Source organism: Ascaphus truei, chromosome 6 (genome assembly GCF_040206685.1).
Source record: "Ascaphus truei isolate aAscTru1 chromosome 6, aAscTru1.hap1, whole genome shotgun sequence".
NCBI lineage: Eukaryota > Metazoa > Chordata > Amphibia > Anura > Ascaphidae > Ascaphus > Ascaphus truei.
In genome coordinates this window covers 67,579,690-67,651,778 of record NC_134488.1, presented here as the reverse complement: position 1 = coordinate 67,651,778, position 72,089 = coordinate 67,579,690, and positions in this window count along the sequence as shown.

Sequence of the window (72,089 nt, the reverse complement as noted above, 5' to 3'; positions counted from 1 at the left end):
TGTCACCCCTGCGTTCTCTGCCCACCCCCTATGCTCCCTGTCCTTGGCGCTCTCCGCCTCCCCTGCGCTATCTGCAACGATCTTAGCGGCAGCATCGTAGTAACGCCATTGTATTAACCTTAAGGAAAATAACATCCATTGCTCATGTTGGTAATGTGACTTTACGTGCGCTGAGTTAGCGGACCTCTGCGTGTCTAGCCCTCTGCCTCATCTTCACGCCCTTTGCCATCCTTGATATCCATGCCCTCAATGTTTCGGTCACTCATGAAACCTTATAGTATCGTTTCTCCCAGCCATTGACACTGACAGTCTATGTGACATCTTTGTTCTAGAGAAACGCCTGCTCCCATTCCTTTGTTTGCACTGAGTGTATAATAGCTGTGACAGTAAAGCCGCACATATGTGACAGTGGAACAAACAGCTTGAACTACATACTCCAGCAGCCACTGAGCTTCCCTCAGAGTAATTTCCGCTGAGAGTTTATCACCACTGAGCCGCAAATGGCTCTGGCTGATCAAACACAGTCTTTCGCATACTGATGCTCGCGTTCCAGTTTGGCACAACTACTGCAACCTATCATTTCCGCTCCCGTGTCCCCGGACACCACTACACCATGCAATAAATGGGTGCTATGTAAGTGGCTGAAATACTGCCGCTCTGGATTCCCATATTACCAGAGGAAATTCTCCCTCTCTCTCCCCCCCCTACAAAGCGATATTTCGCAGCTGTGAAATATCGAACGGTTTGAGCCAAACACGGGGGGGAGACCTCTTCTTACAAAGCGGGATATCAGTGTGTGGCAGAGGCAGGTCTGAGTGACGGTTATGAGCTGTTCATAGGACCCCTGCTGCAGAGTCTAATCTCATCTCTGTGAAATGAAGCTGAAACGGCCCGTGAAATTCTTTATTGCATTAGCGGCACTGTTCCTGCCGAAAGCTGTCTCAGACACACATGCACAATAAGGTTAGGTGGGTAACTGAGTAACAAACACGCACTACATACAGTACATGGAAAATCTCACACGCTTACCAACATCATTCCAGCCTTTGAAGTGGTAGTCCCACCAAGCAGATTTTACGATTGCTTTGCAGACAAAGAAAACAGACCCCAGAAGATATTAGGTAAAGATTGTAACGAGCTCTCCCAGAATGCAGTTGCTGTAAAAGCACAAAAAGTTGCAAAAAGAATTTAATAATTCTTATGCTTGTGAGAATTAATTATTTTTTAGGGGGGGTCAATAACCTATTAAATATGATTAGTTCACTTTGGTTTTAGGAGAAATTGGCTGTTTAAAACAGCAGTTAAATGGGTGCAGGTATAGGGTGTGGTTATAGGAGCAGTTGGGGAAGTAGTTATTGGGTGTGGTTATAGGTGCAGTTACAGCAGGAGTTATAGGGAGCAGTTATAGGAGCAGTTACAGCAAATTGACTCATAAGGAAATCATTGCGTCAAGAGGCAAATTGGAATTTAAATAACGTATTTCTGTGAAAATGTCAGAGATGTCCACCTCCAAAGACCAGTCAGTGAGATTTGGGAGTTTTGAAACAAAAACACATTACATTTGAGTGATTTTACCAGTAAGACTCCGTTGAAGTCTGAGACGCTGATGCTAAAAATCAGTGAGACTGATTCCAAACCTGAAACTCACAGATGATCAGTGAGAATTGAGAGGTGTACAATACCCAGCAATATCCGCAGTTACATCTCACATAAACCACTGAGTATTTTACAACATTCTTGCGAAGACTACGGATATTAATAGTCACATTTGAAAGGAGATCTACCCTAAAGTGGGAAGCAGGGGGCCCCCGGTGTTCTACCGTATTCATTTCAGCTTCCCTAGACACATAACCTCAAAAGTGCCCTGGTTCTTCATGCAGGTGTAAACGTACCGCGTGACACAGCTTCCTATTGGCCCACATGACTGAGGACTATTAAACCACCATATTGTTCACCCTGAAGGGCATAGTACCTGGGGTATGTATCTCAGGGAGTGGGGGACCCGTGGAGCTGAAATTAACATAGTTCCGCTTTGGAAACAACCTTGTTTCCCACCTAATCCAAAAATGTATAGGTGGAACCACACCTTTAATACACTACATTTTGGAATATGGCAAACAATTTCCATTGGAAAACAATTTGGAAGTTGGTGAGCCCTCCTCCCTGACTTCAAGCTTGCCCGTCCCACCTTTTTAATGGCAGCTCTTGTGAAGCACCTGTGAATGACCAGCCTATTTGAACAGTTCTCCCTCCATCAGAGAGGTTAGGAGAGCCGTTTGCAGGTACAGCAGTGTTAGGACCTGCAAAAGAGGGGCTATACCGTAGCATGGTTTGCAAGCTTAAAATGCATTGGCCAACGAATTAAACTAAATGACCCTCACTTAGAAAAACAATAAGTATTTAACTATATAATTTGTAGATTGGAGGTAGCATTGTTTTTTTTTTGTTGTCTTTTGTAGTATATTTTGGAAGATTGCTTTGAAAACAACAGTCACCAGTATACTAAGTAAGAGCTGCAATAGAAGCTTTCCTCCCGGAGCCCTCCCCCCTGTATATGCACTACTTCTCAACATAACATTCTGTCTGGTCCAATAGGTTTCTAAATTACCCACCAAAGCTTATTATTTTGAACACGGCTGGTGGTAATGAAATGCGTTTGGAATGGTGCGTTATTACGGCCTGGCAGTCTCCCTGGAGCATTGTGAACATATATTTATGATTACTGCTGAAATACATAATGGCATGAATAAACAGTTTAATCTGATATAAATTCCTGTAAAGATAACATTAGCTGCCTCTGCTGAAACATAAAGTCTAAAAAAAAAACCCTTAACTAATGTAAGACAGGGGTCCTATTTGATTTTTGGTAATGTAGTGCTGTCCTAGATAATTATGGACCTTAAAAAGGCAGATGGGATCTGTGTAAAAGAGACGTCAAAGGCAGACTAATTGTAAAATGGGAGATCGTGTAATCCTCCCGCTCTGGGACATGTTCCTTTTTATGGGCATGCTATAGGATCCTAACTGATAGGGCACTGTCCCTAACTGCAACACAATTAAGGGGGGGGGGGCTGATCTATATTATAACTGTGGGAACATATCCCCTGCCTCTGCTCCCCAAGGCTGTGAATCCCATTCTGTAAGCTCCTCCCTAGAACATTCCCTCTCCTCTTATACCCTCTACTACGTAGTTCTATGAGGTGGGGCCTATAATCCACTGCTTATCATTAACTCCTTAGCTTACTTTGGTAACCAACACCAGGAGGGGGTTAATATAGGGAAATCTTATGTAGTCAGGTCACCTGATGGCTACTATTCTGCCCTTGGGTTGGCAGTAAACCCTGGTACAATCAGGTTGCCAGTAGTTGATATGGGGTTTTCAACCTCCGAGGAGCTGAACTTGAGTGACAGCGGGTGGCGGTTACATCAGGCCTGGGCATGACCAATCATGAGCCAGACCTGGTGCCCTCCTCCTGGCTGTACTTAAAAGCAGTGTGGCGGGGGATGGGAGAACCAGGCTTATAATAAAGGTCAAGCCCACTTGGTTACCCCTGACCCGTGATTTGGAGTCCTAGAGTGTCAGCTCTTGGGCCCAGGCAGTGTGTATGCGTTACTGTGACTGTGTGTAAAATATGAGACAATTGCCGGTTGTGTTTTACCGTTTCCAGAGGTGCTGGGACATCCTGCTTCAGCACAAAGCAGGAAAAGGTAAAATGGGACACAAGGGGGTAATGTATATCCCCACACTCCAGCCAGGTATAAGACGGAGGTTTGTTTGATTATATGATTTTCCCCCTGAACCCTATTTTAATGTATGAAGTACGGTAACAATGTTTTTGAATAAGGGAAAAGAGAATGGGGGTTAACATTGATATGTTTGAAGGAATGTCCGAATGTTCTAATTTTTTGTATGCAAACGATTAGGAGAGAGACATGTAGACTGTTATGATTTTATTAATAGTACCATGTGTGTAAATGCATAAACGGGCATGGCCCTTGTGTAAGTACCTTTAGTTATGTGAGATGGGGGGGGGGGATTTTACATGACAGGCAGTACCGCCCCAAATTTAGGAGTTGTCCTTCCCCTCTGAGGAAGTCAGGTTGCACAGTGGAAAAGCTGAGATTGGGCCTTCTCCAATCCTCATCCCTCTGCCACTGCTTGGGAGGTCAGGAAGAGCTAGGACAGCTGCTGGTGCCCTTGGCCTGTAGTGACGGTCCAGGGACCATCCTTCAGTGAGAGCTGAGAGTACTGCATCGGGCAGAAGCCTGCCGTGTAACTGTGCTGGACAGAAGACAATAAACTGTTCCTGTTGTTATACAACTCCTGCCTGGTGTGTGACCTTTCTGGGGGGAGAGGTAATAGTTCTACCGTGGGAGATAACCTTCAGTTCCTGGAGCATACGTCAGATGGAGGCGCTGCACTGCTAAAGAGATATGTGGGGTATGAACACTCAGAAACCTGGTCCTGTGTCCCCACCACCATCAGCGGAACGACTCAGACCTACTCTTACCAGCAGGTATATGCACCATACACCGTAGTAATGGACAAATCTCCCACCGGGTGGGGGAAACACTGTTACACTTAGGCCCAGATCCGTAAACTCCGTTATTCAAGGGCTAATAACATGCAAATGCAACATCCAAACTGCATCTCATTAGCAAAGGCTTAACACAATGTTATTATAGCATAACATTGTGTTATCTTCCAATAACAGGACGTTGGGTCAGTCTTGGTGTTCCAGACCACATATTGGGCTTTTGCCAAAATGGAGAGGAGATAATGCCCAGAAATAATACTGCTATTTGAATGATGCCTAAATATGATGTTACTGCCTTCCAAAAATTGTGAAACCCCAGGAATATTTCAGGGACTGGATCGGGATAACGCCACGTTTAAATATAACTTAAATAACATAACGTTAAGTTCCAGCGTTAACTTTAACTGACTTTAAAGGATATGTTATGGTAGAATAATGTTTCATTTGCATATCATTATCACTAACGTACCTTATAGTTGACACTCTGCTGTTTGCGGGAGAGAACATGGAATCATTACAATATTTCTAACACATGTAGGTAGGGCCGCCAACAGAACTTTTTATGCCAGGACAAATGTGAAGAATGGGACTCCCATCCTTTGCTTGTCGACAGTTGCAACACTGATATTTTTATCTACTTTGCCCAGTCATGTCTTTTTATTTCTCCCCTACCCCTTATTCATTCCTCTCTCCTGCCACCCTGTAATGCAAAGATTCTGGACTCAGCCAATAACTTGCACACTGTCAGTAAACAGTCTTAGAGATGTAATCAAAAAGGGATTTTACTTAGCTTCGGTTATGTTCGGTTACAGCTTGCACAGCTTAACAGCATACTGTACAACAGGAAAAATGCTCCAAACACCCGGGGAAGCCCCAATCAGTCTAGTCTGATCCCGAGAGAACGAGGGGAATTCTTGGCCAGGGCACCTGCACGGTCCGTGGAGAAGCTTCTGGCACTTTCCCCATCCAAGGCTCTTATTTATAGTGTTTTGTGTTAGGCTTCCTCCAATCAGTGCTAAGTGTTGTAGCAAAATGCATACTTAAACTGATAAGTCACACTTCCTTTGCAGTAAACAACTCTATATATTGTAAACATGTGACAAGAGAGAGAGTTCTGCTAACTCAAAGCACATGTCATGGCATACTTCAGCTAATAAGTGGTACTTCCCAATACACACGCTAATGTATCTTGCGCACACTTCATGTCATTCTATCTTTTCCTCTTGTGTTGCTCTATAATCCCTTCCTGGTGTATTTCTCTTCTTTCCCGCTCATGTCTCTCACTCGTTTCCTTCCAACATCTTTCTCTTCCCCATGTGTTTCTCAATTTCTTCCCTTTTATCTTTATTTCCCTTAATGTCTCTCTCTCTCTCTTTCATCCCCCCAGCATCTCCCTCCCCAGTCATCTCTCTCTGTAACGCTTGTGCTCACACGCAAAAGCCAAGACAAGGAGGGGGTCCCGGTAGCGAGGTGGGAAAGCCGCAAGAGACACGAGAAAGTTGCTGCGCAGCGGTGCACGTCGTCACATGAGCACGCCGCGCGGAGGAGTGGAGCCAGGCTCCATGGCACAGCTGAGCCAGCTGCACGTGCGCGCATGCTCTGTTAGCAGAGCGGAGACGCGCGCACTCTCAGGCACCAGTGCAGGGGTATGAGATGCCACAAGTAAGAAGAGAAGGTAGAGCAGAGTCAAGAGCACAAGGTTACAATGGTTGGTTGCTTCCTGGAGGATGTCCAGCCTCCTTAAAGGCATAGTGCCAGTAACTGAAGAAAAAAGCAATACTAAATTCTAAGTAAGAGTTCTTTAGTTAAATGCTTTGGCCAAAGTATTGTAAGCCTGCTACAACGTCAAGGTAAACCCTATTCAGCAGGTCCTAGACTACTCGAAATGGTAAACTATACCTCAGTAATAGAAAGAGTAATGTCCCTGTCTTCTGGAAAGCCAAAGGAGAGCAAGTAGAAGTCCCAGTGGAAATCCAGGCAGGACACAGCATGCGATGACAGGAACAGGAGGCATAGAGTACTGGAGTAGTACTTTGCATGACACAGGACAGATAGCAACTGCCTGTTATATAAGGAGCAGCAGCAGCTGTTGGTAATAAGAGTGAGAGTGAGGCTTAGTTCCTCTCAGGAGGAAGAGGGCAGGATTTGCCAGAAAGCAAGATGGCATCACTTGCTTCAGTATGCTTGAAGTCACTTCCTGTTGGTGAGATAAGGCAGGGGGCGGAGCGGAGCCGTGGCCTCTGCGGAAGCAGGGAAGGGTTCAGGACACAGACAAGGATTAGATAGACTTGACTCGCAGCTGGAGAGTGGTGCACGCTGTCAAGTGTGCGCATGAGAGAGGTACGCGACCGGGGGCGGGGCCGAGCTCCGTGGCACATGTAGAAGAATTGCGTGTGCGTGCGCGCTCTGTAAGGAGGGCGAGGATCTGAGATGCGACAGGTAAGGAGGGAACCCACCGCAGGGGCTTGTTCCCCGATTCCTCACACTTTCTTCCCCCACATCATCCTTCTCTCTCCTATCACCTCTCTCTCCCCCAGCACCTCTCCCCCATCATCTCTCTCTCCCCATCTGTCTCCCCCCATCATCTCTCTTTCTGTTCCCATCATCTCTCTTTTCCCCCCCATCATCTCTCTCCACCCCATTATCCAACTCTCTCATGACCATCATCTGTCTCCCCCAACATCATCTCTCTCTCCCCCAGCATGTTTCTCTCCCCCCAGCATATCTCTCTCCCCTCAGCAAATCGCTCTCTCCCCATCATCTCTCCAATCATTTTTCTCTCTCCCCAGCATCTCACCCTCTCTCCCCGCAGCATCGCTCTCCCTCCCCCACCATATATCTCCTCCAGCATTTCTTTCTCTCTCTACCACCTCCATCATTTCTCTCCCCCAGCATATCTCTCTCCCTCTCCCATCATCTTTCTTTCCCTCACATCGTCTTTCTCTTCCTCTCCCATCATCTTTCTCTCTCCAACATCATCTCTCACACCCATCATCTATCTCTCATCCCCATCTCTCTCCCCCATCATCTCTCTCCCTCTCAGCATCTCTCACCACCAGTATGCCTCTCCCTCCAGCATCTTACTCTTACACCCAAGCATGTCACTCTCTCCCCCCCAGCATGTCTATCTCTCTCTCCTCCTAGCATGTCTCTCCCCCAGCATATCTCTCTCCCCCCAGCATCTCTCTCTCCCTCTCCTATCATCTCTCTCCCCATCATCTTGCTCTCTCTCTGTCCCCTCCATCATTTCTCACCCCCACCTCTCCTCCATTATCTCTCTCTCCCTCTCAGCTTCTCTCTCCCCCGAGCATGTCTCTTTCCCCCCAGCACGTCTCTCGCTCACACTCCCCCCCAAGCATGTGTCTCTCTCTCCCCTCAGCATGTCTCTCTCTTCTCCCCAGCATGTCTCTTTCTCCCTTCCACTTGTCTCTCTCTCCCCCCAGCATGTCTCTCTCCCCCAACCCAGCATGACTTTCTCTCCATCACCCAAGCATGTGACTCTCTCCAACCAGCATGTCTCTCTCCCCTTTCATCTCTTTCTCTCTCTGTCCCCCACATCATCTCTCTCTCCCCAGTATGTCTCTCTCTCCCCAAGCATGTCGTTCTCTCACACACCACAGCATGTCTCTCTCCCGTCAGCATGTCTTTCTCACCCCCACTCCCATCAGCACGTCTCTTCTCCTCACCACATGTCTCTCCCTCTCCACCACTTGGGTTGCCAGGTGTCCAGTATTGAGCCGGACTGTCCTGTATTTGGACACTCTGTCCAGTAAAGAATTAGAGGTGATACTGGACATATATGTATCCGATATTACTTCTCTTGACATAGTGACCGGCTTGGGGGGCTAGGCTGTTGCTAGGGGGCTGGGCAGCATCCTCCACCCTGATTGACTGCTGCTGGGTAATGCTTACGCGACGTCCGTGCACCGCTTCCCAGCTGTGTGGCAACATTCCTATCACTGCTAACACTGCTCACCTGTCTCCTGCATCTTCTGTCCAATCCCTGCTCCCGCAGGGGCCGTGCCTCCGCTCCGCCTCTCGCACTGATTGCTCCAGCCTTGCTACTTAAACCCTGCATGCTCAGTCACTTATTGCTTTGCATAAACCCTTGTAGCCTTGTGTTCCTGCGTTCCTGCTTCGCTGTGCCTTTGCCTTGTACCTAACCTCTCTTGCTTCCAGTTGATCTCACGTGTACCGACCCGGCTTGACTATTGGACCCTCTCTGGATAATGACCCTGGCTTGCCTCTGACTACCCGCACTTCTCCATCCCTGAACACGGCTGTTGAACACTTTACTACCCCACCAGCTCCAACCCCTGTCCACGGCACAACGGACATGGACTACGCTGCTGGCTCCGCCCCTCGACCACAGCAAGTATCTGGACTAACCCACTCTCTCCAACCCAGACCTGGCTATGTTAACAATCCGCTTTCCAGGCACGCCCCCGCTGCTGTGGGTGCGCAGTTCTATACTTTCCTACCTCAGTACCGAGGTCCTGCCTTGTTCGTGGTGAGCACAAGCGTTACATCTAGCCATGCCTGACAGCAGATTTCTAACACTGCAGGGGGCTTTCCCCTACCAGGGAGCTGGGCAGTTTCCTCCATCCTCAATGGCTGTTGCTGGGTAATGCAGCCAATCAGGAGGAGGTGTAAGGAGCCTGGAGGCTGGGCCAAGTAGAGGAGGAAAACGCATGGACCAGAGAAAGGTGAGGCTGTGTGTGTCACTGTGTGTTCTGCTCTGTCCTGGTGGGTGTGTGTGTGTTTTCTGTGACTGTCCTGTGTCTGTGCATGTGTGTGTGTGTGTGTGTGTGTGTGTGTGCGTGTGTCAGGAGGAAAGAGAATGCCATAAAGAAAGTGGGGAGCGGAGAAAATGACAGAAAGAGGTGGAGGGGAGAATGATAGAGAAAGGGGGGGAGAATGACAGAAAGAGGGGAGAGTGACAGAGAGAGGGGGAGAGTGACAGAGGGGGTAAGAATGACAGAGACAGAGATGGGGGGAAAATGACAGTGAGGGGGAAAGAATAACAGAGAGAAAGAGGGGAGGAGAGAGACAGCGGGAGAGGGAGAATGTAAGAGGGGGTGACAGAGGGAGGGGAGGATCCTGCTGATCTGTCTTGCGCCTAATCCTGCCCTTCCCTCCTACCGCCTGATCATGCCCTTCCCTCTCACCCCATGACCCTGCTCTTCCCGCTCACCCCGATCCAGCCCTTCCCTCCCACCCCCTGATCCTGCCCTTCCTTCTCGCCCCCTCATTCTGCCCTTCCCTCTCGCCACCTGATCCTGTCCTTCCCTCTAGAGGTGGCAATTGTGACCTTAAATTACTACAAAGAGAACAATTTTGGATATTTACCTTTCAGACCAAAGCCCCTTTGGGTTTAAATTAAATGGTTGAGCTGGGTCTCTTTTTGAGATAGTGTGTACCCTTTGGATTTTCAGTATTGTGTTTACTATTTTCTTTTAATTCTTTATTTTTAATTTATTTTTTAATTATTATTATTTTCACTTTTATTTGTATTTATTATTTTTATACCCATTATTATCAATATTATGTTTATATCTATTTCTATTTTTATTACTTGTATTTATATTTATTTTTAGTATTATGTGTGTGGTTTTTGGGGATTGTTCATTATTATATTATTATTTCCTTTATAATGACCTAATCTTTATTCTTATATTAATTTTCCTTTGATCTATGTTTGATTTATCTCCACTAGGATCGTTACTGCTTTTTTGATGCTTGATGTATACATTTGTTCCTTTTTATTTCGTTAGAAGTATCAATGTGTCAGGATCGGGCTTAGGCCCCGCCCCCGTGATGCATCTTGCGACGCGCAGGCACCACGCTGCCAGGAAGGAAAACATCACAGGAACCGTCTCCAGGCTCCGCCTCCGTGATGACACGAGCAACCTACAGCGCACGCTAGCTACACGCAGACGTCGAGTGACACAAGCAAACAAGGGTTTAATTCTCTCAGGAATTACACCAGGTTGGAGTGGATGAGCTAACCCACAAAGGATATAAACTGCAGTTATATTGCCATCACAGTTTGATCTTTGTGAAGCACCAGGCCTGCAACACACACACCGTTTATGAACTCCAACGATTGTGCTAGCACACCAGGATCTAAGTGTCACCATACTGATTCAGATGCTATATGGAACACCACAAATTAGAGGGGTTACACAAGTATTGCCCCATTGATCGCAGCAGGATTTGTAGCAGCAGGAGGGACTCTCACTCAAACCACCTACAATACACCTGGATTCAGCTTGTGTTATACTCTGTGCCCTTCCCTCTCACTCCCTGATCCTGCCCTTCCCTCTCACCCCCTGATCCTACTCTTCCTTCTCACCCCCTGATCCTACTCTTCCCTCTCACTCCCTGATGCTGCTCTACCCCTTGCCCCCTGATTCTGCCCTTCCCTCTCGCCCTCTGATCTTTCCCCTGGTCCTGCCCTTCCCTCTCACCCCCTGATCCTGCCCTTCCCTCTCGCCGCCTGATCCTGCCCTTCCATCTCACCTCCTGATCCTGCCCTTCCCTCTCGTCCCCTGATCCTGCCTTCCCTCTCGCCCTCTGATCCTGCCCTTCCCTCTCGCCCCCTGATCCTGCCTTCCCTCTCGTCCCCTGATCCTGCCTTCCCTCTCACCCCCTGATCCTGCCTTCCCTCTCGCCCTCTGATCCTGCCCTTCCCTCTCGCCCCCTGATCCTGCCTTCCCTCTCGTCCCCTGATCCTGCCTTCCCTCTCACCTCCTGATCCTGCCCTTCCCTCTCGCCCTCTGATCCTGCCTTCCCTCTTGCCCCCTGATCCTGCCTTCCCTCTCGCCCTCTGATCCTGCCCTTCCCTCTCGCCCCCTGATCCTGCCCTTCCCTCTCACCCCCTGATCCTGCCCTTTCCTCTCACCCCCTGATCCTGCCCTTCCCTCTCACCCCCTGATCCTGCCCTTCCCTCTCACCCCCTGATCCTGCCCTTCCCTCTCGCCCCCTGATCCTGCCCTTCTCTCTCTCCCCCTGATCCTGCCCTTTCCTCTCACCCCCTGATCCTGCCTTCCCTCTCGCCCCCTGATCCTGCCCTTCCCTCTCGCCCCCTGATCCTGCCCTTTCTCTATTCATTTTGAGTGGTACCATTTCTCTGAAACTGAGCAACGTTGATAAAAAAAGATTGCCCTCCTTCACAGCCAGTAGGGCTGCTACAATGGCTTATGTATTCTTTTCTGGGATATGTGGAAGAATAAATACTTTTAACTCGCCTTAGGCTGAAAATAAATAAAAGATCAGTTGTACTGGAGAGAAGAGGATGCAAATTACTTTGGGGGATTATTAATTAACCTGGCGATAAGAGACGCTACGTATTAGTGCCCCGATTGGCACTCTCTAAATGTAATAAATAATCTCCTTAGAATTTTAAGATACAAGAGCTCGGTCCAAGGAGTTCGTATTTCAAAGAAATGACAAGCTCCTGGTCTGCTTATTGGCTTCCCTTTGAAAGATGGGGAATATTTTTCACTCCGAAGAATATTTCCGTGGTTTGTTGTATTCCGTAGTGTACCACAGATTAGGTTTACTGGAGAAATGGACCAACGCCTCACTTTTTACTTGGTAGTAGCAGAATATATTGCAGACACCATCAGCTGCAATATGATAATATTCCATGTGAATTAGTTATTGTACAAATGGGTGCGTTTCCTCTTAGCTACAAAATGTTTTGCAATTACAGTATTTAGCCCCATTGATGCACAATGTCCATTGCATACCAGCTGTCAACATATCAGAATAATTAATTCAGTGGTAACGTCACTGCCTTTGAAGTGGGTGATCCTGGTTCATAATCGCAGCATCACCTTCACCTTCACTTCACCAACATTAGATTGATAGATTAGTAGAGCCAGGATTCATTGTGCTGGCAAAATTCCATATACAGTACAACACTGTCAACGCTATGTAAGAAACACAAATATTATGACTATTAGCTTGTACATATTAGCTTGTGCGTGTTAATTTTCAAAGAGTAGTTTTCCCCCAAAACACAAACAGTTTTTCTCTTTTTTTAAACATAGGGCTGAATTAATCTCTACTTCAAATTTGGATTCCCTACCGGTGGATGTTGTCTCGTTCAGTGATCCGAAAGAGCTACCCCCCACATGTGATCACAGAATTGATGATGGGTTTCTTATGTCCCTGCGGTGAGAGAGAGACTCAATGGACCATAGTATGTTATGGGCACAGTAAACCAACCTTCTAAGAAATGACTAAACCGAGATCTCCAGGAAGCGAAATTTGTTTAGTGGTACAGGAGAATGGTAAAAGCCTACATTATTGCCTCTGTGCTGCAAGAGGTTAGAATATACTTATCAAGTATTAGCATTTGAGAGAGGAAATAACATAACATGATTATAAGGAGGGAATACTTGATTTTGATTTTTTTTTTTAGCATATGTTTTCCAGCAGGACCGTGTGCATCTTTAACAGAACTGCCTGCTAAAGAAGAGATTAATGTTGGGCCATAGAACATTCATCACCGTTTTCTGTTCACTGTTGACACTGGCACAAATCAAACACAAACTCATGAATGCTATATCTGCTTGCTTGTAAATCCAGGATGAAAACACTGCTTTTCCGCTAAGGGCCGCAGTTGTGAGCTCTGTCCATTTCAATTCTGCCAAAGGAGGACGACCCTTCTGGCAGTGTAATGATTCATTCATGTCCCATCATTTTAGATTTTCTTTTTCCCACTGGGATTTTCTCCTGCTTAATGATTTCTCCGTTATGGCCAGAAACCAAGCTGATTATGGATTCCAAGAGCCTGCCGCTTCCTAGACTGGAACAGAATGCAAATGTAACGAGGGAGAGCTTCTCTCACAAGCATAAGTGGCCATGTAGAGGGTTATAATTTTACCGTTAGCGAGTCATTGATTGGGCTGGTCTGGAGTAAGGACTTTCCAGTAATTACAATCATTGCGAAGCAGAGGCTGGCATGGTGAGGATTGGAGATTCAGTGCATTATGACTCATCTTCTGTTATCTGCTAGAGCCAAACCCTGTCCACCACTTTAACCACTACTGCTCTTTCTCATCTCCGTCCTTTTACTTCACTGCTATCTCACTATAGAGCTCCTTCAGTATACACCAAACATCTTCTCTCCCTACATTCTAATCATAGCTAGCCACACACATCCTGAATGAAGCTTTTCATTAGCTGGACAGGAATATTTCTGCCTACACCCACAGAGGCACTTACCCACCTTTTAGAACTGTAGGAGGATGCAATCACAGAAAAATACCTTGATACATTACACCATTAGATACTCACAATACCTCTCTTACCATCAACTAATATATATTCTTTTAGCTTGACACATGGTCATAGAATATAAGCCTTTCTCACCATTTAAATCATGAACTATCCTAAATCACACAGTAGTCTTTTGCTTAGATAATACTTTCATTTTTTTTTTTACATTCCTAATGCCATTTTTTTTAAAACTTGTTCTTTATTCCATTTTTCTTTTAAGGAGGTAGGGTGGTGATACAGAAAATAAATTAGGGTAACCAAGGGACATGTAAATAACAGACATTTACATACATAAATGAACCAAGGAGTACTGAACATTAAATGATATAAAATATAACAGCACTATAATAGAAACAATATACTGTAACGTACTTGACAATAATACATCACATTAGAAGTATACAGTATTCTGCAGTGTTAGGATTAAATATAGTATATCTATTCTGACATCTTAGTGGAATAAACATGCCTTTCTGGATATGCTTTACATTTTGTTTCAAACCGGTTTTCTGTGTTTTGGTCATTCTTTGTGAGTATGATTCCAGCCTTTATTGTTGCCCTTCTGTTTTAAGTTTTAAACTTCTATATCCCCATTGATCTGTTATAAATTTGGAGAGTCCCCCTGGTGAAATGTATGTCTCCTATATAATCTCTCCATGGTTCCCACACTTTTTTGAACTTTTAGACTGTGTCGTTTTGTATCCCTGGAGTGTGATCCCAAGGATCACCTGTACCATACTATGTGTGCAGGGCCGCCAACAGAAATCGTGGGTGTGACGGTGAAGGGGTACCCAGGCCAGTAAATAAAAGTATTATGCCCGGCTGGGTGCCCCTGAGCCTTATAGGGGAAATGTAGATTGTCGGCTCTGCGACCCAGTAATTGAAGAAACACTGTGATTGTAATAAAAATGGCTGTGTGTCTCCAACCAGGTATAAGGTGGCGAGAATAATGTATTTCTAACTATGAAATGTATTACTGTAACAGTGTTTCCCTGTAACCGCGCAAAAGAAAAATGGTTTTAAAACCCAGTAGCCCACAGCACAGCGCACGACTGTTAGCTAACTTCTGCTAGGAAGGTCCTAGCGCGCTGAGATTTGCTTTGAGCGCTGGTTGGGTAAAATCATGAGAAAGTTTATAACATAATTTTTATAGAGTTATATAAAAATTGATGAATGAAAGTCCCCCTATTTTAATTGTTCCAACCCTATAGGCGTATGGGGATTTCATTCAGCCGGCCGGAACAGAGGGAAACACTTAAGTTGTAATTACTGTACTTTAGAAGTGTATAACAAGTAGTCCCTGCGAGGTGAGCAATGCATATGTAACTTGGACTTCTAAGACCCCCTGTTGGCTTGGTTCCACCGGGTCTGAAAAAGTCCGCAATTGAAAAGATTTAGCTGACTAAAGTGTGAAGTGGGTAGGGGACATGCAAGTATCCCCATCTTAGTAAATGTCCGGGCAAATGGCCCAGATTTCCGGCCAGCTCAGACAAAATGTCACCAGGTAAGGGGCTTGGTCTGGTATGCTAAGCGGCAAAGGTGCGAGGTTCGTGCATGCCCTTAGCAAACTAAGAAGCTCTCTAACAGGTTTTGCTAAGTATGGGCAACTCTGGGATGAGTGGGAATATTATTCCCACGAACAAGATTGGCTGCAGAGGTTACAGATATGGATTTTTACTGCATAAGAATCCCTGCAGCCGATCGGGAATCAGATTCCTCTAAGCTGGATTTTAAACTTTACAACATCGTAACCCAAGTCAAGAGTTTGTAAGAACTAAGGAATCCAGAACCAATTCTACGGCGGTGGAACGAAATAAGTAGCTGCGGAGGAGAAACAGGAGTTGCGAGAGGCGTCACTATCCAAAGACTGTTTTCGGCTCTGTTAGCGCACAACTCCCGCTCTTGGGAAATTGTGCCTAGAGCAGGGGTGGGCAACCTATTTTTCAATGTAGCCAGAGATGTGGCGTATTATAAGTGAAAATAGCCACACCATGTAAAAATGTAGGTATTATGTTGCGCATGCGAAAATTTAAAACACCACACACGGTGAGTCAAGCAGGTTATATGTTCATTACAAAGAGAATTAATACACCCAAATGCAAAAATACAAATCAGTGCACTGTTACAGAACAGTTTAAAATACACACCTTTGCTGTGAACTTGAAGCAGGGCAACCGGCTATTAGGGAAGCAGCAGTAGGAGGTGGAGTCAGGGCTCAAAGTGTGGCTCTGCAATGGAGGATCGAGTATAGCAGTGCAGACAAGGAACACTTCTGGGTTGGGGTACTTGGAGTGCTCAGGCGCTCGTAAGCACTACACGCTCTAACACAGGCATCCTCTGCCTGCTGCCCGGCCCCTGCTTCATTCACAAACTGCGGCGTGCTCGCGCTTGCCAGGGGCATGTTCGTGCTTGCCGGGGGAGGGGGGGGGGAAAGGGGGACTCGCGCTTGTACTATTGGTCTATTTGGCCCGTATGTGTTTTGTAACATATGGGGGTTAATTTGATCATGGTATTGACCATGTGTATCTGATTAGCAATTAGTAGTCTTCTATGTTCTGATTGGTTCATCTTTTGAGATGAAACGCGTAGAGTGTGTTTGGTGGAGGTGTATTGTTCCATTTTTAATATTATTCACTCACAAGCCAGCTATAGCATTTGTTGTTTCTTTCGAAACATTTATCTCAGCCGTCCACTGAATACACGTATGTGAACTTGTTCCGGCTGTATCCACTGAATACACGTATGTGAACTTGTTCCGGCTGTATCCACTGAATACACGTATGTGAACTTGTTCCGGCTGTATCCACTGAATACACGTATGTGAACTTGTTCCGGCTGTATCCACTGAATACACGTATGTGAACTTGTTCCGGCTATATCCACTGACGTCACTGAGTTCTCGCGGTACCTGGAGCTGAGAACTCACTGTGTGACGCCGGATTGAGAGGAAGGTGGTGTCCCTCGTGTTCTCCGGGCTGCGGAGGCGTCCATAGAGGCTGCTGCAGTGAATCTACACCAGACACTGAAGTCATCTGCTACCGGGTTCCTGTGTCGGGCTGGCTGAGTTATACTCAAAATTGCTTTTTATTAAGCTATGTTTGTGAGTGTGCATTTTATATCCTTTACTCCATAAATATTGTTATACCTTTTTACGCTATGAGTGCGCCTGTTTTTTCTGTGTTTCTATAGATATATATATATATATATATATACACACACACACACACCATATAAAAAAAACCCCACCCCAATACATATAAAAAATACCCCAACCCATATAAAAATACCCCAATGCCCCCCAATACATATAAAAATACCCCCAAGCCCCCCTATACATATAAAAATTCCCCCAAGCCCGCCAATACATATACCAATTTCCCCAAGCCCCCAATACATATAACAATAACCCCAAGCCACCAATACATTTAAAAATACTCCCAAGCCCCCCAATACATATAAAAATACTCACAATACATATAAAAATACAGACTTACCTTGGATCAGGCCAGGTTGTGGGTCTGCGGGGGTCCGCTGGTTGGGGTGGCCTGGCCGGCACTGCAGATTTCCCCCAACCTCTGGCTAGGCCCTGGCTTCCGGTTGCGGCCGGGCCCCGACTCTCAGCTGCCTATAAGTCTCTTCCTTTCTCTGTCCCACACCACCGAGCTTCCACTGCCGGTGCGCGATGGGGTTCTCTGACATCAGCGCGCCGGAAGTACACTTGACCCAGCTTCCGGAAGTACACTTGACCCATGCGCTGACGTCAGAGAGCCCCATCACGTGCCAGCAGTGGAAGCTCGGTGGCGTGGGGCAGAGAAAGGAAGAGGCTTATAGGAAAGGAGATTCGTGACCGCCAGCACGCACTTAACTTTCTTTTAGGGGGAATAATACCATTGATGGAACATTTTATATGCATTTGCCTTGATCAGAATACATGTACAATAGAGCTTTCTGCAATTCCTTCGAATGTCTTCCAAACCATCTTGATCTATCTCTTCTCCTATAGCCTCCTCCCATTTCTGCATAAATGTAGGTTTTGTTGCAGACTCAGTATCCGATAGTAAACCATACATTGTTAATATCAAGCCTTTTTTACTTTCTTTGGTGAGGCACATTTCTTCGAACACTGTATGGTCTGTGTACCCTTGGTTCTTATGATCCCTCAACTGGAGGTATCTGAAGAAAGCGGATTTATGTAGCCCTATTTCTCGTTACTGTTTCAAAGCTTATGATCTCTTTATTTTCCCATACATCTTTAACCCTTGTTATTCCTTCCTTGCTCCAGTCTTTAAAAGCTTCAGATCCCATTCCTGGAGCGAAACTAGGGTTCTCGAATAACTGTTTCCTCTGGGATTTTGAGATAGACAGACCATGTTTCATTTCAACGAGCCCCACATTTGAAGTGAGCCCTGCAGCCCTGTCACCATGGGGCGGTCTTGAGTGCCTCCGCACGCCCCCTCCTCTGGCATTGGTTGCACCATCTCAATCCGTGCTCTGGTTCGCCGGCGGCTCCTTCCCCATGTAAAGGATAGCCACCGAGAGAGAAAGACCAAAATGGAGAACTTTTTAGTCCTGAAGACACTGACAATGGGTAAACAGGAATATATTGAGAAGGCGGGTAACAATGACCCATAAGTCGTCAGTAAAAGATTTAACTGCCGGAAGGTCTACAGCTCATTTCTTTGATTTTCCTAACATGAGATTTGAAAGCAGTAGTCCTGGTTTCACCTTTTTTCTGTTTTACTATATGCAGCATGGGAGTACAGTAGCTTTAATGCGAAATAATTACCTAAGCTGCCGATCGATCCCTTCTCCTGTGATCGGTCGGCTAATATCCTGCTTGTGTGCATATCTAAACGGTCACATTCTAACTCTGTGCTTCAATCTGTGAAATGCTGCAGCTGATATGTAACATTTTATTACTAAGTGTAACACATTATTGTTATTGCTTTCAGAGTAATAAACAGTCTTCTGTTTGGAACACAGCAACAGATCTGTTTGTGATACTTTGTTGCCAATGGGAATAGCTCATAAATGTGTTTGTTAGAAGAAGTGCACAAAGCATTCATAATACAACAACTGAAAGAGAACTGGCAGATCTCAGAAGGAAATGAAATATCTGTCTATCCAACAAAGCTGAAAAAGCTATGGCATGGACAAAACATTAAAAAAAAAAAAGCCAATACAATGCTAGACTACGTAAAAGCAGGGTACAATCTACAATATCCAAAAAGTCTGTCTTGCGCTTCTGTGTGTCAATCTACAATACAAAGTCTAAAAAAGGAAAATGTGGACCACACAGCTAACTCACAGATAATAGCTTGTGAATTTACCAACTTCTACCGAGAAATATACAATGGGAATAAAGTAGGCAAAGGGAAGAATATCCAGGAAAAACAGAGAAACTATATTAAGAAAGTGGAACTACCCAGATCATCATCACAAGACATAAAAACATTATCCCAACCAATAACATTAGAAGAAGTTTTATAAACAATAAAAGGGTTGAAGAATTCCAAGGCCCCAGGCCCAGATGGCTAGTCAAACCTACAGTATATTACAAGAAGTTATCACATATAATAGCGCCCTATCTAGAAAATCTCTTTAACAAAATTTTAGAGGGAGAGAAGTTTCCCCAGACAATATTGGAATCGTAAATAATATTAATACAAAAGGAGGGTAAAGGTCCCGCACAATGTAAATTTTACACACCAATTTCACTGATCAGTAATAATCTTAAAATATTCTCGAAAATATTAGCCATTTGACTAAATGGGTATCTCCCACAGTTGATAGATGTAGATCAGACAGGGTTCATACAGGGACGTCAAGCTGCAGATAACACAAGAAGGATAATTGACTTGATCCAACTAGAGTAACAAAATCAAACACCATCAATGTTGCTAGCGCTAGACACAGAAAAAGCCTTTGATCGTATTGATTGAGTGTCACGGGAGACCAATACTTTTACACCAAAACCACCGGGATCCCCAGCACCAGACGGGACAAAGTTGTTGAATAAAATGAGGTTAATTCTGGCAAGCCAGCAGACAAAACAAAGTACACAATCACAAGATTCAATACCAACTGGGGACCTGGGGCGTAGACTCTATCCTTGCTAGGTGCAGGGGCCTGCTTCAAGTAGGCTTGCCCTATCCGCTTCTCGTCCTGGATATCAAAGTGCTGAAAACACAGCAGCCACTTTGAAATATTCCACCAGTTGAATCGCCGACAAACTCCACACTCTGTCTGGTACTCTGATTGGCAGCACTCCTTACATAGCCCTCGGTGGCTATTCTTTACATGGGGAAGGATCTGCCAGCCAACCAGAGCACGGATTGAGATGGTGCAACCAATGCCAGAGGAGGGGGCATGCGTAGGTACTCAAGACTGCCCGTGGTGACAGAGCTGCTGGGAAATGGGGAATTTGAACTGGCCAATGGGAACCGTGCCTACGGGGCTCAGACCCTGCAACGACTCCCCCTGACCAGCCCTATACCTCCCGCTGGGTAGACACCTCAGAGTCTGCAGGGAAGAACGGCTCTGAAAGCCCATCCTTGGACCTGAATGTCCTCCCTTTCCCACTCATCAAATGTCTTAACACCTCGCCGCTCCCAGCCTTTGTCTCAATCCACATTTCTATACAGGCACCTCGCCTGATCTAATCACTGAGTCTGCCTCCATAAGAATGAACACATGCAACCCACAATACAAGCCTGCTATCTGGGGAAAAATACAGTGGTACCAAGAATAAAAGTGCTTTACATTATATTCATTTCCCGGTACCTTTTACCCCCGAATACATACATTAATAACCCCATTCCCTAACTCCTAGTTCTGAGGCTATTTCACATAAGGGGTCAAAACACACATATTTTACCGAGCTTAAAGCTCACATAGGCGACCAAGGCACCAGGGTTTTAGTGGTAACTTACCAGGCTTCCAACACGCACATGATATCCGGCTTAGAAGTGCACATACTCGGCCGAATACACATGGTTTCGTGGGTAGCTAACCGGGCTTCACCTTTATTATGTGAGGCCAGCTACCCTTACCGTCACACCTCCCCTCTCAAGATGAAGGATCCAGGACAGCCACTTTATCAGGTGTCTTCCTAAGCTGAGAAGTCTTTGAGATCCTTGGGCCGAGGCAGAGACTATTTGGCTGGGAAAGTCCTCCGGCATTGTGAGAGAGAGAGAGAGAGAGAGAGAGTGAGAGAGAGAGAAAGAGTTTGCCTTGGGATAGCTGGATGATCCATTGATAATTTACAAGTTTTAGCAGCTTACATTTTCAGTACTAATTTAATGTATGGGAAGGGAAATGTTATGGGTAAAAACGCACAGCTGCTTTCTAGGCAAAACTAACGGTAGAAACATTTGGGATGTTAGAATTAAAATGTGAAATGCATTAGTATTAATTAAGAATAACAGAGTGAGACACAATGCATTGCTGGCAGCGAGGCAATTAATAAGCAGACTATGCTGTATAATGCCACGTAAACCCGTTTATAGCAGATAAGTCAAATACCCACTTTGAAAACAACATTTATTATACACTAAATACAATTGTCAGCATCACTGCAAGGCCTATTGTGGAAGAGTTTTAAGGCAGCCCGATGTACTGTTACAAATGAGACAAAACACTAATTATCACTAAAAGATTTAAATTTTTAATTGGGCTTCAATTGCTTTGTGAATTGTTCTGGGAAAAGAGAAACTGTCAGCAGAGTTGGGAGAAACATGGTTCGGCTAAGAAACAAAATATCCCAGAGTGTTTCTTATTGTCGTGTGTGTGGGTAATAGGGCTGTTCTGAGAATGTGCCTCAGGCATATCATACCTGCTATGATCAGCGGGAATATAGGAACATTGTACAGCAATGCTGATGTTAGGGGGGGGGGGGAAATGCATTGATAACGTTTTAATCACCCCAAATCTTTAATGCATTATCATTATAAGAGAGGGGATGTAGTGCCTAACCTTTTCAGTGCCAGCTATGCATTGTAAAACCGTTATCTTTGCCTTGATACAGTACATCTCCCCTTTAGTTTTGCTCCCCCTATTGAAAGCAGCAGTCTGCGCTGATTGACATTTTTTGGCATCTTATTTTAATGTTTTTTTTTTTTTTTTTTACTTTCTTGCCCTTTCCAACGCTGCTTTTATTTTTTAAATCTAATGCTCTGTTCAAGAGATATAAGCATTTGAAATATTCAGTGTCCAGGAGGTTAAAATGGAGCTCTCCTCAGTCCAGTGTAGTCTATAGGTTACCATGGTAACCTCAGAAGCCAGAAATGTATTAAACCATGATTTTTAACACACACACACACAAAAAGAATGAAAGAATATCAGGACATGCTCAGGGGCAAGATATTGAATGATAAACTCATATATAGGCTTCTGATGGAGATGGCTACTTTGATATCTGGACCTTGTGCACTCTGCTTCGATACTGGAGGTTATTGTAATTAAAGACAATCTATGCTGCCCTGTATTTGATAGGATTCTGGGACTTAATGATGAGGTTCTAAATGGAACTGTACTTATATTAACAACTCCAGATCGAGACTGGGATAATGATCCAGTGCGGTCTTTCTCCAGCTCTTACTCTATTAGGCTAAAGTTGCTAAGAGACCAGCAAATAGGAACACAAAGCCAGGAGTGGATCAGTGTTGTCTTGGTGATCCATCAGTTTAATTAAACAATTATTCAACGTACTGTTAATCTGTCTCCTTGCCCAAGAAGATTTCAGCTCCATTCAAATGACAGGAGCCAACATTTTCCCAGCATGGGAAAACATAATAAAAACAGTTTATTGAGCCTACAAGAGCACGGTTGCTAAATTAGATGTGACTAATTTTTTTTCTTGTTTATTAAGCTAGACCTGACTTGAGAGCTCGATGCTTTTTTTTTTTTATGAACCAATAGATATTAGCTGTCTGTTCTAATAATAGCGGAGGTGGCAAGTTGGGCATTTGAACCCTAGCCTGACTGAGCTGATGTTCCCTGTGACCTACTTTACACTAATCCCCTGCTCCCTTCCACTGCATCTGGCTTTTAACTTCTAGCATTGATCAGTGAGCTGCTGCAAGCGGATTCGTGGCTTATCCCAGGAGTAACCGTTTAAAACTTCATCTATCCACACGCTTTCCCTATCTCATACCAAATAAGATGCCTTTTTAAATGGAGATGAAAACCTCATTGACGGATCCAATTCCATTTTTTCTCCCTTCCCTGCACCTACCCCCCTCTACTTAATATAGCGTTGGCCATATCAGGTTTATGCACAAGGCATGCATTTTTAACCTGCCTGAAATCCCCTTTGAATTCTCTTGCTTTGACAAAGAGAAAATCAGACGTTTTGTAGGGGGAGGGGAAAACCCCAGAAGAACAAGTTAAAGTGGAATTTCTGCTAAGTTTTTTTTTATTTTTTTAGAAATGCCATTTGAGCTGGAGATCATTTTAGATGCGGATCTGTCCAAATGTGATGGAAAAATAATTGTACTTGAATTTACTGTGTATACTCTGAAAATATCAATCTTGACTATGTTCACTGTAGCATGAAGTATATAAAACCGGAGCCTTATTTATTAAGGTGTGTTGTACTTGACAAAGATTGAACGCGCTTTCTGTGTAACATCTTTTTTTAATATAACTTCATTAGTGATACATCTAATTTTGACCGACTTCCCTATTAGGTTTTTAATAAGATCATTATTTTTGTTATAGATGTTCAGATGTAATTTTGAATTGCTCAAATGTTCATTCTCAAATTAATATTTACAATATACATTTATTCCCTGATAACAATCCATTCATATTTAATATGTGTTTCCCTTTTGAAGAAAGCTTTTGGTTGGTATAATTTAAAACTTGATTATATACAGTTTTACATGAATTATGTGTTCAAGTCATATCTATTTATACATTTTCAGTATATTTATTTAGTACAAATTAATAGAAAGTTGTGCCACAAGCATTTGAGGTTCAACTTTTCCTGTTACACGTGTTGTACACACCATTTTTTAAATGAGTCACATATAAATAGTATACGTAGACTGAAAGAAAGGAAGTGGAAAGATATGTTTCCCAGAAATTATTGCAGATTTGAATGTTATCATTAATTCTAATTATTAAAGACCTCTTTAACCCTTTCCTGCCTAAATTCCCTGCAACGCAGAACGATCGAGGATCATAGGTTACTCTGATACTTTCCTTTATACGAGTGTAAACGCTCTGAAACTTATTGACATCTTTGGCTGCAGTCAAAGATTTTTATTCGTGTAGGGTTTGAGAGTACTCGAGGGGTGAGCAACTCCAGTCTTCAAGCGCCACCAACAGGCAGGCTACCGACAGGGGGGGTAGCCGGGACAAGTTTCCCGGGCCCGGTGGCAGTGGGGGGGGGGGGGGGGGGGGCGGCGGCCGCCAGACAAAGAAGTTGCCGCCGTCCCTGGCTCTCCCCACCTGCCTCTTCCTCTCTCTGTCCTACGCTGGATCCTCTGACGTCAGCGAGCCACGGGCCTCTCTGACGTTGGTGAGCCGGAAGTAAGCTTGGCCCAGCTTCCGGCGCGGCGGCATGAGTGGGATTCCCGGCGCGCGCTGAAGTCAGAGGGCCTGGCGTGGGACAGAGAGAGGAAGAGGCCTGCAGCTGGGGAGAGCCGGGGCCCACGGCAGTCACCAGTGCCACCTGGCCCCTCCCCTGGCAGTCACCCCCCTCTTACCCCCCAGAAGTCACAGGTCGCCCCCTGGCAGTAATCAGTCCCGTACCCCCGCCCCGCGGCAGTCACCAGTCTCACCCCCGGCAGTCACCCCCCGGCAGTCACCGGTCCCCCCAAGGGCTCCCCCCGGCAGTCACCGGTGTCCCCCCCCTGGCAGTCAAGGTCCCTCCCGCTGTCACGGTGCCCGGCCTGACCATCCCCAAGGTAAGTCTATTTTTTTTATATGTATTTGGGTGGGAGTATTTTTTATATGTATTGGTTTTAAAAAAATATGTTTTTGCTTATTTATATGTATTGGGGACTTTTTTTTATATGTAATGGGGGCTTTTTTATATGTATTGTTTTTTATATATATATATATATATATATATATATATATATATATATATATACACAAATGTAAATACAACTCATATATATATATATACATGCTCATCTGCATGTCTTAGGCAGGTCTGCAACCCCGCCTTTCACCATTATCACCCAGCACACAGCACTTCCACTGCAGCAAGGGATTCTGGGAAATGACATGCAAATGAGCACACAGTGCCACTTTTTGCTTCAAAAACCATTTTTAACATGGTTCCCTATAGGCTTAAGCTTGCTGCATGGTCACAGCTTTGAGCACAGCCGGGGTTAAGGTGCATAGCCAGAAAACCCACCCACAGACAGCTGTTTCGACCTTAATGAGTCTCATCAGTGTGGGGTTGATTAACTGGCTATGCAAATAAGCTAAAGGATAGGGTTTACCATACTGAGTTAAGTATAGAAAAAACGAGTACAAGCTCAGGACCAAAAGGTCAAAAATGAATATATAAGTATATAATTGCATCAAAAACGGAGCATAGGTCAGGTTGAGAGGGTGTAATCATATACCAGGAGGATTGGAGGAAACACGCTCCTCCCACGCGTTTAACGTCCCTATGGCATTTTTTTTCAAGGATTGAAAAAGCGCCATAGGGGGCGTAAAACGCATGGGAGGAGAGTTTCCAGTTTTGTACGTGTTTTTGTAATTTTATTTAGTTTAATGAACATTTTTAATTTTTCTACTTGCTGGTGAATTTCAATTTTTAAGGACCCTCTGCCTCATCGATTCACCTACTACTTTTTTTTTTATATGTATTGGGTTTTTTTTAATAGGTATTAGGGCCTTTTTTTTTAATATGTATTGGTGGATTTTTATATGTATTGTTTTTTTTAATATGTATTAATTTTTTAATATATATTGGTGTTTTATTTTATTTTTTTATATATATAGTACTGTATTGTTTTTTTTTATAAGCATTGGGGCCTTTTTTATATGCATTGGGGGCCTATTTTAAATGCATTGAGGGTCTTTTATATGCATTGGGGGTCTTTTTAATATGCATTTGGGGTATTTATTTATATGCACTGGGGGACTTTTTTTTATATGCAAGGGTCTTTTTTATATGTATTGGGGGTCTTTTTTATATGAGATATATATATATATATATATATATATATATATATATATATATATATATATATATATATATATATATATATATATAGTATATATATATATATGTATATATATGAATGGGGGTTATATGTATTAGGGGGGTTTATATTTATTGGGGAGATGGGGATTTTTTGTATATATTTGGGGGTGGAGATTTTTTTGTATGTATTTGGGGTTGAGAAGTTTTTTGCATTTTGAGTGGGGTTTTTTGGTATATATTCTGTGGGGGGAATCGTGTAAGGGTGGAGAGAATGAGTGAGGAGGGGATTGAGTGAGCGTGTGGTAATGTAACGCTTGCGTTACCCACAAACAACACAAGACCCCGGTACTGAGGTGGGAAGGTATGAAACCACGCACCGACAGCAATGGAGGCGTGCCCGGAAGGCGGATTGACAGCATAGCTGGGTCTGGGTAGGAGAGAGTGGGTTAGTCCGTATACTCGCCCCTTGTCTTGGATTACAGAGAGCAGTGTAGTCGAAGTCCGTTAAGCTGTGGTCTGGGATTGGAGAGTTGAGAGATGTTGAAGTCTGTGTAGCCGTGATCTTGAGTTGGAGAGGTAAACGTAGTCGAGGTTAAGCCGAGGTCGATAGCCAGAGAGATTTCACTAACAAGACGGGTCGGTACACAAGGAGACAAACTGGAAGACAAGACTGGAACAGGAGCAAGGCACAACAGAACTGTGAGGTACACAAGCCTACATGAGATTATGCTGAGCTATGCTAGAGAGTGCAAGCAAGGTAAAAGAAGAGAGAAGCAGCCAATAGGACAGGGTGCAGTGCGGAGGCGCGACCCCAGCGGAAGCCATGATAGGCACAGGAGACAAGTGGCAATCAGGTTACTTGCCGCGCAGCTGGGGAGCGGTGCATGTCGTCACATGAGCGTGCCGCTGACGCGGGACGCGCGATGCATCCGGTGGGGGCGGAGCCAAGCTCCGAGGCAACTCTAGAAGAGCTGCACGTGTGCGCACGCTCTGTAATCAGAGCGGGGGTGCGCGCACATGCTGGTGCCAAGACGGAGGGCTGAGTAGCAGCAGGTAAGGAGGGAACACATCGCAAAGGACGTGTGCCCCGATTCCTTACAGGTAATTGACAGGGGGTTGAGAGGAGAGAGGGGGTGAGTGAGGAAAAGAGGGAGTAAGAGAGAGAGACGCAGGGGAGAGAAATACATGTGAGGAAGGAGGGATTGAAGGAGGGAGAGTGAGAGGTGAGACGGAGGAGAGAGAAAGAAATACATGGAAAGAGGGAGGGAAATTGAGGGGGCTTGCGAGGTGTGAAATGGGAGTCGCAACACTGCAGAATGGGGGGGGGGGGGAGCAGTCAGAACTGTAGTCCTGGGCCCCAGGACATCTGTCAGCGGCTCTGCCAATAGGTCAGGTTTTCAAGATATCCCTGCTTCAGCACAGGTAGTGCAGTCTTTGACTGAGCTACTGATTGAGCCTCCTGTGATGAAGCAGGGATATTCTGAAAACCTGACTTGCACACACTCACACACACACCAACAAGTAGAAGAGGCTAAGGACTGAAGCAGAAGACAAAGAGTCTAGAAGTGAACTAAACTTGGTCCAGTAGAGTTGCCAAGACAAAAATGTTCCATCCTGATTAAATTCGATGCTGTGCGCAGTATATTCCTCTCTCTCCTGGATACCTTCTCTGCTGGCTCTTTCTCTAAGTACTAGTATGAAATATTAATTGTAGCATATGGCACTTGTTTTTTTCCCCTCTTTTAGTGTAGCCATTTGCAGCACATGTTTGAGATCTGAGGAGGAAAGTTGAACAAAGTGTGTTTTCAGAAGCCGTGTGGACTGGGGGGGAGGAAGGGAGGGGGGAATAAATCCACAGCTTTTAAAGCTTGATTGACAGGTGTCAAATATGCCTCTCAGACCAATGTCTGTTTAATTTGCCTCTCGAGATGAGAAATTCCTAGGTGACATTTAACATGTCTCTGAAGGTCGGAAGAGGTTAGAGTCCTTCTTTTTTTTCAGAGACTGGTTTCTGAAGTGCCACTGAATAAGAATTTGACTGTGTCCTCTCCCAGGAGATGCTGAGAAGCCCTTTAAATACCACCAGCGAAAGTGTAGACATTAAAAAGGTCATTAGGAAATATGAGAGAGGTGGCATTTCACATACTGGTCACATTGTTGCAGAAATCAGAGGGCTTTAATATGAACTAATTGGGCTTGGCTCCTGATTGTTCTTGAAAAGACCGCAGAGTTAGTGTTGAGGAAGCAGACGGTGAAAGCAAAACAAGATTTGTTAGTGCTCTTTTTTTCTTTTACAAAGGAAGCAGACAGACTGTTTTCCCGTTGACACAAAATATTTGCAGGATCCCAGGTTTATGGACTTCAGAAGCAGTGATGAGAAAGCTACAGACTTCAATTTAAACCCCAGTATATTTCAAAACCGTTGCATAATTGTCAAGCCCACCTACAGTTTTTCCAGAGCCCGGACACGGTGTTGGACCTGAGCCCTGGGTAGCTGAGCAGGGTGAAGGGGTTGCTGAAACTTACCTAGCTGGGTGGGGTCAGGGGAGGGAGCTCGGGCCCTGCAGCGCACTGTGGGTCCAGCGACCAGACGCAGAAGTTGGGCTGGACTTCCAAGCAGGACAAACTTCTGCCTTTGGCTGGCGCCCCTCCTCAGAGCTGCAGAGCCCTCCCCGTCGGCGGCCCTGATAATTGTAGTTATATTTTCCATAGGCATGATTAATCATTGTTTCTTACACAGCACTGACAAGGTACAGAGCGCTGTACATAGAATATTGCATGCAAGAGTTGCCCGCTGCGAAGAGCTTACAATCTAATTTTGGTGTTTGAAACACAGGGAGATAACATGACTTGCCCAAGGTTACAAGGAGCTGGCACTAATATTTGAACTGGGTTCATCCACTTCCAAGGCAGTGTTCTTACCACTCAGCCAGTCTGAGAGTCTAGGTGGCATTAAGCCCGGGATTCATCAAGTCCCGATGGTGGGTATCACACCCCGATCCGGCGGTAACTGACATTCAAGTCAGTAGCAGTTACCGCCGGATCGGTGTGATACCCAGCATTGTGGCTTGATATATCCCGGTCTTGGTGTGCATTGGTTAGTCCAAACAACCAGTCTGGCTGGCGTGTCCGAAGGAGAGAGGTTGAGAAATACTGGACCAGGGTATACCAGCACCCACTGATTCATTTGACTGTGTTTTTTTCTTTTTTTGCTAATTATTACGGAAAACTAAATATATGCCGAAATGGGACTGAAGCTTAAAATTCACACAGCTGCCTTTTAATAGATCATCCATTAGGATGCATCGGTGTACTTAAAGATTTTAATTAGCACATGCTAATTTCCACTGCTATTTTTTCCCCCTCTTCTCCGATGAGTCTGTTTACTTGGAGCTGATTCATTAGGTTTATTAAGTGCACCCCACTGTTACCTGTCTGCCGCTCATCCCCACTTGATTAATGACAAAGAAGACTGATCATTTCAGTTTCAGCTCTTGCTGCGTCAAAAACATTGGTATCTGGTCCTCTCTGTACGATGCAAAAGAAAAAAAAAAGTCTGCTAAGCAGAACCATTCCCCCCTCTGTTGGCCAAGGAGAAAAGTCATGAAGATGATTAATCGGCATGTGATCGTGGGAATAGGACAGTACCACTACTTATTTTTTTTCCTTTACAATCCTCCCTCTTAATTTCTCTAATGGGGCAGTCCCACTCCGCTCACCAAAAATATTAGATAAAGAGACCCACCAATGTCATTGTCCTAGTTAGTGCAAACATTTGGTTGTTTTTGTTTCTTTGGAAATTAAAGACATTTCTTAAAATTTAATTGAAGCCTCTCAATGGGAGGGAGGGTGCTTATCAATCATGTAGCCTACCCTGTCCCTGTTGAAGGGCCAACAAAGAGGAGGGAACATTGCCCGTGTAAACTCCCGTTCAGCATATAGGGATGTGGCACAAGAGGGAGCAGCCTTATGAAATCAAACCCTTCCCATGTCTCTGGTTAACCTGGGGGCCTCCCAATTGTCCTACAATTGGGAGGCCCCCAGTTCAGCTAACTTCAAGTGACAAAGGCGCTTCAGCACTGAATCCCTTCAATATGTGTGCAAAAAACAGGACTGGATAAGGATATGGATAAACTGTTTGTAATAGTAAAGTCCCCAGGTGGGCCAATATTCCCTGAAGGGTAAGGTGTAAGGTTATGAAACCCGATCAAACCCTCATTGGGATGGTTCCTGGACTCCCATTGAGTAATCATGAATAATGAAAAAGTACTCACAGAAATCTCTTAATCCTGAAGTCCTGGTAGGCATGCAGCCTAGAGTAGAGAGGTAGATCTGAGAAAAAAGGTGATTTCTGGCGCACAGCCAAAAGTGGGACCCAAACAAGTTGAATTAAAAATATTCCTTTATTAATCCATCTAAAAAAGTGGAGGCACACACCCTCCTACGCGTTTCGTGTTGAAGAACACTTTATCAAGGAGTCTTCAACACGAAATGCGTAGGAGGGTGTGTGCCTCCACTTTTTTAGATGGATTAATAAAGGAATATTTTTGATTCAACTTGTTTGGGACCCACTTTTGGCTGTGCGCCAGAAATCACCCTTTTCCCCCAGTTCAGCTAATATAGAGCCATTGCTGTTTTAGTTTTGACGTTGTGCTCCTTTGCTAATTTCGTAGAACTGGCTCTCCTTTGTGCTGCCAGGTGAGAGAAAACGCTTTCAATCCCCTACAGGAAAAAAAAATAGTCCATTAAAAATGATTACATGGCTGAATTATTCTCATCAAGGTCTGCTCCGCGTCCCTTCATAACGCACGGAAGAAGTGGAGCCTGTGACTGTTCTGCTTGTCATACTAAAGAGAGGACACACGCAAGACTTCTAAAAAGTAGTGGTTGTTACGGTAGTGGCAAAATGGATAGCATTTTATAGGTTAAGCCCAGACATTGCCCTTGTCCGTCTGGATGACCTGCAGAATTTCCCTGCAGATCTACCTTATGTGGCTCATCTGGCCCAAAACCCTGTGTTCTACTATGTATCCCTGTATGTGTAAATGTTTATTCAATGTATTTCTGGGTACTGTAAACTGTATTAATGTACTTGGATGTTCCCGTGATGTGCTAGGTTAGGGCAGGGGTGCGCAAACTATTCGCGCTGCGCCCCCCCTGCTTACTGCCCCTGGTGCTGGCACCTCCCCCCCTACCTTCCTTCCGGCGTGTGGGGGTCATGTGACATCACGGCATGACCCCGCTGCATCATTTGACGCGTCGCCGAAGACCCGGCTGGCAGCAGGTAAGTAAGTTACAGAGGCATCACACCTCCCATGACATTTAATTTAAATGCTGTGGGGAAGAGCGCGGGGCCCCTGTAACCACCCGCGCCCCCAAGCAAATCTCCCGCCCCCCCTGAGAGGCGCACCCCCCAGTTTGCGCACCGTTGGGTTAGGGAACCAGATTCTCACCCGTCGATAAGGGGGAGGTGCAGGGTTGGGGGCAGAGGAGAGCGGGGATGGGCGATCCTCATGCCTGGGAGACGTTTGTCTGGAATGTGGAACCATTGTCTGCCCCAGACAGCAAGGTGCCTATCTCAGCAGGAGATATCCGGCTTGCCAGTAGAAGAGTGACTGGGTATGAACCCCTTAGCCTATGAGACTGAGGCTTGCAAGCAGGAGATTTTAAAGCCCAAACTACATCCCTGAGGTCTGGAGACCTGGAACCCCCACAGACTAGAAATATTCCTGGGTAAGTCTTCTGAAGCAGCGCCCAGCACTTAGTTAGCTAGGATTCCCCCTGTAACCCCCTGTTTGGTGAGTGAAAGCTCTTTTTATGATTTGTACGGTATCTGTTGGCTCCAGCCAGAATAAATATCCTTTACTTGACTCTTTTGTCCTGTCTGGTGCCTTGATCCCGGTGATTTGTCCTGATATCCCATGACAGTGGTAATCTGGGTTTGTAAATACTGTAAATGGTAGTGGTACTGTGACCCCTCTAATACCATTAGACTTCAATTAGGCAATGCTCATTTGGGTAGCCTTGCTTTCTCCTGTCTTGGTGCAGGTTCCATTTCAATGATATGTAGCTGTGTTTATGATCAGTGTACAAAGCGTTGATTACATCGTATTTCCTATGAAACACATGTATTATTCATATGACAATATTGCTCAGTGTTGTTTGGATCCTTCCTTATGCTGTGAGCGATGCACACTCACCACCGCCTAGGAGTTTGCCTCATGAGCTATTTGTAACACTTATTAAAAAGTAAAACCTTTTCTAACAATGTGAAATTAAAACCATGGCATTAACTTGATGGATTGTGGCCTGAGATTGTCATATAGGTAGCAGAAGGACTTTTAATGAACATAATTAACTCTTTGAGTACCTTAAGACATACTGTAGCTAATGTGGTCTGGCTCGTTTTCGTGACACGATCTGCCCTGATGACGAATGGAAGGGACACGACTCCTCCCCTTCCACCATCAGTAACGGATGTAGCCAAGTACTCCTAGGCTACTAATTCTCTGGCCCCTCCAGCACTGTAAGTCCCTGTAAAGAGTGTTGGGAACAAATCCTGCAGGGGCTGGTTATGTTATTAGATATGTGTGTTACCTAATACAGTACAGGAGTAGTCTGGTATTACAAGGGGGGCCTATGACAGATAGGAGGCCGGTTTACAAGCCACTCCCCTGGGAAGGCAGGGGTTTCCCTCTAGAGGTTAGAGTAAGGGTTCTGGGAGTTAGTTCTGTGCTGCCCTCCCTGCTATGAGGATGCAGCAGTAAGTCTCTCCTGGATAGGAGTGGGCTGAGGCTTTGCCCTGTTAGGAGGTAAGGTATGCTGAGGAGGGGTGCTCAGGGCCTCAAGCCCGGGGTACTGCCTTCAGGTAATGGAACCTGCAATGATGTACTGAACCGAATAAACTCCAGTTATACCCTCTCTGGTGTGATGTCTGGTGTGTGAACACTTAGAAGAGTTGACTATGAGGTACATCCTGGCTGCACCAGGATCCTCCTGGGCTGGAGGTGCTGTGCGGACCAAAGAACCATCACTGAGAGCCTGTCCTGATGTCTGCCTACAGCATCACGGAGATCTCAGGCCTTCTGTTCTACCTCACAGTTATGCACCAGCACCAGAATAGCTAAATGATCTCACTTAAGGTGGGGGGAAAGGTACTACAGTACATGGAGCAATAAACTGATCAAGGGTGCCGGATGACCCCTTGGCACTCAAAGGGTTAATATATGAGATTACTGTTGGAGACAAGTGCAGAGGTATGACCAAGGAGACATACAGTACATTGGGGAAAATAAACATTGCCTTTTATTTAGCCCGTGGCTTCAACAGTACAGCTTTAAGGCAGCACACACATAAACAAAATAGGCTTATCCCTTTGTAAATGCTTACTCTCACTTCCCAATTCCTATCTGCAGGGCTGTGAGGCTATGGGGCCTATTCTAGTACTATCCAAACGGAGCACAGCAGCTATTGATAGCGTGAAACCCATAAGAGTTTTTTTCTGGGACATGCTGCTACTGCTCCAATAAAGATGATTTTAGTTCATTTCCTGTAGCCCCTTCACTTTTTTGCTGCTGTGCTCCGTTTTTTCTTCCTCTGGATTCTGCTTACCACAACATGAGGCACACCACAGATAAGAAGGACAACAGACTGTGAGTAACATCAAGTTTTTACTGCATTGGTTGTGATTATGGGAGGATACCTTATTGTATATAGCAGGATCACTTGGCTCCAGGGAGACAGTCCAATATAGGAGGATTACCGGACGATACTGTTTTATACCCATACAGTAGTCACGTGTTTTTTCTACCAGGACTTTGTGTGTACACATACCTCCGTTCATGGTGAGCAACACTCCTGCATTTGGTTATTTACCTCCACACACCACACTGTTATGATTATCCTTTCTTCAAGCAAGCTTACACCGTTTGATACCTATATCAGTTCTGATACTGCTTTATCCTTGTAACCTTGTTCTAGCAGCACCGACATATGGAACATTGTTCTGTTGTTATATAGCTATTCTAGTACTATAGGTTTGATAACCAACTCATCAAGCTTTATTGGCACTTCCCGTACGATTTGGCAGATTTGCTATTCATAAAACTTTGATGACCTGCCAAACTCGTACGGCGAGTGCATTTTCTAGGATAACTACCAGTGCCCGGGTTATAGAGGGTAGCGGTGGTGGGTGAAGGTGGTATGTGACCCATGGTGGGTGTTTAGGCTTGCGGGAGAGGTTGCAGGAGGAGTTAACCCCTTCATTACCTTAACGGTTACTGCAGCTAAAGTAATGGCGGGGTTAACCCCTCCCGCAACCCACCCAATAGGCATAAACACCCACCACGGGCCACATACCACCTTCACACAACCCCGCTACCCACAATAAACATTAAAACACAATACTAGTGTAGCACCGAGGTTGTTTTTCCCTCCCTGGCCCCTCTCCGCGAGTGCCGTGTGGTAGCGGGTGCCGCCGGAGGCTGCGACGGACCCGCCGGCACTTCGCGAGGGTGGGGGCCAGAGCAGGGAGCAGCGCTAGGTATCGCGGCGCAGGCCGGTTGCCGGGGACGCGATCGGGCCGTCGCTAGGGCCGCGATCGCGTTGCCACCGGCTCGGCGGCTGGAGGAGAGTGCGCCGCCATTGCGCGTTAGTTCGCGCATGCGCAGGAGGCGGCAAGCGCGCGATAGGACTCCAGGGATAGGGAGAGATCGCGCGAGAGTAGGGAAGTGTAGACGGAGATTGAGGCGGCCATTAGGGGTTCGCGCATGCGCAGGGCAAGTTCGCACGCGGCCCCAATGCTTTAGGCAGCCCCTGGGGACTACAACTCCCAGGAGGCTTAGGGAGACAGAGGTCAGGTGCTCCCTTGCGGCCGATAGGGCTGGAGGAAGCTCAGCCCGGGAATATAGATACATTTCCCGGGCTTTGCAGAGACAGTCAGGCAGAGGAGAAGGAAGGAGTAGGAAGGGTGCAGGGAGCGCGTGGCTCCTGTACCAGGTAAGGGTTCTCCCTAGATCCCCAGGCAGGCCCAAATTCCCGGTAAGGGCAGGGGGTAACTGAAGAGGGACAGCCCTAGCTAGGGAGGTCACCCTTAGGTGCAGAAGGTGCAGGTTTGGCAGTGCCACAGCGGATAGGGCTGTGGGCACTGGCAAATAGGCACAGCGTGCAAGCAGTGGATTTGCTGCGGGATTCAGGTGGCTGTGTGTGAGTGCAGCTGCGTGTGTGTGTGTCGCTGCATGTGCTGGGCGCAGTGTGTGCAGCGTGTGTGAAGTCTGCAGGCTGACAGCGAGCTGTGTGTCTGCTGCAGGCTGTTAGGATTAGTAGATACAGATAGGACTGGGTAGCTAGGGGAGGGGGGGGCAGGTTATTGTTCCACAGGCCCTAGGAGTTTTCCCCAAGCCATCCCAGGTTGCGGTTCATCAGGGACAGGCCCTAGGTTAGGGTTCCTGTCCTGATAGGGTTAGTTAGGGATAGCGGCGGTTGCTGTTTCCATGCGGTTGGTGTTGCCGTGATTCTGTTGCTGTTCCCGGGAAGCGGTGGGACCCTCGTTGGGGTCCACTGAGAGAAGTACCTGGATAGGATCAGACGGACGTCTGACCCTTTTAGAAGAGAGTTGCGGTCCCGAGCATCGGAGTGCTCGGAAGGTACTTCTGTATATAAGTGCACCAACTGGGCCCTAGCTTAATTTAGTGACTGCGCAGTCACCCACGACCTCCGTAGGAGTACGGGACATTGGGAGTGGGGGATCACAGGACACTGGGTGGGAACACCAGACATTGGGCTGAGGTGATGCGGATAGAGCATCAGGTTATGTTATGTTATGTGATGTGTGACATGTCGTGTTAGTAAAGTGTTAGTATTTTATATACATGTGTTATTGTATTTCTTACCCAGGGCTATCTTTCATAACGGGGATCCTGGGTAAGTGGAGGCGCTGCACCAGGTAAATGGTAAGGGTTTCCCCAGGCTCCCAGCTAGCGGAGGCTCAGATCTCCTGGAGCCACAGGTGTTATGCAGTACCAGTAGTCCCTTAGAGCAGGTGTGTTGCAGGGAAAGGAACCGGTTAGACCACGAGGGGCCAATGTGAGATTGGGTGGGTCGGCCGGTTCACAAAAAGGGCTACACTAGTATAATGAGTGCTCACCTCGGCTGAGGTGGAGATGTTTGAATACACCGACCAGAGTCGTAGTTGTGTAGCTGGGTCAGGGTAGGAGAGGTCAGAATAGTTGTGATTCTCGCCGTGGTCTAGGATTGGAGACATTTGATGGTCGTTGTGCGTAGCCGGTGTCCAGGAGTAGAGAGATCAGAATGGTCATTGTGCGTAGCCGAGGTCTAGGGGTCAGAGAAGGCAGAGGTCTGGGTAAAAGCTGAGGTTAAAAGGTACAAGAGAGCAAGACAGAACGCACAGAACAACAGCAGGGCAGCAGGATGCGTGAGGCAAGCACTTGAAACAAAAACAGTGGTTTATGCTCAGCCAATTTGCCTAAGGGCTGGCTGAGCATATAAGGAACAGAGAGCCAATAGAAAGGCTGCAGAAAAAGAGTCATCACACACAAACTGTGTACTGATAGGCAGGGGCGGAGTGTATCACAGCTGTGGAGTAATTAATTTTGTTAGCATTAACCCCTCGAGTGTTTCTGGTTGTGCGACGCCGACGTGTAGCGGAGACAGGAGCATACTTCGTTGTGTCACGGGATGCGGCGTGGGGGTGGAGCCTAGGTCCGATCCTGGCAGGACTACTGCGGCGCTCGTGAGCAGTGCATGTGCGAGTGGCGTCAACCAATGCGTCCCGGGACACGTCACGGGGCGGGACCGAGGTCCAATCCTGACAAATAGCCAATACACCCATTCATTGCCAGTGTGGTTACCTATACCTTCAATGGGAGCAAAGATAACCCCAATGGGAATGCATGGGCACCCCCTCTACCCCCAACATGATATAGTGAGCCATTTAAAATGAGATTTTAAGTGAGAAGTTATAGTTAGACTATAGTTTGACTAGAGGTGACTGGGGACTGCATCTTTCTGCAAACTCTTTTACTCACGACAACAAACGGTAAGCTATTCAGGTCACACTATGATCCCATTCTTGCTAACTTGCATATTTTAACCCCCCACCCCTTTACAACTTATTTCACTGCAGCCTCTCCCAAAACTGACTGCACAATACACTGAAACCCTGAATTGACTCTAGCATTGCAATGCACCATAACATTTGACATGGAACAGGCACACACCTGCTGTTTAGTCTGCACACACTCACTCTGCTCACAACAGCTCCTTGCAGCACTGCCTACCTCTGGCATAATGAACCTGCTATGTATCGTAACTTTTTTCTTTCTCCTGGCCTCATGGAGATGTTACTCCCTCTATACACTACAAACTTCTCCATCCTGGCCCACACCCAACATCACAATACACCCTGGACTACTCAAAAGCCTTTCACTATCTACTGAATGTTGGTGGAGAACTCTAAAAAGCATCACACCAACCACTGCTCACTCTAATAGCAAACACCACAAATTTACAACCTGCAAACAACTACCCAAATTCCTACTTGTACTGTTACTCTCTTTAGCAGGTGATATTGAACCGAACCCAGGTCCTCCCATTTCAGCTCTGTCCCATGCCCCTGAGAATTCCACCTTTAAATTTATGTCGCCCATATAAATATCCGGAGCCTGCTGCCCAAACTGGACGAACTAAGGGCATGGTGCCTTATGCATAAACCCAAAGCCATCATTCTTACAGAAACATGGCTATCCCCTAAAACCTCTGATGCAAATATCGCCATTCAGGGATACTCCATTTTTAGGAGAGATAGGTCAAAGAGAGGAGGAGGGGTGTTATTTTATATTGCAGACACCTTACAATTTACACTGTTAAATTGCCCACCAAGCCCATCCTCTTTTGGGTATAATCTGCCTCCCCTTTTCCAAGCCAATCTTGCTTGCTGGCATCTACCGCCCCCCAAAAGCCCTTCTACAATCGCTGACTGATATCACCCAATTTCTTGGCTCCATTTCCACTCTGAATGAGAAGAGTGAGCTGCTAGTTCTTGGAGATTTCAACTTCAATTGGCTTGACCCTAAAAATCACAAAATCCAGATACAACTCAAGTCACTTAACCTATCACAACTCATTTCCCAACCCACACGGATAAACCTGAAATCGCATAACCATTCCTTGCTAGACTGGATTCTCTCCTCAAACCCCAGCAGAATCCAATCCTCTGGCATCCTTCCTGACATTTTCAGTGACCATGCAATAGTGTACTGTGTAAGGAAAATTAAACCGCCCCAATCAAGCCCTAAAGTTCTCCTCACTAGAACATTAAAAAACTTTAACCCACAACAGTTTCTGGATGACCTTACCAACTGCCCATGGCACAGAATCGATTTAATTCCCGACCCTGATTCTGCACTCGACTATTTCCAATCCGAGTTCTTAAAACTCTGCGATACCCATGCTCCACTATGCAAAATAAGGGTACGGGGGGCCCACCTTCCATGGTTACAACTGACCTTATAGCACTCTACCAGCTCAGGGATACCTTGTGGAAAAGCTACAAAGTAACTGGCACTACCAAGGATCTCAATCACTACAGATGCATGCGGAACATGTGCACAAGGCAAACAAGGCATGCAAAAGCACAATATTACTCTGACAATCTCCACCAAAATACATCAAACCCAGCTAACTTCTGGAAGGTTATCAACAATATATTCCAGCCTCCTAACCATCAACAACCAAGTAATATCACTAAGGGGGATATTACTCTGACAAACCCCACTGACATTGCAAATGCATTCAATGATTACTTTGGGGTGCGCCACTAACTTATTAGCAAAACGCAGCCCAAACCACAAACCTGAATCTCATCCTCGGAGTACACCTATAGTCCCACCCCCTCCCAACACTGCCCACAATTTTCAATTTGGCCCAGTATCTGAAGAGGAGATTATACAAGCGCTCCCCAAACTAAAACTAAGCAGCCAATGTGGACCTGACTTACTACAATCTAGGTTCCTACGACTTGGTGCCCCAGCCATTGCCAAACCAATTGCGTCCATAGTCAACTCTATCCTGTCTGCAGGCCATATCCCTAAGACCTGGAAAACTGCCAGAGTTGTCCCAATCTTCAAAAGTGGGGACAAAAACACTGTCTCAAACTACAGGCCAATCTCACTTCTCCCAATTCTATCCAAAGTCATGGAAAAATGTGTCCACTCCAAATGAAACGATTTCTATACCAAGACAAATTTCCCTAGCCAATTCCAATCTGGGTTTCGTCCCAAACACTCCACCGTAACTACGCTGCTAAAAGTTTGCAATGAAATCCAGTGTGGAATGGAACAGGGACAACTCACTGGTGCAGTATTCCTAGATTTTGCAAAGGCTTTTGACACAGTTGATCATGCTATCCTGCTTAACAAACTCCAGAGCTCTGGAATAGGGAAGCATGCTTTAAACTGGTTTCAGTCCTACCTATCAGGAAGATCCCAACATGTGTCCATCTCAGGCTCTAACTCATGTATGCAGACGACACAATCCTATATGCACAGAACCATAGCCTCTCTGACCTTCAACACATACTTCAGCCTGACTTTTTGAGATTTGAAAACTGGATTTCCCAAAACAAACTGTTTTTAAACACTGACAAGACTGTAACAATGGTAGTTGGGACCAAGACTAAATTTTAAAAGCTTTCCGTGACTGAGCTCCTGATTAGAACCAACGCTAACACCACCCTAACACCTGTCACTAGTTTTAAATACCTGGGCTTTTGGTTTGACTCCCACTTAACATTCGGGATGCACATTGATACCCTGACAACCAAGACCTATGCCAAACTAGGGGTACTTTACAGGAACAAATCCTCCCTAAGTCTCCTGGTCAGAAAGCGTATCACACAGCAGATGCTAATGCCAATTATTGACTATGGAGACATAGTATATGGCTCAGCACCTCAAACCCACCTTAGCAAACTTGACACCCTCTACAATTCAATTTGTCATTTTGTTCTCCAATGCAACTACAACACACATCACTGCGATATGCTCAAAGAACTAGATTGGTCATCACCAGAGTCTAGGCGCAAAGTTCACCTTTCCTGTCTTGCCTTTAAATTCTTCATGGGCAAGCTACCCAGCTATCTGAACAAGCTCCTCACCCCTACCACATGCAGCACTTATCACCTGAGATCAGACTCCAAAAGACTGTTCACGGTCCCAAGGCTCAACAAAGTATCCGGACGTTCCTCCTTGTCCTACCGTGCACCCCAAAACTGGAACAACCTACCAGAGACTCTCACATCCAGCACCAGTTTAAGTTCTTTCAAATCTAAGGCTGTCTCACATTTTAATCTGGTCTGTAACTGTTTCATATGCCAATAATATATATTATCTCTAACTGTGCATGCAATGTCTTGTATATAATGTATACCCTGTTCATTTATGTAACTGTATTTGTAAGCAAGTATTATTTGTTTTACTCTGTGCCCAGGACATACTTGAAAACGAGAGGTAACTCTCAATGTATTACTTCCTGGTACAATATTTTATAAATAAATAAATAATAACAACCATAACATTACAGTACAGTAATGGGCAAAGTTACTATTATCCAGATATGGATAATAGCTCATTTATCAATTAAAAATAAACCATTATCCAGCCTGCATAATGTAAATAAAAGTTCTACCTACACCTGCCAGGATGAAGGCCACCCTTATCACTGTCCTCCATGTCCATGTCCTCCGTGGGCACAATAGTACAATAAAAATACAAACTAATGGTCACTAACCCTTTAAGCACCTTAGTGGGTGGTAATCACTATAGTAATTAAGGGGTTAACCCTACTCCTCTGCTACGCACCCGAGCAGCAAAACCACCCTCCTCAGGGCAACTACCCTCACCCGCTACCCATTGATTGGCAAAATGGTACACCATGCCCATATAATGGGGGCATGATTAGCCACTATGGCAGTCAATGGGCAACCCAAAAGAGATACATCACCAAAAAGACACAACAATTTAAAAACCAAGCACCTAAACTACACAACAATTAAATAAAGCAAGCACCTAAACAACAACAATTAAATAAACCAAGCACCTAAACAACAAAAACATTAAATAAATCAAGCACCTAAACGACACAACAATGAAATAAACCAAGCACCTAAACAACACAAACATTTAATAAAAACAAGCCCTACAAATACATAACAATTAACTAAAAACAAAAATAAGAACATAACAATTAATTAAAAACAAGCATTTGCCAAAAAATGCATTGTCTGTCGCTAGCCGCTAAGGTAATTAAGCTGTTTTCATTTAAATCTGAATACTAGTGTGTGGGAGCAGGGGGTCTCCGGAGCTGAACCGCATTGATTTCAGGCCCGGGGAAACCCTGCTTCCCGGCTTACATTTAAGCCAGAATGTCCATCGCCTTTATTAATTTGCTGGCTCTTCTCTGCACTCTCTCTATTTCCATAATGTTTTTTGTAAGGAGTGGTGCCCAAAATTGTACTCCATATTCAAGGTGTGGTCTTACTAATGCTTTATAAAGGGGCATCATTATATTTACTTCCCTTTCATCCATTGCCCATTTAATGCAAGATAAGATGTTGTTTGCCTTTGCAGCTACTGCATGACTTTTGGAACTATTTCTAAGCCTGCTGTCTACAAGCACTCCTAAATCCTTCTCCATCAAGGATTCCCCCAATTTATCCCCATTTAATTTGCAAGTTGCCTGTTTATTCTTATTTCCCAAATGCATAACCTAACATTGATCTGTATTAAACCTCATCTGGAATTTAACTGCCCAAGTTTCCAGTGTATCCAAGTCCTTCTGGAGGGAAATTACATCCTGCTCTGATTTTAATACCTTACACAATTTTGTGTCATCAGCAAAGATGAAGACTTTGCTGTCCATGCCAACCTCAAGGTAATTAAAGCTGCAGTTCAAGCTGCCATTTAAAAAAAATAATATATATATATATATATTTTCCCCATTCAATATGTGCATCAATACAATCTGCACACTGACAAGTGATTAGCTAAGCTGCAGATCGATCTGTTCTCCTGTAATCGATCGCTTGCTCCGGGTTATTACATTCAGTTCTTGCACAGCATTTTCGGCAATGTAGTCCTGGAATATTATGACTGGGCAGTTACTAGATACAATTGGTGAGATATGGTTGTGTAGCGCACAGCATCCAAAAACGAAGGCAGGTCTGGCGAAAACTTTCTTTATTTGAAGCAAGGCATAAAAAGAGGGACGCAGCCCTTCAACGCGTTTCGTGCAAAGCACTTTGTCAAGAAGTGCCTTTACACGATATACAGCCACTTAAATACAAGAGATCGCTCAACTCTCGCGAGATGCGATGACATCATCAGACCGCTATTAACCAATGAGACAACCATACCCCGCGCATGCGCGACGCGATCGAGCCCTGCACAACAACAATCACGGCAAACCACCTGTCTCACTGCAATTGCGTGTATCTCAGCTGGTAGACAGACCGCTAATCAGGAGACCAGCCCTGGCTGCTTAAACCGTGCATACCGGACCCTCCGCCCCGCGCATGCGCAAATAGGTGCTCTCAAATGCCTTCCCTATTGATGAATCAACGCATACGAGCCGCCAAAAATAATATGGCATACTCACATACATCGTCCCACCAAGAGAGGCAATAACAATTAATACAATGCATATATAAAGAAAGCGATCTATTTCTACACATACTGCGATGAGTTCGGCCATCAATGTAACCATATATCAAAACATGAAATATAAATTTTTATTATCTATAAATAAAACTAAACTAAACTTAAATATGACCTTAAAATAAAAAGTATACTGCTATACTCATGTAAAAACAAATGTGCTCCCTACTGATGACTGATGATCATTTTATCTAAATAAAACAGTACTTGAATATTAATATTTTACTGTTGTGGAGAACCCAATAGGAAAAAACATGAGTGACAATAGAGAACATCTATTCACACAATAATATACATGACGCATTAGTATGAATTATTATGCTATGAGGTAACAACAATATAATACACTTGGTTGTTATATATTCGTGCCTATTTTTGAGCAAATTTTTTTCCCCATATTGGATATTTTATGTCATTAGTGTAGTTAATAACAGTTTTTATCCCCATCTGATCAAATGTTTTATTCACAAAAGAATACTAAATCACTTATGCAGATTATTTTAAGTCCACATAGAATATTTCAATATATCAAGATGTGAAATAAGTTTACACTTCAATATATCAAGTTATCAAGAGATCAGGTCGGTTCCCATGGACAATTATCAGATTAATATAATATGCAATATTCATTAGTATACTCAACAATTTTTATATACATACTTATTTTAAGAAATGGTTTATTGTCCACTCCACATTGATTCCCTCCGGGAACCTTGTTCTGAGTGTAAAGATCCAGAAGGACTCTCTACAATTCAGAGTATTGAGAATATCACCCCCTCTCTCTGGTTTTTTGACTTTCTCTAGACCCATGAACGAAAAGTTCCTAATGCCGCCCTTGCTGCATAGCGTAAAGTGCTTTGATACAGGATGTTCCAGATCCCCTTTACGAATTAGTCTACAGTGTTCTTGCATTCTTATTATTTATAGATAATAAAAATTTATATTTCATGTTTTGATATATGGTTACATTGATGGCCGAACTCATCGCAGTATGTGTAGAAATAGATCGCTTTCTTTATATATGCATTGTATTAATTGTTATTGCCTCTCTTGGTGGGACGATGTATGTGAGTATGCCATATTATTTTTGGCGGCTCGTATGCGTTGATTCATCAATAGGGAAGGCATTTGAGAGCACCTATTTGCGCATGCGCGGGGCGGAGGGTCCGGTATGCACGGTTTAAGCAGCCAGGGCTGGTCTCCTGATTAGCGGTGTGTCTACCAGCTGAGATACACGCAATTGCAGTGAGACAGGTGGTTTGCCGTGATTGTTGTTGTGCAGGGCTCGATCGCGTCGCGCATGCGCGGGGTATGGTTGTCTCATTGGTTAATAGCGGTCTGATGATGTCATCGCATCTCGCGAGAGTTGAGCGATCTCTTGTATTTAAGTGGCTGTATATCGTGTAAAGGCACTTCTTGACAAAGTGCTTTGCACGAAACGCGTTGAAGGGCTGCGTCCCTCTTTTTATGCCTTGCTTCAAATAAAGAAAGTTTTCGCCAGACCTGCCTTCGTTTTTGGATGCTGTGCGCTACACAACCATATCTCTGCATTTGAACCACACGGCGGCACGCATTGGAAGGGAGATTCTGGAGGCTAACAAGGAGTGAGTACCTAAGAGGGGGCTATCCCAATGAGGTGAAGGAGGTTGTCCTAGGGCTGCTTCCCCAACCTTCAGGGCTTTCTGATGCCCCCCACCCCATCTTTATGGACTGAGTACATAATCTATGATGCCTTAATACCCAGTGTTCTCCCTTTCCATAGAAGCACACATATAGCACTGTGAGCACCATTGTTCTATCTCTAACTCTAGATACAATTGGTGCCCTGCTAGAGAGAGGACAGGCTCAAGAGCCAGAGCCTATCAGAAGGGGAAGGGGCTGTCACTTTAGAAAGGCTTCCTAAATTAGAAACATTAAAAAGTGTCTTTAAAACATTTTTTTTAAATGCTACAAGAATTTTCTCGTAGTACACAACTGATTTATTAAAAAAAAAACACACATGTAGGATATTGCTTAAACTGCTGCTTTAATAAACAAGTTAAAAAGCAGGGGTCCCAATACCGATCCCTGAGGTACTCCACTCACAATTTTAGCCTGAAAAAGTTCAATTTATGACAACTCTGTTCTGTATCCTTCAACCAGTTTTCAATCCAGGTGCAAATATTTTTACTGAGTCCAATTTGCTTTATTTTGTACACTAATGTTCTTGCGTGGAACTGTATCAAAAGCCTTTGCAAAATCTAAGTAGACCTGCATTACCCTGGTCTAAATTCCTACTATCCGCCTCTATGAAACTAATAAGGTTAGTTTGGCATGATCTATCCTTCATAAATCATGTTGACTATTACTAATAATTTTGTTTTCCATGAGGTATACCGGAATATTATCCTGTATGAAACCTTCAAGTAGTTTCCCCATTATTGATGTCAGGCTTACAGGTCTGTAATTCCCTGGTTGTGATCTAGCTCCCTTTTTAAATATAGACACCACATATGCTTTACGCCAATCTTATGGTACTGAGCCTGTGAAAATTGAATATTAAATGCAATGGTTTGGCTATTACTGAACTAAACTCCTTGAGAACTCTTGGATGTACTGATTGACCAGGTGCCTGATTTACTTTAATTTTATCAAGCCGTATATGAACTTCTTCCTCAGTTAACCAATTGTTTGTTAATATAGAGGTTGTGGCTTCCTCCTGTGGCACTACTATTGAAATTGATTTTTCCCAAGTAAACACAGAGGCAAAGAATGTGTTTAATACCTCTGCTTTTTCCTTATCTCCAATAATCTGCCTGCCCATCTCACACTGAAAGGGTCCTATATTTTCTTTTATATATTTTTTTCTGTTATTAAGGTACCTAAAGAACTTTTTATGGTTGATTTTACTTTCTATTGCAATCCTTTTTTCATTATCCATTTTTGCCCTTTTGCAATTTTTGTTACATTCCTTATAATTCTGTTATGATGCCTCTGTCCCTTCTGACTTCAAATAACTAAACGCCTTCCTCTTCTTGTCCATTTCCTCCCTACCTGTTTATTTAGCCCCATTGATTTTGACGTATTTCTTTTATATTTATTACCTATGGGTATACACTGATAAGTGTGCTTTTCTATCAATGTTTTAAAGACTGACCATGTATCTTCTACATTTCTCCCTGCAAAAACATCACCTCATTGTATTCCTTGCAGATTAGTTCTCAGTTTGTTCAAATCTGCCTTTCTAAAGTTTATGGACTTTGTTGAACCCAAGTAATCTGTTTTTTTGAGAATTTATTTAAAATGAGACCATGGTATGATCACTGTTTCCCAAATGTTTCCGGACTTGAATGTTTGTTATTACTTCTACATTGTTTGATATTACCAAATCCAGTATTGCCTCAATAATTTGGGTCATGTAATTGTCTTTAAGCACCCCCAAAATCCTGTTTCCTTTTGTTGTAATGCTAATCTCATTGTGCAAGTCTATGTCTGGATAGTTAAAATGACCAATTATGCAAACATGACCCAGTTTTGATGCCTTCTCCATTTGTAAAAGTATTTTGGCTTCCTCTATCTCACAGATATTTGGTGGTTTATAGCACATCCCTACAAACATTTTCTTTATATTTTACCTCCACTGCTAATTTCTAGCCACAAGGTCTCTACATTCTCATCATTCCCTTCATAAACATCTTCCCTTATAATAGGCTTTAGATCCGGTTTAACATATAAACATACTCCACCTCTTTTTCTTTTTGCTCGATCCTTCCGAAAAAGGGAATAACCCTCTATATGAACTGCACAGTCATGAGTTTCATCCCACCATGTTTCAGTAATGCCTATGAAATCATACTGCTCCCTTCATTCAAGCTCCCCCATTTTATCTGTCAGGCTTCTTGCATTAGCAAGACTGCATTTAAGTTTTTTTTTCAGTCTGTACTATTATCTTATTTTCTCCTGCCTTTCTGCGCCAATTGGGTTTAGTCTTTAGAAGTTTTCTAGTATTATCTGTATTTACTATGGGTGTCTCCCTGCTTGTCAAACTCGCACTTGCCCCCATTCTACATCCATGATCCATTGCTCTTTCCCCATACCCATCTATTCTATTTAGTTCATTATCTGTTTCTTGTCCCTCCCCCTTCCATCCTAGTTGGGTTAAGGCCGTGTCACAGTTACCATAACACATGGAACTGGAATTGTATTTTTTGGAAGCATGGTGATCAGCTTCTAATGGTTTTAGCTCCCCACCCAGCTCCAGTAAACAAACAATTACCATAATGTTAAAAAGTATAAACCCGGGGTAGTGTTGAGGGGAGGAGGGAGAGTTCTGCAGCATCTCTCGCACCCCTAGTCACACCCCTAGTTTCAGCCCCCATGCTCCCATGGGATATGCTAATGGCCAGGTATACATGATTTTATGACGTTTGTAAGCCAGAGAGCTTTCCTCCATGAAATCTAAAGCGAGAAGTAGGATAATTCAGCTAGGAGGACATGGTAAGAAAAAAGAATGGAATTAGAAGTTAGGCCAGATCTGGGGTTACGTTATAATGGTAGGCAAGCTTATTATATGGTGGCCAAAAGCTGTAACTAAATCCCAGATTTCACTTCTACAGTGCCCTTATGATGTACCAGGTACTTTCTGAGCACTTGCTTATTTTCTAGCGGAAGAATGGGCCGACAGAACGGCCAGTCCGATCGAAGTGGAGCCCCCGCCACTTCTGGCCTCCAGAGCCCAGTCGCATCATGTGGTCACTCCTGGAGCGATCACATGACTGAAGGTCCCGTGTAAATCTGGTGCTGTCGGACCACAGGTAAATGAAAAATTCTAAATATTTTAAGATGCGGCATGATATACGTAATGAAAATGCGTTAATAATGATGAATTGTTAGATTTTGGATTGGATATGATTGGACTCCTTTTTCCTAATGTTACTTTTATGTCTCAAGCACTTATTTCCATTATGTGTTATATTATTATGCTGTGAAGCGCTATGTACATAGATGACACTATATAAATAAAGATATACATATATACATACATACATACATACATACGTAACAGTGTTTCCCCCACCCGGTGGGAGATTTGGCCATTACTGGTCGTGTGGTGCATGATACCAGCTGGTAACAGGAGGGCTGAGTCGTCCGCCGATTGTATTGGGGACACAGAAACAGTCTTCTGGTGTTCATACCCCACATATCTCTTTAGCAGTGCAGCGCCTCCATCTGCCGTAGGCTCCAGGAGCTGAAAGTGATCTCCCCTGGTAGAACTTATTATCTCTCCCCCCAGTAAGGTCACGCACCAGGCAGGAGGTATATGCAAACAGGAACGGGTTTATTACTCTTTTGTACAGTTACAGGAACAAGACGCCCTACAAGGAACTACAGCCCCCAGAAGGCCATAGGGATGCAGGATCAGTTGACACAGAGCAGCCAGTTGTGCGGCCGGATCCCCTTGCTTCCACATAGATACTTTTGGCTCACTGAGGAGACCAAGCCAGTCAGAGCTTTGACAAGAAGAGGGTAGGGTGTGTGTGCAGAGTGTCTGTGACCACTGCACTAGGCCAGAAACCCCCTTAGGCCCCAGCTAGGCTCCAACTCCACATTAAGCTTGTGGTTGCTGCAGGGACAGGCCCAGTAGATAGGGACACTGCCCCTGTAGCATAAGCGTGAGGGACACAGCCAGGACGCGGCTGCAAGCTGGCATCAGGTGGCCTGGAACCAGATCACCATGCACAGAGAGAGACTATAACAATGGGACACTCCTGTTGGACACCACCCCACGTGGAGGAGGACTCATCGCCGACAATGACGGTGTGGGACCGGACGGCTCATTGTCTACAGTCGGCGCTACCGTACCCGGCAGGTATCACCAAGTGCACCAACTCTACACACGTTAGTTGTGGGCAGCGCTGTCACACACACTTGGGGTGGTAGTGCCTATTGTAGGTCGGACACTAGGACATTGGTGCCCCTGCACCAAAGTACTGTGCGGGATTATCGCAATATGCCTTATGTGGCGTGGTTGTGTAATATATGTGTGTATTCAGTTTGTACCTAATAAATATTGTTATACCATATTCTGGTGTGTGTTACTGGGTACATTGTCCTGTGATGGGGTTATACAACACTGTTAGGATCCCGCACAGGTGGAGGCGCTGGCATCAGACGGATCAGATACACCCCATGCTCCCAGAAGCGGAGGCTCAGACCTCCTGTGAGCCACAGGTAACGCACAACACACACACAGTAGCCGCCATATCTCCCAGGGGGTGGGGGAAACTGCGCTACATGGGTATTTCTCGCTTTCTCTACCATACAGGCATACCCCAGTTTAAGGACACTCACTTTAAGTACACTCGCAAGTAAGTACATCTCGCTCAATAGGCAAACGGCAGCTCACGCATGCGCCAGTCAGAACGTCCTAAACAGCAATACCAGCTCCCTACCTGTACTGAAGGTGTGCGCAAGCGGGGAGACTATAGAGCCTGTTACAAATGCCTTATTTAAATCAGTTATGCACGTATATGACGATTGCAGTACAGTACATGCATCGATAAGTGAAAAAAAGGTAGTGCTTCACTTTAAGTACATTTTCGCTTTACATACATGCTCCGGTCCCATTGCGTACGTTAATGTGGGGTATGCCTGTATATGTTTATGTATACGCATATATACAGGTTTACAATTTCCGCAGTGTATAACAGTATATACCGCAGGCATGTGTGGGTCTTTGTGTATCTCTGTACAGGCCCATCACCAGCTTGTATGGGCCCGTGACACAAGTGTAACCCAGGGCCCCAAGTAACCAGGGGAGATATTACCTACCTGATTTCTCCAAACAAAAGAAGGAGCCGGACCTATCCTGGAAGTCGGTACCTACATCCGATTTAGCCCAATTTCTGGGTTTGGCTGGACGGTTCCCTCGCAGACGCTAGGGACGTCCCAACGCTACCCTCCTGATGGCAGCCTTGTGTTTGTATATTTCTGATTTTAGAATACTGTATGTAGCAGTGGTTTTGGGTATGCATCAGTGTTTTGTTGCATGTGTCCACTGTATATACTGTACGTGTGTACTGTATCAGTGTGTCTGTATATGTATCCAAGAGTTTGTGACTTTGTACAGTGGGTTAAGGAGCATCAGATTCTGGGATTAGGAATCAGCAACTATAAATGGCAGAGGGCATCATTAACCCCTTCACTGTCAGAAGGGCCAGTAATGCATTGCTCTGCATGTTATTATATTGCCCTACAATAAGTTACTGGCCGCTCTGAATGGGAACGGGTTGAAGTGTGTGTGTATGTATGTATGTGTATGTGTGTGTATGTGTGTGTATGTGTATATATATATATATATTGTGTGTGTATGATACTTATTATAAGTGTATAGCACTTATTCCCATGATTTGTTATTTATATTATCTGTTATTTATTTGATTACCATGTGTATTACTACTGTGAAGCGCTATGTACATTAATGGCGCTATATAAATAAAGACATACAATACAATACACCTGTGTGTATTACTGCTTTGAGCAATCTGTAGAAAGTTCTCGTTTGGTTCCCACTTCCTGCCAATCATGTCTCCTACAGCTTCTATTAACTGAGCATAAGAAATGAGCCTGGCAGAGGTCAGCGTGTGCCCCATTAACTTCATTAGCATAGGATACCAAATAGCATAAGCTGCTCTCTGAACCATTACTCGGAATTTTACACTTATCCAAGTGCTGAGTTATGGCTTTTACATGTTAATGCCTCTGCCTTTTGCTCTCTCTATCACAGCGCTCAGTAGCATTTCAGCTAATGGGCTCCCCAGATCATATGCCCTTATTCCGGGGAATTTCTCCTCTAATTGATTATAGTGGGCATTAAACTGATTAACCCCTTAACGGCCAGAGTTCTTTCAGTGAGGCTTCATTGAGGATACTGGGGCTAAAAATCAGTGAGACTGACTCCACATCCGTGAGAAAACCTCATTATTATCCTATTTTACACAGGACAAAGCTGAGCAGGACTTTTTTTTTGTGTTGTTTGTATGTTCATCCCATTAGTAACCAAGACATTGATTCTCTAATATGTCCTGCGATATCCTCAACCAGGTTCTAAAAGGCAATGCTTTAGCAAGCTCAGGTGAACGCATTTTTATATAGGTTGGTTATAGGGTATGTATGACTTACCCATGCCTCGAGTCGGTCCTCTTCCCTGTGTTCCCAATAACCACACCACACAACTTCTTGGGAGGAAAAACAGCCACAGTTTTATTATAACACAACCTTTTAACACAACATAATGATAGGTGAATGGGGTGAGCACTGCAAAAAAATCCGGATTGGAGGTGGGTTAAAAAGTAATGAAAGTTTAATCGGGCATGTAGCCTAAAGATAACACACTAGCAGCACGCTCCTCTGACGCGTTTCGTGCCGAAGGCACTTTGTCAAAGAGACAGACATGTTTAACACAACATGATAAATATAACAATGTATCCCAACTAGCAACCCAGTCACATTGCTCTGTTTCCATTAAACAAGAGCTTGGGGGATACCCTCAGATCGTGCCCACATCACCACTCGCCATCCAGGCATCATGGCACAAAACACACCATATGGAAGTCACCACCATTCCAGTCGCCTACAGGCCTCATGCTTTAAGCAGTGATAAGCCCCTTATCGCCAGCTTATCACCAAAAAGCCTACTGCTATTCAGTAAGCCCCGATAAACTGGCGATAAGAGCAAAAATCTGCGCTTTTTTTGGCCGGAAAAAAAAACGCCAAACGCCGCTTATCGCGAGCTTCTCAAAATCGCTCAATTCTAGTTGCCCCAATCAGCTTATCGAGGCTGATCGCCGCTTTAGAATGGAGATTTCCTCTCCAAATCGTCCTGCCACAAAAAGTTGGCAAGAAGGTGGTGAGAAGCTGCCGTTAAGCGGCAAGATGGCACTTACAAAAAAAAAATGCATGTTTCCTGCATCGGATTGATGCAGAGAGACTCCGGAGCTGATATCCATTAATATCATCACCGGAGACCCCCAGCATAAATCAGATGCATGAAAAATTCATTTACAGGCAACTTAATTACCTTAGCAGCTAACTGCTACGGCAATGAAGGGGTTAACCAGCAATGTCCTGCTTATTGTGGGTAGCGGGAGTGGGTGCAGGTGGTATTTGGCCCTTGGTGGTTGTTTTTTTAAATACAGCAATGGTACCGCAGGCCAGTGCAGACGCACGGGGAACACCCGAGGACCCACAGATGCCCCCGGACACCAACTGAGGACACCTGGACACCTGCGGGGACCACCCAGGGACCCCTCTGGGGCCCCCGGACACCCGCAGGGACCACCTGAGGTCCCACAGACACCCACGGGAACCACCCGAGGGCCCCAAGACACCCGTGGAAACCGAGGGCCCCCAGACACCCATGGAGACGACCCAGGGACCCCCGTCGGCCTGTGGTATTAATCCTGTGTGTAAAAAAATAAATGATGGTTTTATGTGGGGCACAGGGGGTGGGTTGTGTATTAGTGGTTATTACATATTTAAATTTTATTACTAGTGTACTGTAGTAGGGGGCCCCGGAGCAGAACCGCATTGATTTCAGGTCGGGGGACCCCTGCTTCCCGAGACACAGGCCCCGTTATAGGGTGCCGGTTTCTCCTATGCATGTAAATGTCCCGCGTCACGTGACCGGGGGAATCAAATGCATAGGAGATAACGGTACCCCATAACGGGCCTGTATCTCGGGAAGCAGGGGTCCCCCGACCTGAAATCAATGCGGTTCTTCTCCAGAGACCCCCTCCTCATCTACACTAGTGATAAAATTTAAATATTTTTATTTCGGGCGAGATTTGCGCAGAGAGTGATGCGGCTCTCTCTCTCTGCAGCAGAGAGAACTCGCTGGGTGAGTCCTTTTCAGAGGGCAGATCATCACGGCGCCAGCTACTCGCCATTTGTGGAAATGTTGCTATCTCTTCCTGCATACCATGATAGCAACGCTGTCAAAAATGGCGATTTAAAAACCCTGGCGATTTTTTCTATCGGACTTTACTGCATAGGCCCCTAAGTCGGGAGTGGTACCACATTCCCCACATTGTCACTTACGAGGTCTGACACCTCACCACCAGGAGCCAATACTGACGAGTTCCCTCCCCCCACCCCCGAGTTACACTACTCCGGCCACCAGGAAGGTCTGGCCATGCAAGTCGCCACCAGCCTAACTTCCTTCTCCAGTGCACCCTGCCGCACTAAGTTCAGGATATTGTTCCCGCTATCAAAAAGGTACACCCTATCTTCCCTGAGCAGCCTCTAAGCTCACCCTCCAAATCCACTTGCCTTATTGCAATCCCTACTAACTTCATCCTTCCTACACAACCTATCTACAGTACCTTCACGTAACTATGGCCCCTCACTACTACTCCATAGAGGACACCTCCGACCATATTATAAACATAGACCTAAAGTGCATCACTAATTGCGAGATGTCCTTCTGCATATTCCTCATTAACTCTAATGACGGGACCGGCACCAAATCGATTACCCCCACATGTTGCAACAGTATATCAGGAGGGGCCCTCCTCCTGGACAACATCTCTGGAAGTAAATGATCTCATCTCACAACCCACAACATCCTAGCCAAGTCCACCCTTAGCCCCAACTGCCTCCCGCTGGCCCACGTTGCCTGCTTCTCTGCCCAATCAAGATATGTCACTGCACACCCATACTTCCAGAGAAGGCAAAACATAAATAATAAAAATCATCCACTAACATTACTAACAATCTAAACACGGTCTAAACACTGCCTCCTCTAGGCCCAACATGGCGTTCTCTGACACCATCACAATGCTGAAAGAGTAGGATCTAAACAAATCCCTAAACTCCACTACTGCTGAACATTTTTGTAAAAAAAACACATACAAATTGACAATGGGACAAAGCAGCCCTATCCTCATGAACCAAAAAGGAAGGGGCACCACCCTGGTGCCTACACTGCTGGTATTCCGCCACCTGCCTTAAAGATCGCTCTACCATCTAACCTCCGCAGCGAAACTCTGTGACGAGCAAGGGGTAACCAGGCTATACAATAAAGGTTAAGCCCACCTGGTTACCCCTGGGCCCCATGTGTCCCTGGCAGCTACCTAGCACCATAAGCCAGGGGCCAGGTATCATTGCATGAAAAAACTAAAGGGACCCCTGCTTTTCCACTTTTCATGTTCCCTTTGTCCCAGAGTCCTGAAACTTCAGGAGTGTAAGTTTTAGGTGGGATATTTGGGCGAAAATGTATTCGTTTTGTTTGCAGGAGTTAGTGTGGCCGAGTTACTGGTAGTCCCCTAAATCTCCCCGACGTGCAGGCACTATTTGCGGATACGCGAGGATAATTACACTGGGGCAGAGAAGCACTGGAGAAGCCCAGCCAGCAGGGAAAGCTGGAATCATAAGGAGGCTGGAACCAGAAGGATCAGGGTAAGCTTTTTGCTGCAGCGGGCGCCCTGCACCTAGGAAAGGCTAGTTTTCACCCACATACCCAAAGTAAGTGTGTATTTCTCTGTATTTTGTATTTCTCTTGTGTGTCCGAGGTTTTACTCCGAATAAACCCAATTTGATTTCACTACCTAGTTTTGCCTAGTGAATGATCCCAATATAAATGTGTTAAAAGTCCTGGTCTCCCGTGACAAACCCATTTACCTACTCCCGCCTGGTCTGTTTTTAATCTCATAATCCTAAAGTGTTTCAATTCGGCCTCCTATACCTAGGGTGACCACCCCTCCCCCTTTTGCCGGTTTTTCGAGAGCTGTCCCGGTTTCCTGTGTGTCCCGGAAATGTCCCGTTTTTTCCTCCATGTGTTCCCGGTTTTTTTGTTTAGCGTCGCCGGCGGTGCGCGAGTAATTAGCTGCGGTGTGCTGTGCGCGAGTCTGCGGCGGCGCGGAGGAGGAGACTGCAGCAGCCCGGCTGGTAAGTATTTTTTTTTTTTAATGCCCCCCCGCCCGGCAGTTTCCTACCTTGTTGGCCAATCCCCTGCGTCCCGGCATTAAGACCCGCCCCCCGGCATCATCCTTTACCAAGGCCCGGCATGTGGGAATGGATGGAAGGAAGGGTGCCGTGGGGGGGGCAGGGCCAGGGTTCCTGGCGGCGGGGAGGCAGGACCAGGGTGCCTGGGGGTGGGGGGGCAGGACCAGGGTGCCTGGGGGCGGGGGGGCGGGGGGGCAGGACCAGGGTGCCTGGGGACGGGGGGGCAGGACCAGGGTGCCTGGGGGCGGGGGTCAGGATAAGCGTGCCTGGGGGCGGGGCTTCCGCTTCCTGCGGCAGAGCACACTTGGTGTGTGTCTCTGCCCGCTCCTGGCTACTCTGCGCGGTGTCTCCCCCCTCTGCCCGCCCGGGGTGATATGAGGTGGGTTTTTTATCCGTTGCCTCCTGTCCTGGCGCTCCCTCCCCCCCCCCCCCGGTCCCCTTGGTGCGGGAGATAGGCGCGGGGCGGGCAGTGGTGGCTGCACGGTGTCCCCCCATTCTGCCCCGGGAACCCGTGGCTGCCCACCAGGGGAAGGGGGGGCGGCAGTTTGTACCTTTGCGTTCTGGCACTCCTATTCACCCCCCCCCCCTTGGTGCGGGAGATGGGCGCGGGGGTGGGTGCAGGGGGAGGCGGGGAGCCGCCTGCTCGTGGCTGCCTCTGTCTGTACTCCAGTGTGTGTACCAGTGTGTGTGTGTACCTGTGTGTGTGTGTATGTGTGTACCTGTGTGTGTGTGCCTGTGTGTGTGTACGTGTGTGTACGTGTGTGTACGTGTGTGTACGTGTGTGTGTGTGTGTGTGTGTGTACCAGTGTGTGTACCAGTGTGTGTACCAGTGTGTGTGTGTGTGTGTGTGTGTGTGTGTGTGTGTGTACCAGTGTGTGTGTACCAGTGTGTGTGTGTGTAACTGTGTGCGTGTCTCCCTCACTCCCTCTCTCCCTCCCCGTCTCCCCCTCTCTCCCCTCCCCCTCTCTCCCTCCCCTCTCTCTCTCCCCTCTCTCCCCCTCTCTCTCTCCCCTCTCTCCCCCTCTCTCTCTCCCTCCCCCTCTCTCTCCCCCTCTCTCTCTCCCTTCCCCTCTCCCTCCATCCCCCTCTCTCCCTCCCTCCCCCTCTCTCCCTCCCCCTCTCTCTCCTCCCCCTCTCTCTCACCCTCTCTCTCTCACCCTCTCTCTCTCACCCTCTCTCTCCCACCCTCTCTCTCCCACCCTCTCTCTCTCTCTCTCCCTCTCTCTTTCACCCTCTCACCCTGTCTCTCTCACCCTGTCTCTCTCACTCTCTATCTCTCACCCTCTCTCTCTCTCACACTCTCTCTCTCTCACCCTCTCTCTCTCACCCTCTCTCACCCTCTCTCTCTCTTGGTCTCTCTCACCCTCTCTCTGTCTCTCTCACCCTCTCTCTCTCACCCTCTCTCTCTCACCCTCTCTCTCTCACCCTCTCTCTCTGTCTCTCTCACCCTCTCTCTCTCTGTCTCTCTCACCCTCTCTCTCTCTCTCTGCCTCTCTCACTCTCTCTCTCTGTCTCTCTCACCCTCTCTCCCTCTCTGTCTGTCTCTCCCTCTCCCTCTCCCTCTCTGTCTGTCTCTCTCCCTCTCTCTCTCTCCCTCTCTCTCTCACCCTCTCTCTTTCACCCTCTCTCTCTCACCCTCTCTCACCCTCTCTCACCCTCTCTCACCCTCTCTCACCCTCTCTCTCCCTGTCTCTCTCACCCTCCCTCTCTCTGTCTCTCTCACCCTCTCTCTGTCTCTCTCTCTCTCTCTCCCCCTCTCTCCCTCTATGCCTCTCTCACCCTCTCTCCCTCTCTGTCTCTCTCACCCTCTCTCTCTGTGTCTCTCTCACCCTCTCTCTGTCTCTCTCTCTCTCTCTGTCTGTCTCTCTCACCCTCTCTCTCTCTCTTACTGCTGCGGCCGAGTTTATTCGAGCATTTGCCCGTTCTCGGCCGCAGCAGTAACCTGGCGCGCGCCGGAGGGTGCCGGGCGCGCGCCGAAGCCTCGGAGGAGACGCCCGCCGATCGGGGCTTCCCCCTCTCCTTACCGGGTCCGCCGGGTCCCCCGGAACATCCTGCCGCCGTCAGTACATCCACGCGACACCAGGGCTCCCTCGGGGAGCCCTGGGCACGCGTACAGGCGGCACAGGCACCCGATGATGCGTGACCGCGCATCGGTGATGCGCGGCACGCTGAGGGAGTGCGGCTCGCAAGCCGGGACATTTCCCGGCTTGCGGAATGAGCCGCACTCGAATAAAGTGTGCCGCCTGTGTACCCTCTCTCTCTCTGTCACTCTCACCCTCTCTCTGTCTCTCTCACCCTCTCTCTCTCACCCTCTCTCTCTCTGTCTTTCTCACCCTCCCTGTCTTATCTTAACTGCCATATACCTTCACCGAAGTAACCTACCCTTCTTTCTTCCAGATCTGACTCAAGTTTCACACGGGAGACCTCGGAAGACAGGTAGGGAACACCTCCCCTCCAGTATAGTACCTTGAGGGACTGCGGATCAGGTAAGATCCCAGGCTGGATTGCTGCTTTAGAAATTGTGAAGAGGGGTATCCTGACACTGGTTAATGGGTTCAGAATCATTCACATCTGGGTTTTTTTTGTTCGATTAGTGAGGTCAACACACACACACACACACACACACACACACACACACACACACACACACACACACACACACACACACACACACACACACACACACACGTAACTATGTAACAAGGACTAATGGTAGTAAAGTATAAGCGTACCAATGTCCTGGTTTTTCATTTTCAAAATCTGGTCACCCTACCTATACCACATACTCATTCTGCAACCCCCCTATACCATTCTTGGATGCGCTCACTACTTCGCTAATACGCATGGCCCCAAAAAATGGTAAAAAGCCACGTCTCATACTCTGTAAAACTCGTCGGCTGTGTCATCATCACTATCTTTTCCAGGATGACAGCTGACATCAGGGCCCTCTCGTCTCTGGTTCTAGCTACTCTCTTCCAGCCTGCGAATCACAAAATCCTTCATACTGTACAGTCCCTTTCTCCTTTCACTTTTAAGATATAGGACACCCCTGCCAAAGATTTTGCAAACATTGAAGCTGAACCCACCAACTCCCGCTCTTATAAGCAAACTCAGCAACTTATCCCTAACCTTCGCCACTTTAATGGCCTCTACTCTCCTATCTTCCGAGTCCTTTCCTTACCAGGCCCGTTATACTTCCCAAGCCCTGGTATATGCTGACCACATAGCCGGGGCTACTGTTGCCCGCAGAAACTCAATCACTCCAGCACTGCTGCCTGCCACAGCCTCCTCGGGCAATGTTCCCCATCTGAGGCTGCTACCAGAACCAGCTTTCAGAACGCCACAAACTGGAAACAAGAAAGAGCATCTGCTACCGTATCTCGTTTTCCAACCCTGGGACATGCTTTGCAGTGAACCATATGATATGGTCCAAACATCCCAGGAACAGCAACTGGACCACCACAGGCGACAAAGCCGATTTCCTAACAGCCACCCTCACCCTTGTATTATCATTCAGAAAGATGAGATCCCTATTAGTCAGTTTTAGCCCCCAAAGCTCAACTGCCATCACCAGAGAAAAGAGCTCCAGGAAGGTCGGGTTCACCATAAATCTCTGCTATGCCCAATACACCCGCCATCGTTCCACACAACAGTGGCCCTGAAAGAATGCCCCAAAACATCTGGATCCTGACACATCCATAAAGAGCTCTATCTGCCTGCTTTCCACTACCCCCTGCAATGCCATCTCAGTTGTTTATGGACCACCATTTTCTGCCTAAAGTCCCTATCATTCTTTCACCAACCTGACACCCCATACATTTAGTCCCAATTGTATCCACGTATTTAAAAAGTGCTGAGCAATGCTCTGGCTTCTTTTCTCGAATGACACTCGCCAGTATCATGAAAGCCGGCAACTAGTCACCAAATTACTTGGGGACCTGCTTCCTCTTCTTTTCGGCTTCCTCCTCCTACTCATCCTTCTTTTTCTCTGACTTTGCCGGCTCCTTATTGTCTGACAATAATGTCAACAAAGCTACGTACTTCTGTTTCCATACCTGCTCCTTTAATGCCACTGCCGAATGCATGCCCAGCATGCTAGCTCAGAAAAGGTCATGCATCCCTAAAACTAGCATCCTTGACCCCTCTCTCCTTCTTTCCTTCTGCAATCACCACTACTTCTGTGGACCCTCCTGTTGCCACCACTGCAGCCTTCTCTACTGCCCCCTCAGAACCCCTGTCTGCTGACCCCACCCTCAATCCCCATACTACTCCCCCTCCCAATGCCCCCACCACCAGCCCCATGGGCACTGGTGCAGATGCTTGCCCCCCCCCCCCTACCATGTGCCATCCCTCCTTGAGTTATCTTAATTGCCGGTCGACCTGGTACACTTCTGGGCTGCCATGGAGCCTCCTGCTTCTCTCACTGCCCTCATCCAGGGCCACCAACAGAAATCATGCGGCCCAGGACAAAGGAAAGGAGCAGGCCCCCCCCCCCCCGAACTCATAGCGCACCTTCCATGAAAAAATATCTTTTAGCGCGCAACTTTTACTTAACTGTTTTTTTATTGTGATACAGAAAAAAACCATTACAATGCAACCTGTTTATTTTTATATTTTCAACAAAAGACAGGTGGCTGCCTGCCTGGGTGGGTGACTTTGAGTGACTTTGAGAGACTTGAGAGACTGGGGGGGTGGGTGTTTGGGCGGGTGACTTTTTTTGACTGGCTGGGTGGGCGGGTGACTGGGTCGGTGGGCGGGTGAGTGACAGGGTGGGTGAGTGACTGGGTGAGTGGGTAAGTTGACTGGGAGGGTGGGTTAGTGACTTAGTGACTGGGTGGGTTTTAGTGGGTGGGTGGGTTAGTGACCTGGTGGGTTAGTGACTGGGTGGGTTAGTGACTGGGTGGTGGGTGACAGTGACTGGGAGGTGGGTGACAGTGACTGGGAGGTGGGTGACAGTGACCGGGTGGCGGGTGACAATGACAGTGGGTGGCGGGTGACAATGACAGTGGGTGACAGTGGGTGGTGACTGACTGGGTGGTGGGTGACAGTGACTGGGAGGTGGGTGAATGTGACAGTGACTGTGTGGTGGGTGACTGGGTGGTTGGTGACAGTGACTGGTGGGTGACAGTGGGTGGTGGGTGACAGTGACAGTGGGTGGTGGGTGACAGTGGGTGGTGGGTGACAGTGACTGGGTGGGCGACTTACCTTGACCTGGGTTGGCGCTTCCCTGCCCTCCATCCCACATTGGGAGCGGGAAGATGGAGCGGGCCCACAGGCAGCAGGCCGGACACCCTGCTTGCCCTGCGGGACCTTGGCTCTGCACATGCGCATGCACATGGGGACTCGCCGCCATTTTTTTTTTGACATTTTTTTTATATATAACGGGCAGGGCCGCGCAGGGGGCCCGGCAGCCGGGCCCCCCTGACTCACGGGGCCCGGGACGCCCGTACCCTTTGTCCCCCCTTATTGGCGGCCCTGCCCTCATCTCCTGCCCTGATGTGCTAAGCCTCTGTGGAAGCCAGGAATGCACTTCCCCAGCCATTCCCTGCTGCGCCTCCCCCTGCTGCGCCTCTCCCTGCTGCGCCTCCCCCTGCTGCGCCTCTCCCTGCTGCGCCTCTCCCTGCTGCCTGTCTTCTCTGTGAAATCAAGTGATTTCTTTACCTTTAGCCCACCCGGTCCTTATCAGAAACCCAATAAAATATATGGAGGGGGCCAAATCTCAGCTCAGCAGGTTTATATAATAACTTAAAAAATACATTTAAAAATACTTATAGGTGTCATACTTGGGTAAAAAGGCATCAGCCCCCAGATATGACCCCCTTAACCATGTCACTGCCATTCGTACACTTTGGCTCTAGGACGGATTGCCATTTATAGGGGCCTGATCATCCCTGATAATAAAGTAAACTTGCTCTTTTTCTGTTGCTCTCTAGATATTATTCCTCTCCCCTGCCAGCCTCGCCCCATGTAATACAGATGTTGTCTGTAAAGAGATCATTAGTCGCATCAGCTGGAACTCTCCCACATTAAAACAATTCATCAACTGCCTATGAAGAGAGGAGCACTGTGTTGGACTCTGCCCTGTGTCCCTGCACAGGGCTGCAGGAGAACACTTATCCCTTACTGTTAACCCCTTGGCTGCACCAGAGATGGGTACCCTGCTGCCTCAATGAATCACTGGACCGATGGGTTTATATTCTAAGGCTGATTTTAATGGAGATAGTTTTTTTCTTTCAACCGTAGCTCAAGCGTAGCAATGTAAGTTCTGCATATGTTTTGCATGAGTCAGACAGTTTCATCCACTTCTGGGGTCAGCAAATCAGCTACCCGACAAGGAGGATCACAGGGGGTGCAGTGTCTCAGACTGGGTTTATCCACTTCAAAAGGTCAGCAATGCAACGAAACCTCCCTCTGTCGCTTTTCTGCAGTACTGAGGAGGGATATTCTGCAGAAATCTTACAGTGTTGCTCCTCGATCGCTGCCACTTTCACCAATGGGAGCAAGCTGCATTATAGTATGACATGTGAGAGGAGGGGAAGTTGGTGCTTGTCTGAAGCAGGAGCAAGTGAGTAGCTAGCCTGTTGTTCAACAGTCTTGTCTGATTTGTTTAAGATCTGCAGGGCCACAGACAGCTTTCCTGGGGCCCAGGACTAGAGTTTCCAGTGGCCCCATCCCCACCCAGTGTTGGCGGCCTTGCGAGACCCTCCCTCTATTTTACACCCCCATCTCTCACCTCCATTTCATCCTACCCCACACCGCCACCTCCCTCTTCCACACATCCCTTTCTCTCTCCCACACACCCATATTCCTCTCTCTCAAACACCCTTACCTCCTCTCTCGCACACCCCATCTCCCTCTTCTTCTCTCCAACACCCCCGCCTTCCTCTCACCCACACCCTTAACTTCCTCTCTCTCACACCCCCACCTCCCTCTCACACCCCCACCTCCCTCTCACACCCCAATCTCCCTCTCACACCCCCACCACTCTCTCTCCCACACCCCTACCTTCCTCTCTCCTTCTCTCACATCCTGCCTCCCTCTCTCCCACACCCCTCCTCTCCCACCCCTATCTCTCTCTCTCCCACAACTCCACCTGCCTGCCACACTGCACCTCCATCTCTCTCTCTCTTCCATACCCCCACCTCCCTCTCTCTCCCACACCTCCACCTCCTTCCCACACTACACCTCCATCTCTCTTCCCTAACCCCACCTCCTTCTTTCTCTCCCATTCCCCCACCTCCCTCTCTATCCCACACCCTACCTCCCTCTCTTTCTGTCCCCCGTCCCTGCCTCTCTCTCCCACACCTCCACCTCCCTCTCTTTTACACCCCACCTCCCTCTATCTCTTTCTTCCATGCCACACCTCTACCCCACCTCCCTCTCTCTCCCACACCTCCACCTCCCTTCCACACTACACCTCCGTCTCTCTTCCCTAACCCCACCTCCTTTCTCTCCCACCCCCACCTCCCTCTCTATCCCACACCCTACCTCCCTCTCTTTCTGTCCCCCGTCCCTGCCTCTCTCTCCCACACCTCCACCTCCCTCTCACCCCCCCCCCCCCCAAATTTCTCTATCTCTTTCTTCCACGCCCCACCTCTACCCCCACACTCAATACCTCCCCCTCCCCAATACTCACCACCACAGAACCATCTTTCCCACTCCCACCTCCCTCTCTTTACCACCCTCCCACCTCCTTCTCTCCCATACACCCACCTCTATCCCCACGTTCAATAACGCCCTCTCCCCAATACTCAGTAACCCCCTCCCCAATATACACTACACCCCCTCCTCCCCAATATACATAACCCAGGACGGACGCTGGTTGGTATGGTTTCCCAGTTCTGTTGGATGCAGGGCCTGCCGGGAACCCAACCCAGCAGCGGAATCTCCACACCCTGTTAGGGAGCAGAGCTATCCTGTCTGAAGGTGTCACAGTTCCACAGGGATTTCCTGGAGACTCCTGGAATTCCCATCACCACAGTTAAGGACAATATATTTTGAACTCTATAATTTGTAGTGTTTGGACTGAAACTAACCAAACTAGCCAGCACGATAGTTAGGCTGTCTTGTCTAGTTATCCTCCCTAATGTGGAGTAGGCTTTTGTTTTTGTGATTTGGTTTTTACTTAATGGGACAGTGTGCCTACCATATATTGTTTTAGATGTGGGGAAATAAACCACAGAAGGGTTTGTTAAAGCCTCAAATACACTGTGTGGGCTCTTTCTGACCCTACTGTACCACAAGGCCATCCTGTTACAATAGGTAAATGTTGTTTCTATAACAGGATCATATTCTTTTTCACATCTTGATACTGACCTTTCCAGTTTTTCAATTATATTGGCAGTTCGGGTCAGTATCAATCCCAAAGGGCACGTACTGTAAGTGTGTTCACTGCGAGAATAAGTGCATGCACACACAGTGCTGCTGTTCATTTACTTTAAAGATCTATCTCAAAGCAATGCACATAATACTTTAGCTATTTCATATGAAGAAGGGTCTGAAATACATTTCTACACAGAGCTGGGACCCTATAGCATGCAGGTTCCTTCCTATATAAATGGCAATTTGTATATAGGCAGTATACAGTATATGTTTGTACATTTGCCGGTACATAATTGTTTTTCAATGCATCAAGTAGCATAAGTATCACATAGTGTGATTCTGATTAGCTGTTTTGTAGAATGTTTATTTGTTTTTACAATCATTCAGAAAATTAGCACTGATTATAGGGAGCAAAAGGAGGGGTTATAGGGAGTGGATATATGTTGCAATAGGAGGAGTTATATGGCGTTATTTCTAGCAATAGGAGGAGTTATAGGGAGTCATTTATATGGAGTAATAGGAGGAGTTATAGGGAGTCATTTATATGGAGACATAGGAGGAGTTATAGGGAGCAGTTATATGGAGTAATAGGAGGAGTTATAGGGAGCAGTTATATGGAGACATAGGAGGAGTTATAGGGAGCGGTTATATGGAGACATAGGAGGAGTTATAGGGAGCAGTTATATAGAGCAATAGGAGGAGTTATAGGGAGTGGTTATATGGAGCAATAGGAGGAGTAATAGAAGTCATAGGGATCGGTTTTCTGAGCTCCCGCGGCCTGCGGGCCAATAGGAAGCAGCTTCCTATTGGCCCATGTGACACAGGACCTTTAAACTGTAGAAAACTGCAGGAGATACCGACACCCCCTTTGGAGGTAAGTATCTCCAGAAGCAGGGGCCCCCCAGTGCTGCAATTAATGGGGTTCAGCTCCAGAGACCCCCTGCTTAATATATATATTGTGGCTGGACGGCCTCACGGCGGGGTCAGTAAGACGCTAGACACGATGGGAAACTTTAAACTATAGTGATTTATTAGCCACAACCAAAATAAAGTACGGGTGCACTGTCCCTTTAAGAATCTATTTTCTAGAAATTAAAGCCTAGTCCCGTTAGGGAAACTAACTCACTTCTTGAGCCCTTACTAACAGGACAGCCAGCTAATCTGGTCATGCCCAAAATATGTGCTACACAAAGGATAACCAATAAGTATAATAATAAAGTCTTATCTGTGATGCAGCTCCAACAGCAAACAGGAACACGGTTCCGGGGAGCAGGCTGTGTCCAGCTCGCAGCAATCTTTATCTAATCTTTATCCTGGGTTGGTGTCCCAGCTGGTCCCAACAGCAAAGCTCCTCGCAGGACTGGGGGACCAGAGCTATGGCTACGGCTACGGCTTCCTAGCCGGGAGAATTCTCTCCACCCTCACGTGCAAAAACAAGCTCACCTTGTGTGAGCAACTTCCTGCTTTTTAAAGCACTTGTTTCACTGATGAGTTCAGCCCCTGTTTAATCAGTCTTCAGCTGTGATTTCTCTGTCTTTGAGGAGATTAACACTCTGTGAACTGGCTGCAGCATCTCTCCATTCACTGTTCCAGCCTATATATATATAGCAACTGTAAATATTACTGTATGCTCATTTGCATGTCTTAAAACAGGTCTCTAACCCTGTCTTTTCCCATTATCGCCCAGCATACAGCGCTTCCACTGCAGCAAGGGATTCTGGGAAATGACATGCAAATGAGCACTCAGTGCCAACTTTTGTCTCAAGCTCGTATTACACAAGCAAATCCTCAAGCCAATGCATGCTGTTTTAAACACAGCTTTTAGACAGAGGCTGGGATGAGATGCAAAGCCATTAAACCCACTCACAGACATGTTTCAACCTTGATGGGTATCATCAGTGTGAGGTTGGTTGTAATGGCTAAGTTGGTTTTGAGACTATAGACTAGGTAATCACTAGGTAATCACCACATATATATATGTAATGTAATGTAAAGAGCAGTTGGCACTCCAATAGAGATAATCACTATGGTGGGCGAATGTCACATAGAAATGCAATAGATATATGATACCAGTGATGGTACCGGAAATCAAGAGACAGCACTTCAAGTAAAGCTTCAAAAAAGTGTCATGAAAATGAAAACAGGCACAGTACATCCGATATTTTCACCCACCATAACTATATATATATATATATATATATATATATATATATATATATATATATATATATATATATATTCAAAAATGAATAGACGATACCGTTCTGTGGCTAACAAAATGCTTTTATTCGTGCGAGCTTTTGAGATACAAATAAAAGCATTTTGTTAGCCACAGAACGGTATCGTCTATTCATTTTTTATTTTTAAGCTTGGCTAACACGGCACATCTACATCTACACATATATAGCTTGCATTGTTCCTTTAACTGGCCGACTATTTGGGATATTATTAACTATCAGCTTGTGCACGGGTTTATTAGCTGTAATCACCATGTAGCCACATGGGCAGCGGGGTTATTTAATGATGCTGAAACATTGAGGACATGCCTGATTTCAGACATCTCTTTTGGAATTACTTTGCAGGATGTTAAACTCCTCAGAGCAGGCAAATGTCCAGGTAAACAAAAGGGAGAAAAAGACTCCGCAGTATTGCACTCTTTATCAGAGTGATTACATTCATTAATTAAATGAAAACTAGTAGCTTTATTAAATAATTATTAACAAATATGTGGTGAAACTTGAAAAAGATAAAACAACTTACTTCCTATATTATATACAGTACAACAAAAATAAAACTTGTCCTAAACTGGTCCACCAGATCAACAAAGTACTTATGTGGCAATACCCAAATAAACCCTAATGAAACTTAGATACAGTATCTTCACATCTCCTATAAAGATTGGTAATATAGAGGGGTAGGTCTAGGTCAGAGGTCTGCAACCTTTCAAGGAAGAAGACAAATTTAAAAATAATGTCTTTGGCCAAAATATTTTGAGAGCCGCAACACATGCATGAATATGACTACACTCCCAGAAACACATACATATACTGTACACACATTAACCTATACTATATACAGGCATACCCCTGTTTAAGGACACTCACTTTAAGTACACTCGCGAGTAAGGACATATCGCTCAATAGGAAAACGGCAGCTCGTGCATGTGCCTGTCAGCACGTTCTGAACAGCAATACTGGCTCCCTACCTGCACCGAAGCTGTGCGCAAGCGGGGAGACTATAGAGCCTGTTACAAATGCGTTATTTACATCAGTTATGCACGTATATGACGATTGCAGTACAGAACATGCATCAATAAATGGAAAAAAGGTAGTGCTTCAATTTAAGTACATTTTCGCTTTCCATACATGCTCCGGTCCCATTGCGTACGTTAATGCGGGGTATGCCTGTAATGTGTTAACATACGAAAAACTCACTTCAAATCAGAATTAAGGAAAGGAAAAAATACGTGGAGCGATAAAATGTATCTTACAATAATATATCTCTTTATTTTTTATTTTTTTTATTGTTCTGTGCAAAACAGTTTATCACTTGTCATTTCCACCATTGGGCAAAAAACGCGAAATAAATCAAAATATGCTTGGTCCCGCGTATGTTTTTTTTACTCGCCCTCCCTCCTCTATATCTTTCTCCCCAACCCTCTTACTTAATTCCCCCACACACTAAATCCCCCCCCCCCCTCCACTCACTCACTTATCCATCCCACAAAATTAACCCCTCCCATACTCAATAACTCCCCTGTCCTCCTCACATACAAATGTCAATAAATAAATGGAGGGGAAAAAAATTTATTGTAGGAATCGAACCAGTGGAGACTCGCAATTATCTACTGTATTGGGGGGGGGGGGATGGGGGGATCCGAACCCTGAGAGCAGTAAGGTTTACATCCCCTCTGTGTTGTGGACTCCTGTTGGAAGATCTTCCATTTAACACGGTTGCTTTACACACTGTTCCTTCCAAATACAACAAATAAAGTAGATGCAGACTCACTAAAAAAAGGCTATTTATATGTGAGAGAGCATCGTGGCTTCACTTACGGTGAATAATCACTATATTTGGGATATGTGTGTGTTTGAGAAGACGTGTTGACTTGGCATATTTTGTTAGTTGGGGGCTGGAAGTCGAGTCAAGTGTCTGATGTGAGCAGAGGGGAAGAGGTGAAGTTGAAAGAGGGAAAATGCAGCCACACTGACACATACACACACACACACACGCACTGACTCTTAGGGGTTGCCGGTATCTTTTGCTCAAGCTTAAAGCCCCATGTCACATGGGTCAATAAGAAGCTGACTATGATGTCATGGCTTCCTAATGGCCCATGTTTGGGACATCTAAACCTGAGCAGGACAAACCAGCACCCCCTAAGGAAGTATATCAGGAAACAGGGAGGCCCCCGAGCCAAAAATTAATGAGGTTCAGCTCCGGGGACCCCCTGCTTCTTATCTAGGGGGGGGAGCTGGGGGTGGTTTCTTTTTTTCAAACATTTATTTTGAGAAAGGATATTGGGGTAGGAAAGTGGGAAATGTAGGGGGGGGTCCTTATTAGTGCTTGCCTTGGGGCAGCATATAATCTAGGGACAGGCCTGATACAGCTGTGATTCATTTCAGATGGAAGTGTGCCTTGACCGTGGGAATCAGTAATGGCTGCTGTATAAGTATTTTAAAATGTGATTGCTATATAGTGAAAATCAAGATAATAATGAAGAGCAGTCTGACCTTTGGTTATTGTAAAGTGGTAATTAATTTTCGTTGAGTATATTGAATCTTCGCTGTATTTGAGTAAATATCCTTTTCTCATGTCAGTATATAGAACAGGCAGGTGGATAAAGTGATCCTGACCATAGATTAATTTTAGTGTCATCATATACATTCAAAAATTAAGGTTTTTCCTATGATCATTTTCAGATATTTATAATTTTAGCAGAGGACTAATTAACCCAGAATTGACTACCAAATTAAAAGAAATAGTTTACACACTTGTACATATCTTCTTCTATAATATTATTTTATTTTTATTGTTGGTATTTTAAATAAAAGGGGCAAAGACGAAACCCTCATTGAGTCCCTGTGGGCTCAGGGTATGGAGTGCATGTATCCACCTCTCCTCATTTTTAAGGAGTTCATTGTCCCAATTACCTTTCCTGCTGTTTGGAACAACTCTATTAATGGGTATGAATTTCAGTGCATATTGATCACCTGCATACATTTCATTCATGTGTCTTGCAACCGGGGTATTGACCTGGCTGCGTACGGTACCTATGTGTTCCACTATTCTGCACCTGAATCAGCAACATATTTTGCCAACGTACATTTTACTGCAGCTACATTTGGCTAGGTAGACTACCCCAATGGTTTTACCCTTCATGTAGTGCTTGATGTCATAAGATTTACTGTTATCATAGTTGGTAAACCTTTTAGAGGGTGTAAGGTATTTACATGCGTTACATGATGAACATTTATAAGATTCTTTGGTTTGAGATCCGTCTAATGTTACTCGTCGGTGGAGTATAGTGGAGTATAGTGTCTGTGCACCAGAATATCATTGAGGTTTCTAATTCTGCTGCTGCCTAGAGTAGGGGTTTGTTTCAGGACTTTCTCCAGGACTGGGTCCTGTAGTAAAACATGCCAATATTTTTGTAAAATTATATATATGAAATCCAATATATGGAACCACTGTTGGTTAAAAATTCACCTGTACGCTTTTTAAAGAATTCCTTTGCTGTAAGCCCTGTCTAAAAAGCATAATTTGAGGTCTTTAGCTTGTCTCTCGAATTCTTCGTTTGAAGAACAGTTCCTCGGTATTCATAAAAAAGACTATTTTCACAGTTTGGGAAACATATTTAAACAAGTCAGACTATGGTGGGACATCTCAAGTCTGGAAAACAACATAAATAATCTTATACCTATAGGTCTACGTGTTAACCTGTTTCCTACCTATTAATCCCTACCAAGGAGTTTATGAAGGCTTGGGAAAAAGTACTCACCAATTGCTCTGGAAAGCTCATTAAACTCCTTATTGATCTTGAGAAGAAAAAACTTGATAATATTAATACAGAAATAGATTTGCAGTTGATTGATTAAAGGTATGGAGTGATTTCCATTCATTTAAATCAATCAGAACAAAAAAAAATAAAAGTAATTTAGATAAGTTTACACATTAAATCAAAAGATAAAAAACTAAATAGATTTAACAGAGATAATAGAGAGTTCTGAGAAGGCAAAGTGTTTAAACACAACCTGACGAAGCGTAATGACACGCGAAACGCGTTGAGGTGATTGGTCTACTGGCACAGCACGCAATACGCAGTGATGTCACATGTTTGAGTATTTTGTCTCCCCCAGCCTTTGGGAGGGTTTAACCCATAGAAGCTCCGGTTATCGGTCTCTTAGGCGCCTTACTACGCTCTCGCGAGGCGTATGCATCAGAGGGAGTCCACTGGAACATCTTGTCTGGAGGTGGGAAAGACTGTGGAATTGCTGTTTGTCCCCCCATTTTTACATTATACGTTTTTATCTTGTCTATATTGTTTATAAAGCGTTTTATATGTGGAATTGAATCTGCCTTACTTTTTACGCTCCTCTTTGTATGTTTGTCCTTATCTTTCAGTTCTCCCCATTTGATCGTGGCAGAGTTGTGAGCAGCAAGATCAGCATCAATTCTGGATATTCTTGGAGGCCCTAGGATCAGTGCAGACCCTTACCCCACACCTTTTAAACATAACCTACCTAAACTAAAAACGAGACCAGAAGAAAGGTAGTCCACCACTGACTGGGACACCTCTGAGAGTGAAACAAAGAAACAGTTACTAGTGTAACAGTCTTTTCCCCACTCTCTGGGAGATTCTGCCATTACTGGTCGTGTAGTGCATGATACCTGCTGGTAACAGGAGGGCTGAGCTGTCCGCCGATGGTAGTGGGGACACAGGATCAGGTTTCTGGGGTACATTACCCATGTGGTTCTCTAGCAGTGCAGCGCCTCCATCTGCTGTAGGCTCCAGGTAGGTAGAGATGATCTCCTACAGTAGAACTATCACCTTTCCTCCCAGTAAAATCACATACCAAGCGGGAGTATAACAACAGGAACGGTTTATTCTCTTTCTCTGTGCAGCACAGTACACGGCAGGGTTCTGCCCAATGCAGCAACTGTCAGCTACTCACTGAAGGATGGTCCCTGCACCTTCACTACAGGCCAAGGGCACCCACAGCAGTCCCAGCCCCTCTAGTGGGGACAGAGGTAGGGTACACACTCACTCGCCCTGAGGGGAAGAGGACCAGAGAAGACCCAATAGCAGGCTCTTGGCTGTGTGACTTGCCCCTCTCATGTAGGTAGAGGCACTGCTAAATTTAGGGCGGTACTGCCCTTAAGTACAGCTAGGAGGAGGGCACCAGGTCCGTTCCATGATTGGACATGCTCAGGCCGGATGTCACCTCCTCCCACTCTTACTCAAGTGCAGCTCCAGTGAGTGTGGAAAACCCATATTGACTAATGGCAGCCTGATTGTACCAGGACTTACTGCGCAATATATTCAAAGATTCTTTCTTTGTTGCAAATGAATACATACTAGTTCCTGCCCACAAAAGGACAAATTGAGGCTGTGTATATTTTCTTTAAGCGTAGAGTCTGAAAGGATTACGTGGAACACAAGGGGGGTTGCACCCGCTCAACCTAGTGTGACCGCTAGGGTCACTATAACAGACTGGTGCAATAGGGCAAGGAGACTAATCAAAACATGAAGAACACTGTACGATGTAAAGACACAATACATACAGATAAGGCCCTATTGATGCACTCAAAATCTGAAGAGGGAATACACCCAGATAAAAAGCAACAACACAGAATTGATCTGAACCAACCTTGGAGTAGTTTTAGAAAATGCTTTATTAAATATTAATTAAAAATTGGTACCAGAATATATGGTGAATAGAGTGAACTGTATACATAAAGTGCTATTAGGCAAATTGCCAAAATGTTTGACCAAACAATGGTTCAATAAACATGAGCACAATGAATAACAGAAAGCGAAAACCAACGCCTATGGTGTAAGGCAGTAGGGGCTAACTGTGGTGTATGACGTCACCGGAGCGCTAAATAAATAAATATGTGTATACCCATAGGAGACACTGTAGTTGTGTGATGACTGGCTAACTGTGTACCTTACATCAATAGTAAATTGTGTAGATAAATGACAAAGCAGTAGCAAAGAAGGTCAATAATACACACAAAATATAAATACTGCTGTGCTGTGTTCACTCTATTCACCATATATTCTGGTAACAATTTTTAATTAATATTTAATAAAGCATTTTCTAAAACTACTCCAAGGATTACGTGGATCATCATCCTCATGGCAAAATTATAATATTTATGCCCAACAGTATGAAGGAAAATATTGGCGAATCACTTTATAAGATATCCATAATGATATGGTGATGCAAAGGCTGTATATAGATCCATAATCCTTAAAATAATACTCGTGCAGTCTTAACCCATGGCAGAAAGGATTTATCCATTAGATCAGACGTCACAGCTCCTGTAGTGGACGGACCCTCAGTGCACAGAAGTAATAATCTTGGAAGCATGTCCCTTGCATGTCCCTTTTGATAGATCTTCGGGTGCGTAAAAAATGTAATAAGTAGAATAACACCATCAAAGTCCATAATGAGGTCATCACACAGCAAGATCTCTCTATTAAAAAATAATAATACAAATAACAGGGGAAAGAGTGGAAAAGATTGTTATTAATTGCAGAACGGCAGAAGAATATACATTATAGGAACATATACACAGCCTCAATTTGTCCTTTTGCGGGCAGCAACAACAGTAGTATGTATTCATTTGCAACAAAGAAAGTATATATTGCGCTGAAGGTACTGGAGTTGTGTTCGCGATGCCGCTCGCTGAGTGGGAGAACTCAGAGTCTATGGCCAATCAGCTGTGTTTTGTGAATAAGAAAATATGACGTAACGCAACTAACTATTGGCCTAACGCGATATACGTGGAGTTGCTATGGAGATGACGCTTTGGCCGCACTCGGAT